Genomic DNA, 72,089 nt, shown 5'->3' with positions numbered 1-72,089 from the left:
AGTGTTTGAAATGTTTACAAGGAGAGGGCTGGCTATTTTATATTGGTGGGTTTTTTGTCTTTATTGTGCAGCCATTCATTATTACATCATCATGTTTGGAGTTGGAGTTTTACGATCATATCCTAGTATATATGTCTACGTAATGGATGACCTGATGATATCTATTCATGCCATGCGCTCTTTTTGGTGGGATTGGGTCAAATTAATCAACTTGGTGGTAATGTTTGATCAAATACTTGTTATGAATTACCCAATCAAACTTAGACTAGATATTATAAAAGGATGATCATGAATTATTCATATTATTATTTTGTTAGATTAATGTGTGTATGAGTTATGAGGTTTATCCTGACGGAAATTTATATTTTTATTCATGTAATTTACAAGTTTTTCATTGTACATTGATTTGAGTTTTTTTCCTTCTCGTTTTATATGTTCTTTTTTAACTAGTACGTTGATACGATATCATATTATACATCAATAATATTCAGCGTCATGTCGTATTTTTCTGATGACATGTCATCATTTATTGTCACGCCCCGGGACGGGGGTTGGTTGACACCGGCGTTGCTCTCAAATTTACATTCGAAAACAACAAGCCTCAGAAGTACAGAATTTCAGAAACCCGTCTTTTATTCATAATAATCATTGTCTGTTACAACTCAATGACAAATGTTTTACAGCGGAAATGTAAAACCATAAAATTTCATTGTCTGAACATATGCAGCGGAAAATAAAACATAAATCAGAACTAAGAACAACGATCTTCATCACCAGCCCCAAAACTAACGTTGCTCCTCTTCTTCTATCAACTCTTCCTCGTTCTTATCTGAGATGGGTTTGGTGGGTGAGTGATATGATTGTCACTCAGTAAGCAGGGGCGGGAATAACTCCCAGTTTTCGAAATCGTTTTCAACAGAAACACAAATACAATAATATACAGAGAACTCTTGTTTTCAGAACAGTAATCAGAATTCAGGAATTACAGAATAGAATTCAGAATTAGTAAGCACTGAGCACGTTAGTGAATTTTATGGCTAAACTGATATCAGTCCCCTATATGTTCTCTCCTCTAAGGGGTGAGGCTAGAATCAGAATCAGAATTCAGAAATGTTCAGAATATATATTCCTACCATTAGTTCACTAGGGAGTTTCAGTGCTTCAAAATCATATATCAGAAATCATACAGAAACTGAACTTTAAAACAGAATTATCAAACGGATTTCAAGATATTTACATATAAGCCCACTTACTGTAATTTGCTTAAAGTTTCGGTTGAAGTCTACTGGAATTTGGCTGTTCTCGCTACTGGATTTTGCTGCTTGACAAAGGCACTCTTTCTTAACTCGAATTTTAAGTGATAATCTCAAAGCTTGTGTAACTCATTTCAGAGACTTGAGGGTGTTATTTATAGGCCACAATCTGACTGTTACGTTTCCAATTAATGGCCATAATCTGACATTAACAGCCTTTATTCCATGTTAATGCTTCAGTTACAAGTCTGAGCTGAATCAGTAACTGACTGCTGCTTCTTTCTCGCTCTTCTGCTGCTGCTGATTTTTCGTTCTTCTTCTACTGCTGCTGCTGGAAAATACATGTCTGCTGGAAAAGTACCAGCTTCTGAATATTATCTTCTGCTGGAAATTTTGCATTGCTTACTGAAATGCTTTTGCTGGAAATTCGGGTTCTCACATCCCTCCCTCCTTATGAAAAGTTTCGTCCTCGAAACTTGGCTATACTTGATCTTCAAAGAGATAGGGATATTGTGTTCGCATCTTTTCTTCCAACTCCCAAGTAGCTTCTCTTTCGGTGTGGTTGGACCATTGTACCTTGACATATGGAATAGTTCGTCGCCTCAGTACTTGGTCTTTGCTATCCACAATTCGAATCGGAATTTCTTCATACTTCAGCTCTTCATTTAGATTGCTCTCAACCAGAAGTGGTCCAGCTTCCAGTATGTGACTTGGATCAGGAATATATCTCCTCAGCTGCGATACATGGAATACATTGTGAATTCTTGACATGTCGGGTGGAAGTGCTAATCTATAAGCAAGTGTTCCTACTTTCTCAAGAATTTCAAATGGTCCGACGTATGTGGGATTTAGTTTCCCAGCCTTGTTGAATCGGATTACACCCTTAATGGGTGACACTTTCACATATGCCTTCTCTCCAGCTTCAAATTCCACGGGCCTTCTTTTCATGTCCGCCCAGCTTTTCTGTCGATCTTGTGCAGATTTTAGTCTCTCCTTGATCACAGCAACTTTATCCACTGTTTCTTGGATTAGTTCGGGTCCGACGATGGATCTTTCCCCTAATTCATCCCAATACAGTGGTGATCGACATTTTCGTCCATACAAAGCTTCGTATGGTGCCATTCCAATGCTGCTGTGGTAACTATTGTTGTATGCGAACTCAATTAAGGGCAGATGTTCGCTCCAATTACCACTGAAGTCCAAGGCACATGCTCTCAGCATATCTTCTAGAGTTTGAATTGTCCGCTCTGTTTGGCCATCGGTCTGAGGATGATAGGCCGTGTTAAGAGTAATTTTGGTCCCCATAGCTTGTTGAAAGCTCTTCCAAAAGCGGGATGTAAACCTCGGATCTCTGTCTGACAGTATGCTAGCTGGAACTCCATGCAATCGTACGATCTCATTCATGTACAATGTGGCTAGCTTGTCCAAACTATAATTCATGCGGACAGGTAAGAAATGTGCAGATTTTGTGAGTCTATCCACGATTACCCATATTCCGTCATGACTTTGTCTCGACTTTGGTAAACCAACTACAAAATCCATGGAAATATGTTCTCATTTCCATTCCGAGATTTCTAATGGTTGAAGAAGTCCACCAGGTCTTTGGTGCTCTGCCTTGACTTGCTGGCACACGTGACACTTGGAAACAAATAGTGCCACATCTTTCTTCATTCCACTCCACCAAAAATTTTTCTTCAAATCTCTGTACATCTTGGTACTGCCCGGATGGACTGAAAATTTCGACTTATGTGTCTCAGACATTACTTCTTGTCGAAGATTATCGATGTCTGGTACGCACAATCGTCCTTTCATCCACAAGGTTCCTTTGTTATCCGTCTCGAAATCTGGTGATTTGCCTTCTTTAACTTGCTCTTTTAGTTTCACCAAAGCGGGATCTCTATCTTGACTCATCTTGATTGTCTCTAGAAGACATGGTTGTGCTGAAAGTGATGTCAGGATCACCTTACTCATATTCTTTCGACTTAAAGCATCTGCTACTTTGTTGGCTTTGCCTGGATGGTAGCTTATTGTCAAGTCGTAATCCTTCATGAGTTCGGTCCATCGTCTTTGTCTCATATTTAGTTCCTTTTGAGTGAACAAATATTTGAGACTTTGATGATCGGTGAAAATCTCACACTTGGCTCCATAAAGATAGTGTCTCCAAATCTTTAGTGCGAACACCACTGCAGCTAATTCAAGGTCATGTGTTGGGTAATTCTGTTCATACGGCTTCAACTGTCTTGACGCGTATGCAATCACCCTTCCCTCTTGCATGAGTACACATCCTAAACCTTCTTTGGATGCATCACTATAGACGGTGTAGTCCTTACCTTACATAGGTAATACTAGCACTGGTGTGGATGTAAGCTTCTTCTTCAAGGTCTCGAAGCTTTGCTCACATTTTTCACTCCATTGAAATTTAGAGTTCTTCTGTGTGAGCTTGGTGAGGGGTATGGCTATTGAGGAAAATCCTTCAACAAATTTTCGGTAATAGCCTGCTAGTCCCAAGAAGCTTCGTACCTCTGTCACATTCTTTGGTCTAGGCCAATCCGAAATTGCCTCCACTTTCTTAGGGTCCACAGATACTCCTGCTGCTGATATTATGTGTCCCAAGAATGCGACACTCTCTAGCCAGAATTCGCATTTATTGAACTTGACGTATAGTTCCTTTTCTCTCAACTTCTGTAGGGTGAGATGAAGATGTTCTTTGTGGTCTTCTTCACTTGACGAATATACTAGAATATCGTCGATGAATACCATAACAAACTTGTCTAGAAATGGTTTAAACACTCTGTTCATGAGATCCATGAATACTGCCGGAGCGTTTGTTAATCCAAACGGCATCACTGTGAACTCATAGTGTCCATACCTTGTTCTGAAGGCTGTCTTCGGAATGTCGTCTGTCTTGACCTTGAGTTGGTGATAGCCTGACCTTAAGTCGAGCTTGGAAAAGACTGAAGCTCCTTTGAGTTGGTCAAACAAGTCATCTATCCTTGGAAGCGGATACTTGTTTTTGATTGTGATCTTGTTCAGCTCTCGGTAGTCGATACACATCCTCATGCTTCCGTCCTTCTTCTTTACAAATAGGACAGGAGCTCCCCACGGAGACGCGCTTGGTCGAATCTGCTTCTTATCCAACAACTCTTGAAGTTGCTCTTTGAGTTCTTTCAACTCTGCTGGGGCCATTCGGTATGGTGCTTTTGAGATTGGTGTAGCATTGGGCATTAAGTTAATCTCAAATTCCACTTCGCGATCGGGAAGTTCGCCCGGGAGTTCTTCAGGAAAGACATCCGGGAATTCTTGTACAACTGGAATCTCTTCTAGCGTAAGTGCGGTTTCTTTCTTTACCTCGCTTAACATAGCTAGGTAAACTTCTTCTCCACTTTTCATGGCTTTCCAAGTTTGAGAAGCAGAAAGAAGAGTCTTTCGTTCTTTGGTCTTGCCATGGAATAAAATTTTCTCTTGGTGTGGAGCTTGGATGGTTACCGTCTTTCCATGACAGTCTACTAAGGCATGATTCTTGGCTAACCAATCCATTCCAAGAATTACGTCGAATTCCACCATGTTTAGTTGAATCAGGTTTGCCTTGAATTTCTGATCTTCTATGAGAACATTAATATCCCGATATAGAGTGCGAGTTTCTAAAATTCGATTTGCAGGAGTGGCTACTCTATATGGTTCTTCTAAGTTATCAGGTGTAGCTCCTAACCTTTTGGCAAATCTTTTAGACATGAATGAATGCGTAGCACCACAATCAAATAACACATAGGCAGGTATATTATTGATCAGAATGGTACCGGCTACGACATCATTTGAGTTGTCCGCCTCTTCTTGAGTGATAGCATAGACTCGAGCATTTGGCTTGTTCTCCCTAGTCTTGTTTGGAGGTGTTCCTCCTGCTGGTCCGTTCCTTGGATCTGGAAGAGGACATTGAGCAATGCGATGGTCCATCTTTCCACAACGGAAACAAGCTCCAGAATTCCTACGACATTCACCAGTGTGTGTGAATCCGCAAGTTTGGCACTTGACTCCTTCTTTGTTTGATTGAGAAGAAGTGGTTCCTTTGGATGGAGTACTGGTAAATTGGTTGCTCGAAAACTTAGGCCTCTTGAATTGCTGGCCCGATTGGTACTGGCTTGGCTGAGGACGTTTGAGTTTGTTCTCGCCTTCACGCCTCTTGATGTCATTCTCCGCCCTGATGGCGGCTCCCATCAATTCATCAAAACTATTGGGCTCGATAACGGCAAGGGCAGATTGAATACGGCTGTTCAATCCCTTCTTGAAGCGATGCATCTTCAAGGCCTCGTCTCCCATTATGGTTGGGGAGTAAGTTCCCAATGAGTGGAACTTGGATGAATACTCCACCACTGTCATGTTTGGTTCTTGAACCAAGCTTTCAAATTCTGACAGCTTTTGCACTCGAACTGCTGTCGGAAAGTACTGCCTCAGGAATGCCTCTCGGAACCTTTGCCAAGTGATAGGTCCCGTCTCTATCATAGCTGGTGAGACTCCTTCCCACCATTTGGCAGCTTTATCCACAAGGAAGGGTGTAATCACCTCTACTCTGACCCTTTGGGGAACCTCAAGTAGTCGAAGATGGTTTTCCACCTCTTTCATCCAATTCTGTCCGACCTCTGGATCGGTGCTTCCATCAAAGTTAGGGACTCTTGCTCTTCGGAGAGCCTCATAATGTTGCTTAGTCCCATTTTGAGCTGGAGGTGGTGGTGGTGGCTGGTTAGCATTGGGGTTCACCAACCCTTGTAACGTGGTTGCCACAATCGTGGCTATCGCCATTAAATCCACTTGGCTGAGGCCAACTGTTGGTGGCTGTTGTTGTTGTTGTTGTTGTTGTTGTTGTTCATTCTCATCGTTGCGGTTGTTGTTACGGTTGTTGTAACGAGGATTGCGGTTGTTTCTAACTGGGCGTCCGTCCATTTCCTACAATTAAGAGAGTTCTAAGGTTGATAACAGAATAGAGACTAAACAAAAGAATCACAAGGATTGAGTAATTGCTCCAAAAATTAAATATGAACCAATGGATAGAAATAATCTTTTATTGATTCCTCAAGAAAGTGCAATTACAAATTGAACTTTGAAAATGAAATAGAAATGTAAAGGGGACAAGTATCACAGGACTACTAATGATGTTCTAATCTATCACTTCTCCCAAATCTAAATCCATATGATCCTCTTCAACTTCCTCTTCTTCTTCTTCTTCGGGATCCTCCTCGGGTTCATCTTCATGGTTGGCTATCACTGCTTCGAGATGTTCAATATGCCCATGCAGAACCGCATTCTGGTCGCTAAGAACTTCAACAGTATCTTGCAACTCTTGAATCTGAGCATTAGTATGTTCTCTATACTGATTATGTTGGTGTACGAGTTGGTGATTCTGATCCTTGAGTATTTGGATCTTGTCAAGTAGTGTGTCACGTAACTCGATGAATTCCACCACAGTCTCTTGGGAGGTCTCGAACTCTTCTTGAGTCTTCCTATGTCTCTCTTCTGCTTCATGCAGATAGTGAGCATAACTTTGAACATCACCCTCTAAGTGTTCTGCTCGACGCTCCAATTCATCTTTGTCCAACTCTAGACAATAGTTATGTTGCTTGAGTTTCTCTAGCTTCCTTTCTAGGCTCTTAACGTAGCTACTTTGGTCAGCCATATCCTACATCCAACACATGAGGGTAAAGGTTCAGAATTGATATCAAGAATATGGATTAAGTTATAGTCAAGTACTGGAATGAATAGAATCAGTAAGCCTATAACATTCAATAGCAGAAAATAGCTCCAAAATTTTCGGTCTCAGAATGGCGTGAAAAATTTACTGAAAATCCTTGACATCAAGAACATGAATGGTACCAAGTTTGGTGTAAAAATACTAAGCCATTTGAAAATGAAAATTTCTCAAAGTTTAAAAATTCTGGAAAATTTTACGGAAATGATTATATCCCTATCTAAACGATGGATTTTAGGCTTCGTCGGTGGTGCTAGAACGATGAATGGTTCTAGGTTAGGTTCTCCTCGTCGAGAGCTTTCCAACGCCTACTTTTAATGGTAAAAATTCCTCCTGGATCAAAAGTTATGGCCGTTTGAAGTTTGCGCGACAAAAACCTCAACTTCTATGCCATTTTGCGAGGTCTACTGCATTTGCTTGCTGGAATACACTGTCTACTGCAATTCTGATGCTTCTGCAATCAGTCTGCTGCTTTTCCAGCATTGTCTGCTACATTCTGAGTCTACTGACTCAGTCTCCTGCATTCAGACCTACTGGTTTCCTTCTACTGGTTCTGGGTTGGCTACTGGTTTCCATCTACTGGTTTTGGTTTCGTCTACTGGTTTTGGCCTACTGAATTTTTTTTTTTATTTTTTTTTTAAACTCGTTTCAGTAGTCTATTACAGTAGCTTATTTTCAGTAGTCTATTTCAGTAACCTTCTGAACTTATTCTCAGAAGTCTATAAGAACTTATTATTTCTAGTTGCTCCTCCCCAGATTATGAAACCCGGTTCTGCTCTGATACCACTTCAATTTCACACGCCGGGACGGGGGTTGGTTGACACCGGCGTTGCTCTCAAATTTACATTCGAAAACAACAAGCCTCAGAAGTACAGAATTTCAGAAACCCGTCTTTTATTCATAATAATCATTGTCTGTTACAACTCAATGACAAATGTTTTACAGCGGAAATGTAAAACCATAAAATTTCATTGTTTGAACATATGCAGCGGAAAATAAAACATAAATCAGAACTAAGAACAACGATCTTCATCACCAGCCCCAAAACTGACGTTGCTCCTCTTCTTCTATCAACTCTTCCTCGTTCTTATCTGAGATGGGTTTGGTGGGTGAGTGATATGATTGTCACTCAGTAAGCAGGGGCGGGAATAACTCCCAGTTTTCGAAATCGTTTTCAACAGAAACACAAATACAATAATATACAGAGAACTCTTGTTTTCAGAACAGTAATCAGAATTCAGGAATTACATAACAGAATTCAGAATTAGTAAGCACTGAGCACGTTAGTGAATTTCATGGCTAAACTGATATCAGTCCCCTATATGTTCTCTCCTCTAAGGGGTGAGGCCAGAATCAGAATCAGAATCAGAATTCAGAAATGTTCAGAATATATATTCCTACCATTAGTTCACTAGGGAGTTTCAGTGCTTCAAAATCATATATCAGAAATCATACAGAAACTGAACTTTAAAACAGAATTATCAAACGGATTTCAAGATATTTACATATAAGCCCACTTACTATAATTTGCTTAAAGTTTCGGTTGAAGTCTACTGGAATTTGGCTGTTCTCGCTACTGGATTTTGCTGCTTGACAAAGGCACTCTTTCTTAACTCGAATTTAAGTGATAATCTCAAAGCTTGTGTAACTCATTTCAGAGACTTGAGGGTGTTATTTATAGGCCACAATCTGACTGTTACGTTTCCAATTAATGGCCATAATCTGACATTAACAGCCTTTATTCCATGTTAATGCTTCAGTTACAAGTCTGAGCTGAATCAGTAACTGACTGCTGCTTCTTTCTCGCTCTTCTGCTGCTGCTGATTTTTCGTTCTTCTTCTACTGCTGCTGCTGGAAAATACATGTCTGCTGGAAAAGTACCAGCTTCTGAATATTATCTTCTGCTGGAAATTTTGCATTGCTTACTGAAATGCTTTTGCTGGAAATTCGGGTTCTCACATTTATGGTGTCAAATCAACACACTCTATTAAAAAAAGATTAGAAATAAAAAAAACCATGCAATTATCGATGTGAGATCGTAACTTAATTGACAACATAAAAAAAACGTACATATTATATAACCAAGATCATAATTTTCTCGATCATATATATATATATATACCTCTACATGTATATTAATGAAGATAGATAGAGATATTTCTTGGATGACTGGGATTGCTTTCAATCTGATTTTTTAAAAATAAAGTATATAATTTATATATATCTATTGCTATTGACAACCTAGTATGTTAACCCCACACCAATTTGTTTGATGCCATAATTCTTTTGTCTTTATTTTTTTTTTTTTGTTGTGGATAATATTAGAGTTAATATATAATTTTCTGGTGGAATATTATTGTATTTCTATGGTTCTTTAACAAACTCGCTTGCTTGCTAGGCTCTTCTATATTCTTCTAGTCAAAATGTGAACGATAACTTCTTATGGAAAGACAATTTTAGCCTTTGAAATCTTTTCATTCGACTTTCATGTATGTCATGCCTGTATTTATTTTAATTAAAGATAAAGAATAGTTATTAATTATAAAAGGACAATTTTAATAAAGATGTTTGGACCTTGATTATTGTGGGATCACACATGTTTATATATATGGAAAATTTCATGTTACCTAAAAGCAATATCCAATACAGTATGTTACACTATACTGTATGTTACGGTGTACATTTGTTGTCATATACGAAATTTCATATCACTCGTAAAAAACAATATCTAATATCATATATGGTGTACATTTGTTGTCATACATGAGATTCACTGATAAACGTACATATCCCTGTATGTATATATATACCGTTAAGTTGTCGTACATGAAATTCGCTGATAAACGTACAGACCCTTGCATGTAACAATAAATGATAATTGTGACACTTTTTTGTAGATACTTTTAATTAAATGTTTTTACAAATACTTATAATGACACTTGTAAAAAATTAATAACGTGTAAAATAAAAAAAAAAACATATTAGATTAGTTATCCTGACATTTTTAATTGATGTCATTTTTATATGGAAGGAAACGATTATTTTTCATACATCGTAAAAAATCATTAAAAAACTAAAAATTGTCACTATAAATAAATGTGGAAATATTTGGGTTGGATAAATATTGGATGAGGGAAAATAATTGTTTCCCTCCATATAAAAAATGACATCAATTAAAAATGTCAGGATAACTAATTTAATATGTTTTTTTATTCCCACATTTATTTTATCTATTTTTCCCTCCTCCAATATTTATCTAACCCAAATATTCTCACATTTGATATTGTCAATATAAATAACATACACGACACTTTTAGTTGTTATTATAAATGATTTTAACTGACATATAAATTTGTCATTATTATTATAATAACAAGGCATGTATAAATGTATTTAAAACATGAGTTTTCCTAATATTTAAAATTGTCATTATATGAAATTAGTGACACGTATGAAGTTGTCATTAACATATTATAATGATATTAAAAAATGTTAGGAAGTTTAAGACGACATTGAAATAGAGGACATTTATTGGAGGTGTTACTAAAAGTTAAATGTCACTAAATATTGAATATGATGACATTTATGAATGTCATCATAAGCATATATTCTTGTAGTGATATATATATACGAGGGTAAATAACCTAAAGATAACATGCCAATAACCTGTATATATGGCATTGTCACACTTTGGATGCATATTTGACGCGACATGCTAAATACTTTGAACCGAAATTTATTCTTGATCGTTCTGGAAAAGTTATAACTTATCAAAGCAAAGCTTTATATGGAATGATGACTCGTGTCCTTAATTTCATGAATGACATTACACATTGGAAAATGATGGATCGATGGGGCTTTAACAGTTGTGGTTCTTATCTTGCCACTTCACCACTTGGATTTCTATTAGTTCTAATATGATAGATTTAACATTTTTTGATATTTGAGCGTTAAAACACGAGGATCTTCGTATTAAAAAGTATTTGAATCATGCATGAGATAAACTTACCCCAAGGGTAGGATCGAATTTTCCATCGGTTAACATAAGGGGATTCGTTGAATCGAATATTTGCCACAATATCAAATATATAGGCAAAAATTTGTGTGAGACGGTCTCACGGGTCGTATTTGTGAGACGGGTCTCTTGTTTTAAGTCATCAATGAAAAATATTACTTTTTATGCTAAGAGTATTACTTTTTATTGTGAATATCGGTAGAATTGATCAATCTCATAGATAAAGATTCTTAAAACTATCTCACAAGAGACATACTTGAAAATAAGAATCAAGATTAATTTAAATCATATATATGGTAGCTTAAATATTAGGTTTTAATTGTTGTACATGTAAGGATGACGATGTTTAAGGTTTAATTAAAGTAATAGTTTTTGGTATGATCTTATCAACACGTGGCGTGGTTTAATTGTGCTCTAAGAAAAAAAATATCGGAGTCAAGATAAACTAAGTCTAGCTTTGTATTATATTATTTTCCACATGTATGTCTTTTAATTACATTGTCTTTATACTTGGCCATGCCTATTAATTAGTTAGTGGGGTTTGTCTTTATTGAGTCATTCATTGGAATTTTTTTTTTCCATCAAGTGAGGGATTTCAATCGTTGGTTTCGTCTCATTGGTTTGTTTTTATACTTCCAAGTTCACACACACATGTGTGTGTGTGTTTTTGATCTTATGGATTCTCATTTATGGAAATATAAGTGAGTATCAATGAAGTGATGACATACAACTATTGTACGTACAATTTCATCATATTCAACTGAAGAACGTCATTTCATCTATAATCATATATGTGTACATAAGATCAAACAGATACATATATATATATATATATATATATATATATATATATATATATATATATATAGAGGTTTGATATGTTGTACACTAATGGTGTGCACTTATACGAGCATAATTGAGTTGACACTCAGTCTTGCATATGTTTCATCATATCCAATAAGTGGAATTATCTCAACAATTTTCATGTATGTGTCCAATGTTAGTATGAAATATATCAAAACTTCACTCCCTTTCGGTTTTCTTGACATTTCATTCGACCATAGGAAATCAAATTAAAGAATAAAAATCGGGAATTTTACTTAAACAAGAGTAAAACCTTGTAGTCAATTTTCATGAGTTCTACATATTTTGGAGTTAAATCACTTTCTTTCTTTTTCTTTTTTCTTTTTTTCTTTTTTCTTTTTGTTTTTGTTTTCTGAGATGGAATCGAATAATTTGAAATCCGTGTCTTATCAAGTTAATAATTACATGTATGAGGACAAATAATGGATACATCTTCTTTTGGGGGTATTGACACGTGATTACGTAGAATTGATATATATATATATATATATATATATATATATATATATATATATATATATATATATATATATATATATATATATATATAAAAGTTTTGATATGTTGTCTATTAAATATATTTATTTTTGTATCAGTTATTGAGATAACACTATCTTATTAGACGTGATGAAACATATCAAATTTATACAACTATTATATGAGTGTCATCTCAAACAACGTATCAAAACTATATTATGTATATATATGAGCAACCCGTGGGTTTGTAGTTAAAAAGTGAATTTGTTGGAGCCTTGGAGGGGTATTAGATTGATAAATTTGATGAAGTGGGATTAAACGCTCACACAAAAGTCAAAACTACGCAGTCGACCAGCTTGAAAGAACAAATATTCACAACCTAATTTTGATACTAAAACTACTTCAAAAAAAAAAAAGTTATTAATATGCAATATTTTTTGTATCTTTGTGATAGTGATTATGTAACGTACCGTACTTTTACTACTTGAAATTTGCGGAAAATAAAAATTTTTATTCAAATAAAACATCCGTACGGTCGTCACCCAACATTCATAAAATATCTTTAAAATAATCCATCATCAAATAAAAGTTTGCTAAAAGAACGCTGTCTCAAAACGTCTCACGTTCAAATCATAACATCAGAGTATTTTAAAAGTTTGCATAAACATAAACTTGCGGTCCTCGGGTTTAGCCTGCCGCTCAGCCCAAGCCTGCCCCTTGGTCGCCACCTCCTGTCTCCTGCTCATCGTACTCACCTGCATCGATCAAGTCTAGTGAGTCTAAAGACTCAACACGTATAAACTGGAAATAACGAGTACTACATAATAAAATCGCATGCTTCTTTAAAATAGGACATACCTAACTTTAAATTGAACTTGCGTAAACTTCAACTTGAAATAAACTTGAACTTGAACATACATACTACGACGTGCCATGATCATAAACTTTTCTTAAACATGCTTTCATACTTCAACATACTTGGCTGCATAATTTTACGTAGAGGATGTTTCAAAGCAAGTGACCCTTAACATGATAAACGCCTGATCAGACACACCACAGTACTGGGCTGACAGGGACGTATCCACTGCCGCATACATAAGATCCATGTTCATAATTTAATAGGCCAGTTGATCCACGTTCATAATTTAACGCTTCACAACCACGATCTAACCCGTTCATAATTTAACGGGCGGATTGGTCCCCGTTCATGATTTAACGCTTTCCAATCCTAACTTTCTTTGGTCACAAGACAATTAGCATACCTCAAAACTTAAAACATTTCCTTTGCACGTCGTACATACTTACTTGGCGTTGAGGGATTCGTTGTACTTCGACTGGGGCCATCGCTGCAACTTACCAACATGGATTTCATACTTAACTTGCATAACTTAGACGTAGAAAATTTATACTTACTCTCAAGCTCGATCATATCTTAGGACCTTCTATAACTTCCCATGACATGTCCTTACTAATCCTTGCTCTAAACCATGGCATCAAACTTCAAAACAAACTATAATATTTTTCCCCAAAATAGAAGGACATGGACCCCGTACCTACAACCGTGTAGGGGTCCGTGTAGGTACTGGAAGTAGACACCGAAAGGAAGCAAAGGCACGGACCCCGTGTCAGGGTCCGGGTGAGGGTCCGTGTAGGTACTGGAAAAAGACACTAAGTGAAACCCAAAGGCACGGACCCCGTGCCCTCATCCGTGTAAGGGTCCGTGCTGTCTCGCAAAATTGACACTGAAGGAATAACAAAGGCACGGACCCCGTGCCCGGGTCCGTGTTAGGGTCCGTGTGCCTACTGTATGTTGATACCTGCGAGAAAACTTATGCACGTGCCTATCCTCCCAATTGAAACTCAATGGCACAAAGTTTAACACCTTATGACCCTTCTTAGGACACCATAATATTGCATCAAAACTTATCCAAACACCTCAAACACAACGTGCACTATACTACACAATGCAACACCAATTATGCAATTAGCATCAATCACTTTCCTACATCTTTAACTAATTCAAACGCCTAACAACGTACGTCAAAACCTTAAAAATACACCAAACCTCAATACTAACATGCTTATACGCAGCAACGATCGCCCGTCGGTTTCCAACGAAGCCTGCAACACTGAAACTTCAAGAATTATCAATATCATAACTTTTCTGAAACGCGGTTTGAGCAGTCCCACGAAAAACGCCATAACTCACTCAATATTTGTCCAAAAATTTCGAACCATATATCAAATCGAAGTATCGAAAAGTTCTACGTTTTTGCCGTTGAAAGTTTTCCCAAAATATGAACAGAAAAATCGCAGTTTTGACATGAACAGTAAAAAACGAGTTTTAGATCTAAAAATTTTCCTTCGAAATTGATCCGATTCATGATCCGCTCAAACTACTAGCATCATACATAACTTTTACGCATAAAAACAACGCAATACAATATATGACTTGATCGACACAGCAAGAACAGATTATACGTGCCTTATGACGTTTAAAAGTACCGTAACGACGACACCGACGCGGGAAAGAAGCGAGGTTGATCCGGGATGACTTGCGGCTCGACTTTCTTGCAATAAAACCCACCGAAAATGACTGGAAAAATCGATGGAAGGGGGCGGCTGCTTCCTAATGGAGAACCCTAGGTTTTGGCTCTCAAAAATGATAAAAATTCTGATTTGTGAAAGTGTGTGTGTGTGTTAATAAAACTAAGAGACTAACTTTTGTTTAATTAAAATAATTGTCTACTAATTAAAACACTAACTCACACTCAAATTTTAAATAAAACTCTTCAATTAAAATATAACACACCATACTAGACTTTAAAAGTTCTAAAATCATAAACTCACAAAATAGTTATTTTAGGATTCAAAATGCTAACATCTCATAAAATACTAAATTTTAAAAGTTTTAAACTCTTAAAATCACTAAATAAAGATCTAGGCTCAAAAATGCTAAAACTCACTAAATTATTTAAAATGCCCCCAAACTCAACTTAAAATAAAATACCATCTTTAAAATTGCCGAAAATCGTCACCGGGTCTTTTCCTCAATCCCGCCTCGAATGATCGTCTGAAACATGAAACTCGAAAGACATTATAACGTGCATTACATAAACGTAATTAAATTAAAAATAATGCATTTAAATAATTATGCATGACTAAACTCTTTTAAAATAAATTAAATGCTTTACTAATTTAAATAAATGCATGGGTTTTTACGTGTACGAAATTGGGCTCTACAGATTAAGTGGGATTTTACGATACTTGCAACAAACACAGAACTTTGTCTCTACTATAAGAAAGGAAAACAATAAAATTTGATGTATTTCTGTGATATCGACAGTGATTATGCGGGAACTCGAGATGATAGAAAAAGAAATCCAAGACATGTTTTTCTCTTAGATTCAGCTGATGTTCCATGGACTCCGAAGAAGCAATAAATTTTAATTTCATCAACCACTGAAACTGAATTTGTTGCAGCAACTTCAAGCTATTGGTTGAAAAAATTATTGAATAGCTTAAATTCAAGAATCACGATCATATTGCAATTTATTGTGATAATAGTTCAACCATAAATCTGTCAAAGAATCACGTCCTATTTGGAAGAAGCACTGCAAGAAAAAAGGCCTACGACAACCGTGTTTCACCGTTTTCGTAGATATTTTAAAACTGTTGTTAAAGCCCCTGTTGTTAAACTGTTGCTAAAATTAGCGACAGTTAGTTCATGATTTCCTTCTCTAATTTTCGCGATGGTTAAATCATGATTTTCGTCGCTAATATTTTCGAGGGAAAAAATTACTTTTAATAATTTAATAAATCTAAAAAAACTTACCATTTGAATAGGCTAACAATATTCATGATATTTACAAACACTTAAAAAGTTACCAAAAATTAAAGGGAAAAGATTTACCCTAAATCGAAATTAAATCGTGTAAGAAGAAAAATTTTAAGTGTTGTAAAGTGTTAAAATTATGTAAGAGATAAAAAATTATTTAAGTGTTGTGAAGTGGGTGGAAAAAATGGATCAGAATGGTGGTATTTAAAGAAAGTTTGCGACGGTTATACATAAAACTGTCGCTAATTATGGTGGTTTTTTTCAATTTTGAAATATTGCGACGGTTTAGATTTAATCGTCGCTATATTTAGCGACAGTTTTAGCTAAAACCGTCGCTAAATTTAGCGACGTTAGAAAAATCGTCGCTATATTTATGAAGGCGACGGTTCTACCTAAAACTGTCGTTAATTTTAACGACAGTTGTAATCAAAAGCGTCGTTATTTTAAAATAGCGACGGTTTTTATATGCTAAAACAGTCGCTAAATATAGCAACAGCCTTTGTTGTTCGTTTGTCCAAAAAACACGCTTATAGACTGTTGTCGTATGTGTGTTGTTGATTAATGAATTTCTTGTAGTGAAGCAAGCACGTTGATGTGAAATATTAATTTTTAAGAGAACTCACAAATAATGAAACAATTGAAATCATCCATTGCAGAAACAAAAACCAAGTAGCTGACATATTTATCAAGTCCCTCAAACTGCCTGTATTTCAGAAACTAAGGGGGCTACTTCGTATTAGCACACTACATAACAAGTTTGAGGGAGGGTACATCCAGATTCGACGACTTTCCTCATTGTACCTAGACGAATCTTTCGAGCAAGCTTATGTTCTCACTCACACGCACCCTAAGAAACTTCCTAAGAGGTCATCCATCCCAAATTGCTCTAAGTTAGCACGCTTAACCTTGGAGTTCTTAAGTGATGAGCTACCGAAAAGAAGATTCACCTTCTTGATATGAGTAGTACATATCAAATCTTTTAAGTCCTTCTCAACTGAACAGTCTCATACCTGAACAGTTTTGAAATATATTTCTTTCCAGTATAAGATTGGTTCATTCATGTTCCCTCCGCCTAAAAGCCTGCCAGGAGCCGCTCATTGTCTGTGCAACCTCATGGCACTGGCGTTCACCCCCCGCCCTCTTCGGCCCCGGGCCTCGTATGCCCACCAACTTCCACTTGGTTCGTCCTCGAATCATGTCGTACTAGGAGAGACTGACTCTCATACAAACTGTAACGAACTGTACTTTCTTATACTACTTAAAATATGCGGAAATAAAAATTTTTCTTACTTAATAAATACTTACTATATAAGTCAACTAAAATTTTCGAAAGTTTAAAAATAATAAAACTACGTCTTAAATATTTAATACATAAAATTAATTAAATTCAATGCAATAAAAATACTAATTTGGAATCATCCGAGAAACATACAAGAACTATAAAAAAAAATTGTTCGCCAACAATCTAAAAATAATCAAAGTATTTTAATAATTTATCATGCATAAAATCATTTCATAAGCTGGACGGCCCTCGGGTTTGCACTGTACACAGTCCGAGCAAAATCATTGGTCAACACCTCCTGCCTACTCAAAAGCATCATCATATGCATCGATCAAGTCTAGTGAACCTACAAACTCAACATACATAAACCACAAATAGCAAATAATACTTAATAAAATTCATGCATTTGAAAGTAGCGCGTATGTAGAAAAAGCTGAGCATACATAAGCATGCGTGTCATAGCTGCATAAACATTTTCATAAAAGTACTTTCATCATATAATACATAATTTTACGTAAAACTATGTTTAAAAGCAAGTTGCCCATAACATAAATGATCACCTAATTACACTAAACCACAGTACTTGACTAGCAGGGATTACCACATCCGTCCGACAGGATGTCCACCCCACATAACCGGGTGGAGAGGTCACCGGTCATGCTTTACTGATTTTCAATCTCATAATCATTAATCCCCATTCATGCTTTACTGGGTGGCCACAAGACAAATCAGATACCTCCAAAATAAAACATTTTTGCACATCAATCATATTTACAAATGTCGTGGGCTTTGTTGGAACACTCTGGATATGCTGCCCCAACTATAGTAACAAAGATCCAGGAGATCCCAACGAAGCCTGTGATCGAGCCAAACTTGCACAGTGAATAGTCCCAAAATTTGTTTTATAAATGAAAGCTCGATTTAAAATATCGCAAGTGCACGATAGTCAAGTTATAATAAACGTACGTGAATACGAGTATCGATCCACAAGGACTGCGTTACACTATTCTTATTTTCACTTAAATTTCTCTAGCAACGATAGATGGAGTTGGTGATTAAACTAAAGTGAATTTAATACTAAAATGATTAAAATGCAAGAACAAATAATCAAGAAATCAATGATTAAATTGGATGAAAATCAAATGAGAAACGAATTTGTTGGGAATTATCAGTTCACCTACCACTCGTGTTCAGATAATTAGACTCGACTTTTACTCGTGCATTCGACGGAATTCCCTAGACTAATCAATATACTCTGTCGAGCTATATTAATACTAATCATAAACATGCAGTAATCAAGTGTCCTCAATTATTTAACAGTTCACGATTGCATTACGTTCTATGGAATCCACTAGCTTTCATCCGGGTGAACTATTACTATCGACACGTACCCAATTCCGTATGTCTACTAAAATTGTAAGTCCGTGGTTTATACTATGCGATCCTATTGTTAATTAGTCTGTCGAAATCGTTAACAACATGCAATAATCAAAGGAAGATAGCTAGGCTTCGCTTGAAACAAGAAATAACAATAGCATAAACAAATCACTTGTAAAAATGTCAAGAAATAATGTTAAACAACGAGTATGGGTATGATCCCCTCAAATCCCAACAAATTTAGAGTTTAGCCAACCAAATTCATACTAAAAATCAACAATCTATGCAAGAGAATAAAATACTGAATAATAAAATACTAAATATGACGATGGAAGATGGCTGCGACGCTTGGAATTCTCGAGTTCTTCGAAAGTCTTCCTTACTCCTAGCCTTCTCTCCCAGAAAAAATGATGAAAATATGATGTGTAAGTCTGAAAAACGGCGCCCAATCTCGTGTATTAGGTTAGTGGTCTTGGATAGAGTCCATGAAAATAGAAACAAGTCTCGCAGAATCTTGCTGGATCGCGTAACTCGCTAGGGCGGTAGGTTTTGACCGCTGGGGCGAGTGACTCTCGAATAAAAACTTTGAGCCTTCTCTCTAGTCTCGCTGGGGCGGCCACTTTTGACCGCCCGAGCGAGAGATCTTCTGTTAAATTCTCTTGTCCAGGCTAGCAGTCTCGCTGGGGCGGTCAGTTTTAACCGCCCTAGCGAGAGGTCTTCTGTTCGATATCCTCGGTAAGACTAGAATGCTCGCTGGGGCGGTCAGTTTTGACCGCCCTAGCGAGGCTTCTTCGTTGTTGTGCCCATTTTCTGCTATATTTGGTTCCATTCCTACAAAATACCACAAAACACACGAAATCAGTCATATGCTAAATAATGCAAACAAAATGCAAGAATAAACTAGAACAAGCTAATATGATGTATGAATGCGACTCGAAACCAACACTAAAAACACGTAAAAACGAGTCCTATCAACCCCCTCATACTAACCTTTTGCTCGCCCTCGAGTAAAATAGGTTAAAGCACGAGATTCTAAACAGACAAAATAAATAAAAAAAACGAAATAACCAACACCAGAAAAAGTTAATGGTGAGTTAACAATTTTATGTTCGTGCCTCAGTAAATTTTTTCACATCATAATCAAGTCATTTCACAAATAAATACTCTTTTTCATCTACAAATAAGTCTTGGCACTAATTCGAACGTGTGTGTGTCATGGTGGGTCTAGTCATTCGTACGTCAAATAGATCAATCGTCAAGTTATGCAAGTCACTCAATTAACACTTCAATACAAATCTCACTAGCATGCATCCCCGTGTCCATTCATCACTAACCATCATTTTGAACTTTAGTCAATTTTTAAGTGCATAGAAGGGTGTCGAAAGGAAAGAAAATAAGCTCAAGTGGCGAAAAGTTGGGAGTACATCGATCATTTTCATTGTGCAATTGTCAAGACTGTGTGTCAGACTTCCTCGACTCCTTACATCTCCAACTTTTAGCCTAGGAATAGAATTTCATTCCTTTTATTTTCGGCTCCCCCTCACCTTACATCTCCTTTTTTCACAAAGTTCTTTTTACAAGAACTTTGTTATTTCAACATTTTGATGCACAATTTTCACACATGTACTCCCTAGGCTAAGAATATATCTTTTTGGATTACAGCTGGTTAGGAGTACTGTATTTGAATTCAGGATATTGACAAGGGGGCATATGTACGGTTCAAGGTCAGTCAAATGCTATCATGCACGATCTCAATTAGTGACTTATTTCCACGGGTTTTCATGCTAAATCAATTCATACGTGATGTCTTTCAAGTTAACCAACAAGAATTTCAAATTTCACCATTATTCCTACAAAATTCTAGGCCCACACATATGTGCTCAAAAAGTTCAAAATTTGAACCAAAACTCATGTTTCAACAATCCAGAGTATCATTCATGCATTGACCCAATCAATATTTCTCAAAGCAACATCATCATCGGCTCATAAATCATGTCAACTCACCATAAACGACTCACAATCTAACAACGAAAATACACCGACTTAAAAACCCAACTAACAAACTAAATAACTGAACAAACAAACAAAACAAACTACCCGACCCCCTCATACTAGAGTTGTGCAATGCCCTCATCGCACAAAACGAAACAGACACGAAAAACAATAACAACTTATGAATTCAAATGCAACAATAGAAAATGCAAAAGAAAAAGAAAGGGGAAACAGTGAACTCCCCTGATCAAAACTCCTCCTCCTCATCATGCTCAGGTGGTGGACTGCCCTCGTCAGCTGCAGGCGGCATAGGATACGTGTACTGGAAGTGGAAAGGTGGCGGGTATGCTGGAACAGGCGGCCGGCCGGAAGTGTCTAAGCCCAAGTGAGTCGAGATGCCCTGCACCAAGTACTCGATGTTCAGAGTGTGGGCTTGGTCGATGGTCTGATAATGAGTCTGGTAGGTGGCCCAAGCGCCCAACTCGTCGACTCGGTCTCGAATGGCACGGCGGCGTGGCTGCGGTGGTGGTGGATGTCCGACGACCGGCGGTGGTGGAGCGGCTTGCACGTGACCGTAAAATACATCAGCGGGCAGCTCATCCCGTCTCTTCGCGTACTTGGAGGTATGCAGAGCCTCATCGATGGATCTCAGTGGCGGTAGCCACTCATCATCGTGCGCGAAAATCACACCCGCGCGGGCACATAGCTCAGTCACGATAGTGGGGAAATAAAAGGCTAAATTGTTGCAATTGATACAGATAGTCAGCTGCCCGAATATGAGTTTGCCCACATCAATAGGCATCCCGGTATAGATCGCATAAAGAACCACCGCCCTATCCCGCTGTACATCACTCGTATGCCCTACCGGCATCAATCTCTTCGATAGAAAGGCATACCAAAGTGCCGCCTCCACCTTCAAAAATTTCTCAAGAAACACCGTATACGTTCCCGGCTGCTTCCACGTAGTGCCCGAATAACACAATGTGTGAATGATCAGATCGTAATCCGGATTCAGCACCCAAGCCTGGAATACCGAATCATCCACTGCCGGTAAACCCAACAAATCATTTATCGTTTTAGGATCATATGGGACTTGACGTCCCCTCACCCTAGCCTTATTTTCAGTCCCTTCCGGGGCGTTAGCGTAAAACTCACGTACAACCGGCACCACAGCCGCATTCGGTTGTGCTAAAAAATTCGTCCACCCTCGTCCTGCAACCTGGAACTCCTCAAAAATATTATCTAAAATCCACGAAGTACATCCCCTCTCAGGGATTGGTTTTCTATGGAGTTTAGCTTGCTCAAATCGCTCCCTAGCCCTATCATTCACAAATATAGAGGGGGTGGATCGAGAACTAGAGGCACCGCGGGTTACCTTCGAGCGTTTGGAAGCCATGGTAAGAGTAGAGTGCACAAGTAATATGAAGTCGCCGGAAAATTTGGAAGCTCGCCGGAACGTGAAGAGGCGGCGGCGTGGGTGGTGGTCGGAGAGTGTAGATTTGGCCGGGAAAATCGCGTCTTGGGCTTTGCAACAATGGAGATTCACAAATATACCTGTAAATTGGCAAGAAACCACGTCAATCGCTTCAGATCTGGAGTGGAGGGGCGAAAATTTGAGAGAAAAGTGTAGGTTTTGCGAGTGGGAGAAGAGAGAAGGGAGGGCGCAGCTTTTAAACATTCGCGACTCGCTAGGGCGGTCAAAAGTGTCCGCCCTAGCGAGAGTCTGTCTGCCCGAAAATTACGAGTGCTCGCTGGGGCGGACAAAAGTGTCCGCCCTAGCGGGAGAACCTCGGTTTTAAAAATTTTAAAAAGACGCGAGTGTTCGTTAGGGCGGTCAGTTTAGACCGCCCGAGCGAGACATCCTCGACTAAAATTATTTTGAAAAGTTGTAACACTCGCGGGGGCGGTCAAGTTTGACCGCCCTAGCGAGGGATTTTCGGGAAAAAATGTTTTTGAAAATTTCGATTCCTCGCTGGGGCGGACAAAAGTGTCCGCCCTAGCGATGCATGCTCGGCCAAAAATCCATTACAAATTACAACCTCTCGCTGGGGCGGTTAAAATGAACCGCCCTAGTGAGGTATTTTCGAAATCATTTTGAAAAAAATTTTAATGCAAATGCCATGCAATTATCTAAATGCAAATGATGCAATTAATTAACTAACGAAAAGAATAAAATAAGGAGTAGAAGTAGTTCTCAATTTATCGTCTAGAGCTCGACTTTTCACCCATGTCCTTAACGACTGTCTTGGAGCCGAGTGACTCCAATTTGTGGCTCAATCGTGCCACCAATATAGTGCTTTAATCTTTGGGCGTTCACAGTAAACGTCCCTTCCTTGCCGTCATGCAACACCACTGCACCTGATGGGAACACCTCGGCTATAACGAATGGTCCTGACCATCTTGACTTCAGCTTGCCCGGAAAGAGTCGTAAGCGAGAGTTGTATAACAACACCGCTTCACCCACTTTGAATTCTCTTCTTACAATGTGTTTATCATGGGCTCTTTTGGTGCGTTCCTTGTAAGATAGGGCAAGATCATACGCTGTACCTCGGAACTCATCCAACTGACTCAACTGCAACAGTCGTTTTTCACCTGCAAGAGCAAAATCAAAGTTCAGTGCCTTGGTCGCCCAATATGCTCTATGCTCTAATTCTACGGGTAGATGACATGCTTTACCAAAAAGTAACCTATATGGTGTAGTGCCTATAGGTGTTTTGAACGCAGTACGATAAGCCCACAAAGCATCATCTAACCGAATGGACCAGTCCTTTCGATTCACATTAACCGTCTTTTCTAAAATCCTCTTAATCTCTCGATTGGACACTTCAACTTGTCCACTAGTCTGAGGGTGGTATGGAGTGGAAACTTTGTGGGTGACACCATATTTGCCCATCAGTTTATCAAAAATTTTGTTGCAAAAATGGGTGCCACCATCACTTATGATTGCACGTGGTGTACCGAATCGATTAAAAATGTGTTTTTTCAAAAATTTTAACACCACTTGTGCATCATTCGTGGCACAAGCCTCCGCCTCCACCCATTTAGATACATACTCTACTGCCACCAAAATAAATTTCTTTGTAAAAGACGCAGGAAAAGGACCCATAAAATCAATCCCCCACACATCAAATATTTCACACTCAATAATGTTATTCAAAGGCATCTCATGACGGTTAGAAATATTACCTGTGCGTTGGCATCTATCACAATTGAGAACATACAAACGAGCATCCTTAAAAAGAGTTGGCCAATAGAAGCCACATTCGAGTACCTTAGATGCCGTCCGTATGGGTCCAAAGTGACCACCTACCTCACGGTCATGGCAGTGGTTCAGAATTTGACTGGTTTCCTCCTCCGCTACACATCTCCTTATCATGGCATCTGCACAGATTTTAAACAAAAACGGTTCCTCCCAAAAATAATATTTCACGTCAGAAAAGAATTTCTTTCTTTGGTGAAACGATAAATTTGGGGGAGGTGTGCCAGTGACAAGAAAATTTGCGAAATTGGCATACCAAGGGCACGCATTTACCTCAAACAATTGCTCATCAGGGAACCAGTCATCTATATCAGTGTTAAAGCCATTAATTCTAACATCCTCAAGCCTAGACAGATGATCAGCAACCACATTTTCTACACCCTTTTTATCTCGAATCTCGAGATCAAATTCTTGCAATAGTAAAATCCACCTAATTAACCTAGGTTTCGCATCTTTCTTAGCAAGCAAGTATTTTAGGGCAGAATGATCTGTATACACAATCACTTTAGACAGAACAAGGTATGAATGAAATTTCTCAAAAGCAAATACTATAGCAAGTAGTTCCTTTTCAGTAGTAGCATAATTCAATTGAGCATCATTTAAGGTCTTACTTGCATAGTAGATGGTATGAAATACCTTGTTCTTCCTTTGACCCAGCACCGCACCAACAGCTGTATCACTAGCATCGCACATTACCTCAAACGGTAACTCCCAATCAGGGGCAGTCAGCACAGGTGCTGTCACCAAGCTCTTCTTGAGTACTTCGAATGCCTGCAGACAAGTAGAATCAAAATTAAACTCAACATCTTTCATCAACAAAGAGGATAAAGGTTTAGCAATTTTAGAAAAATCCTTAATAAAACGCCTATAAAAACCCGCATGGCCTAGGAAACTTCGAACTCCCTTTATCGATGAAGGTGGTGGTAGATTTTTGATCACTTCCACCTTGGCCTTGTCGACCTCGATTCCATTCTCCGATACTTTGTGTCCTAACACAATCCTCTCTTGCACCATGAAGTGACATTTCTCCCAATTTAACACCAAATTGCTCTCTTCACATCTAATGAGCACCAAATTCAAATTTTTTAAACATTCATCAAATGAAGAGCCAAAAATAGAGAAATCATCCATAAAAACTTCAAGAAAATTCTCAATCATGTCATGAAAAATAGCGGTCATGCATCTTTGAAATGTAGCAGGTGCATTGCATAGACCAAAGGGCATACGCCTAAACGCAAAAGTACCATAAGGGCAAGTGAAAGTAGTTTTCTCTTGGTCCTCGGGTGCAATTGTGATTTGGTTGTATCCCGAATATCCATCCAAAAAACAGTAAAATTCATGACCGGCTAATCGTTCAATCATTTGATCAATAAATGGCAAGGGGAAGTGATCTTTACGGGTTGCATCATTTAATTTCCTATAATCCATGCACACACGCCAACCCGTAACGATTCTAGTGGGAATCAACTCATTTTTTTCATTGGTAATAACAGTAATCCCACCTTTTTTAGGCACACATTGTACAGGACTTACCCACGCACTATCAGAGATAGGATAGATAATACCTGCGTCCAGAAGTTTGATCGTTTCAGCTTTTACTACCTCTTGCATCTTTGGATTGAGTCTCCTTTGTGGTTGTGCTAGAGGTGAGTACTTATCTTCCATTAGGATTTTGTGCATGCAGATCGAAGGACTTATCCCCTTGATGTCCGAAACTTTCCAAGCGAATGCTCCTCTATGCTCCTTAAGGACTCCCAAGAGCTTACTCTCCATATCGTCTGTCAAAGAAGAGGAAATAATAACAGGCAGTTTATTATTTTCTCCTAAATATACGTACTTGAGATGTGGAGGTAGTGGTTTGAGCTCCAAAGTGGGTGGCTCCTCTAGGCTTGACTTTTGAGGCACTAAATCTTTTCTATCCCCCAATTCCTCTAGTCGAAGCCTCACTTGCTTTCTCCAAGGTGGAATGGCATTCAAATGAGCTACCATCTCCATCCTTTCCTTGTCCAGCTCGTCCTCCTGTTTTTCAGTAGTGAGAGTAGCCTCCAATGGCTCTTGCAATCCATCCTGCACAAAATCACAAACAAGAGAATCTAAGACATCAACGCGAAAACAACTATCATCGTGCATTGTGTGCTTGAGAGTATTAAAGACATCAAAAATAATTTCTTCTTCTCCAACTCTCAGTCTCAATTTTCCCTCGTCAACATCGATCAGTGCTTTCCCTGTAGCCAGAAATGGTCTCCCTAGGATTAAAGGCATCTCCAAATCTTCCTCCATATCAAGTACTACAAAATCTGCAGGAAAAATAAACTTATCCACTTTCACCAAGACATCTTCGATAATCCCACGTGGATACTTGACAGATCTGTCAGCCAGCTGCAATGACATCCTAGTTGGCTTGGGTTCACCCAATCCCAGTCTCCTAAACACAGAATACGGCATCAAATTAATACTCGCACCAAGATCACATAGAGCTTTATGAAAATTAATATCACCAATAATGCAAGGTATAGAGAAACTCCCTGGATCTTTTTGCTTAGGAGGCATCCTGTTTTGAACTAAAGCGGAGCAATTTTCAGTCAAGTTCACAGTCATATGATCTTCTAGCTTCCGCTTGTTTGCTAAGATATCTTTCAAGAATTTTGCATAACTTGGCATATTCAGTAAAGCATCAGCAAAAGGAATGTTAATATGCAGTTTTTTGAATATCTCAAGAAATTTACCAAATTGTGCATCTAACTTAGCTTTTTTCAGTGCTGCAGGAAAAGGTGGGGGGATAACAATTTTACTCGGTGCAATAGGTGTAAAAGTAGAGTTAGAAGACTTACCTCCTTGCTGTTCCACCTCATCCTCACCTTGCTTGTTCTTTTCCTCCTTAGACTCAAGTGCCTTTCCACTGCGCAATTCCACAGCTTTCACATGCTCTCTCGGGTTAGTCTCCGTGTTGCTTGGCAAAGTTCCTTGCTCCCTATTAGCAATTAACTTAGCCAATTGTCCAATTTGATTCTCTAACCCTTTTATGGATGCATCCTGATTCTGAAATCTCGTCTCGGTTGCAGAAATAAATTTAGTCATCATTTGCTCTAAATTTGACTTCTCCTCCCTAGGCGGTTCTGGCTTGAATCCTTGGTGCATCCCATGTGGTGGCCCTCTTTGTTGGCGGTTTTGGTTGTTTTGACCTCCCCACGAAAAGTTTGGGTGATTCCTCCATCCCGGATTATAGGAGTTTGAATAAGGGTCATTTCTAGGACGGTTCTGGAATCCCACGTGTTTTGCTCCCTCAGGCACATAGAATGGATTGCCATCTTGGCAATCCTGCACGTCATGCTCACCTCCACACTTATCACAGAAAATCTCTTGCAGACGCATAACCGATCCACTCGCACTCATCCCATCAATCTTTCTGTTCAAAGCCTCCAACTGTGCTGACACCGCAGACAAATCAGTAACTTGATTAACCCCCGCACCTCGTTTCTGCCTATCAGAATGAGGATGATAGCTGCTAGCAGCCATCTCCTCCAATAATTCATATCCTTCCTCAGCCGTTTTTCTCAGCAAGTTACCACAGGCAGCAGCATCTATCATGGTACGGTTAGAAGTAAGCAGACCGTAGTAAAAAGTTTGAACAACTAACCCAAGAGGTAGCTCATGGTGTGGACATCTCCTCAATAAATCCTTGTATCGCTCCCACGCCTCGTAAAGTGACTCAAGCTCATATTGAGCAAAAGTAGTAATGTCGGCTCTCAGCTTCATAGTCTTCGACGGAGGAAAGTACTTGGTCAGGAATGCCTTCGCCATATCCTCCCATGTAGTGATAGACCCTACAGGCAAACAGTTTAACCACGCCTTAGCTTTATCTCTTAGTGAAAATGGAAATAAACGCAAACGAACAGCATCATCAGACACAGCATTAAACTTAAAAGTATCGCAAATTTCAAGAAAATCAGCTATATGAGAATTAGGGTCGTCAAGTGCACTTCCCCCAAATTGAACAGTGTTTTGAATCATCTGAATGATAGCTGGCTTGATCTCAAACTGGTTAGCTCGGATTACTGGTCTCACGATGCTTGGACGTGCTCCCTCAAGAGACGGTTGTGCATAATCCATCATCGGAATGCGACGTGGTATCTCAACTTGTCTATTGTCACGCTGTTCCTCTCCACGTTCTTGCTCGTGTCTTTCCATCTATTCTTTGAGTCTTTGTTGCTGTCTTCGTCTGCGGAAAGTTCTTTCGATTTCAGGGTCAAATTCAAGCTCCACGTCGAGTGATCTTCGCATGCACCACAAGAAAAATCTGCAACAGAATAGGAGTATCAACTAACAATAAAATAAATAATACTAAAGAATTTAAATGAAAAATAAAAAATTGTGAATCAACAGTCCCCGGCAACGGCGCCAAAAACTTGATCGAGCCAAACTTGCACAGTGAATAGTCCCAAAATTTGTTTTATAAATGAAAGCTCGATTTAAAATATCGCAAGTGCACGATAGTCAAGTTATAATAAACGTACGTGAATACGAGTATCGATCCACAAGGACTGCGTTACACTATTCTTATTTTCACTTAAATTTCTCTAGCAACGATAGATGGAGTTGGTGATTAAACTAAAGTGAATTTAATACTAAAATGATTAAAATGCAAGAACAAATAATCAAGAAATCAATGATTAAATTGGATGAAAATCAAATGAGAAACGAATTTGTTGGGAATTATCAGTTCACCTACCACTCGTGTTCAGATAATTAGACTCGACTTTTACTCGTGCATTCGACGGAATTCCCTAGACTAATCAATATACTCTGTTGAGCTATATTAATACTAATCATAAACATGCAGTAATCAAGTGTCCTCAATTATTTAACAGTTCACGATTGCATTACGTTCTATGGAATCCACTAGCTTTCATCCGGGTGAACTATTACTATCGACACGTACCCAATTCCGTATGTCTACTAAAATTGTAAGTCCGTGGTTTATACTATGCGATCCTATTGTTAATTAGTCTGTCGAAATCGTTAACAACATGCAATAATCAAAGGAAGATAGCTAGGCTTCGCTTGAAACAAGAAATAACAATAGCATAAACAAATCACTTGTAAAAATGTCAAGAAATAATGTTAAACAACGAGTATGGGTAGGATCCCCTCAAATCCCAACAAATTTAGAGTTTAGCCAACCAAATTCATACTAAAAATCAACAATCTATGCAAGAGAATAAAATACTGAATAATAAAATACTAAATATGACGATGGAAGATGGCTGCGACGCTTGGAATTCTCGAGTTCTTCGAAAGTCTTCCTTACTCCTAGCCTTCTCTCCCAGAAAAAATGATGAAAATATGATGTGTAAGTCTGAAAAACGGCGCCCAATCTCGTGTATTAGGTTAGTGGTCTTGGATAGAGTCCATGAAAATAGAAACAAATCTCGCAGAATCTTGCTGGATCGCGTAACTCGCTAGGGCGGTAGGTTTTGACCGCTGGGGCGAGTGACTCTCGAATAAAAACTTTGAGCCTTCTCTCTAGTCTCGCTGGGGCGGCCACTTTTGACCGCCCGAGCGAGAGATCTTCTGTTAAATTCTCTTGTCTAGGCTAGCAGTCTCGCTGGGGCGGTCAGTTTTAACCGCCCTAGCGAGAGGTCTTCTGTTCGATATCCTCGGTAAGACTAGAATGCTCGCTGGGGCGGTCAGTTTTGACCGCCCTAGAGAGGCTTCTTCGTTGTTGTGCCCATTTTCTGCTATATTTGGTTCCATTCCTACAAAATACCACAAAACACACGAAATCAGTCATATGCTAAATAATGCAAACAAAATGCAAGAATAAACTAGAACAAGCTAATATGATGTATGAATGCGACTCGAAACCAACACTAAAAACACGTAAAAACGAGTCCTATCAGCCTGCAACCAAAAACTTGAGAAAACGTGAAGAACATGCACAAATTTTCATAGCTTGAGCAGTTTTACGATAAAAATCACTTCTCTCTCATTTTTTATCAGAAAATTACGAATTTGCTATCGAATCTAAGGTAACATAGAATGATACCAAACATATGTCGAAAACGTTTCCATAAAACCAACCTATAAGTCGCAGATTTCGAAATAACATAGGGTGACGGGTTTTGTGACACAGAAATTTCACAGCTTGTGCGATTTTATGATAAAAATCATATCTTCCTCGTTTCTTTTCAGAAAATTATGAATTTGATATCGAATCAAAGGAAACACAGAGTGCTACAAATCATATGTTGAAAACATTTCCAGAAAACCAACCTATAAGTCGCAGAATTCGAAATAACAGAAGGTGACGGGTTTTGTGACACAAAATTTTCAGAAATTGTTTAAATCATAACCCATTAAATGTAACACCCTTCTTCTATACTTAACATGATTAATGATACTTATACTCATACTCATAATAGGGTTTGAATGATATACCTATATTATGAAGTAATCCAAACAAGGGGCATCAATTTGATGGTTTATAAATTTGGCATGATGTCCCTACATTTTTTTAAAAGTCAAAAACTCAAGCAACAACATCTATACATACATATAATCATATTTTCATATACAAACAACACCGTATCGTTATACATATAGTCATAAACGTCGTGAAACTTGTTTCAAACCCTGACATAAAATCCATTATAATACATATGCGGAATCTATACAATAAGACGTCCAGGTTCTTGTCGAGGTTAGACACATCACAAGCATCCATTGTCGAACGGAATCATATGCATCTTCATTACCTGATCCTATAATACACGAGCTACGTAAGTTTATAAAACTCAATAAGTTGACACTTATACATATCAATATGCATAGAAGGAACATACATATCAAGTCGTAATCAACAATGAATCTTTAAACCATGTCATACCTTAGCATATATTCATGTTCATTTATGTACTTGAGCCTCATTAGTTGACATGTACTACCGTCCTTGCTTTATTATATGGCTTCTACTATGTTAGACATCATGGTTCCCTGTGACAGCCCACGCCCTATGAACATATATTAGGCAATAGGTTTGGTGGAATTAAAACTATTCATGATATCAACAAGCTCATATATCATATAAAAATAAGTCATTTTCTTTTTCTTTCATGTTCATGTTCATGACATAGCACATATCTTCAATATTAATGAATTTCTTTCATATTTAATACATAACAATAGAATATGGTGCTATGTTTTCATCAATAAACATACTAACAATGTACATATGGCAATAATCAATGGAAATCATTTGAAATTCATAATATTACTCGTGTATTACTTCAAAAACATGCCAACATACATTCCAAGCATATGAATACTGGTTTGAGACGATGTTTCTCGCTCATATACTGTCAAATATATCAATAATCCAGTCACTATGTCTATACTAGGTGAGAGTCATCCTTTTATGATCCTCTACATATATAACAACCATTAAAGATGAACACTTACAACTCTAGGATGATCTTGAGGTTGAGAATTCAATTCTAGCTTCAAAATGAGGAAGAAGAAGAAGAAGAAAAGACCACTTGAAGGAAGATTTCTTGTTTTTCACTTGTGTTTGCTGTGAGGTGAGTTGAGGAAAATGATGTAGATGCCTAGAAAATTCGACTTATTTTTAATATGTCCAGTGGTGCTCAGGCGGTAACATATTACTGCTCGGACACGGAACCTTCTGTCTAAATACTGAAAATGTCGTGCATCGGCGCTCAGGCGGTAATATTCTACTGCTCGGGCATGGAAATTTCTGTAAAAATACTGAATTTGTAGTACAGGGGCGCTCGACGTCAAACATTCTATCCCTGCACACAGCTTCATCAAAGATCACTCCAGAAATGTCTCTTCCCTTCATAATTTGAATAAGTGGTAAACATGAAAGTTGTAGCTTTATGTCTTGCCTTGCATCTCCAATTGGTGTCATGTCATTTTCAGGTCTAAGTAAAACGTTATGCTCATTCTACCAACATGTGTCAGTGCAGGAACGACGATACACACTATACACTTCGGGACAATTTTGGCCTTGTTTCCCAATTGGTTTGGATAAAACTCAAAACATAAAAGTTGTAGCCCTACTCATTGGATTTCAAATGAAATTGGCCTCATATAAATATGATTCATATTCATATACCTATGCTAAAAAACCTAAGAATGTCATAGTTTTCATTCTCGTTTCGTACATTTCAATATCAACGTTCATGACATCATTTCATTCACACATCTTACGGTCACTACAATACAGTCACCATATTCAATCTCATTATCGATACTTCAATCAACACCTGAAATATAATGAGCCAAATAATTACATAATAAATGACATAATTGCATTATTAATCATTTGTACAAGTAACTGGGCGTCCCATTAAACTTTGCATATATAACCAAAGTTTTTCGTGCATGTTTTACATCAAATACACATATATGACACGATCAATGCGTCAAAAAATGTTTTTTTTTCTACTTCACTCGGCCGAAATTCGAAGCATTTAAAATATGAATATTTGTACCATTTAAAAATAAACCAACCAACTATTATTTGAAAATCCAAAAAAAAGTAATTCAAAGCATAAAATCGTAAAACGTCGACCAACTTAAATTAACATTGTTTCAAAAATAAACTTAACTCTAACATCCTCTCAAAACCATTCATAAATCATAAAAATCTTTAAAGTAACATAAATCATAAACTTAATTTAATTGCGAAAAACTAGCGCTAGTTCTCGGGTTGTGTGCACCTTCAGTCAAGCAAGATCAACCATCAAAACCTCCATTAACATCAATCTCATGCTCACCTGGATCGATCACACCTAGTGAGTCTATTGACTCAGCAAACCTTAATCATGATAACAAGTAATACATATACATCTACATGCAACAGTGAAAACACTTTTACTTAAAATAGCTTTTCATGAATATGCATAAACTTAAACATTTTTTCTCTCATCATATCATATCATATTTTCTTTCATCATATACGTATACGTTTTTCTTTTATTGAATTTGGATATTTAATTGTGACTTTCGTATCAGATGATGTAGTCGAGGAGATGGGAGGTGGTAACTAGTGAGTAGGCTCGGGCCAGTGGCAATGCAAACCCGAAGACCTTGTAGTTTAAGTTATATTATTACGCAAATTTTTAAACTATTTACTCTAAATTTTGATTTATTAGGATTGATGATAAGCAAATTAAATTTATAATTTTGTTAGAATATTTTTAAATTAAATTGGTATATATTTTTTGGATTTTAGGATTAGTTGGATGTTGGTGATTTATTTTAAATGATGAAATTTTAATATTTATTTTATTTTCGTATGAGAGGTGACCGTTAATTTATTTTAAGCTATTTATTTAAAATTTTCTGCAAAAGTTAAAGTATTAGTATTTTAAGATATGGTTCGTCACATGGTACCCTTATTAAACCGATGTTGAACTTATTGGTTTAAGAGATGTATTGTTGAATTTTTAAATATTTGTCCAAGTCTTCTTATTTGAATCTTAAGGACAGGACCCTACCCTATTATCGAACCCTCTGCCGAGCTCTACCCTGCCGAAAAAAAAGAGTTCTGCATCTCTCCGAGGCTGGGGAAGAGAGAGCGGGGGGCTACGAGCCCTCTCCCGCCTGAGCCGGGGGGTGCTTGTGGGGAGGGAGGGGGTGACACGACGAAACAAGGGAATGAAAGGCCGCAACAAGTGCTACTTTCAATCAAACAACCGTACTTTCGTGGATGAAATGGAGGTAAATGGGGTTGTATAAGAAGGAAAGGAGGAAGGCGATAACAAGTGAAGACCCATGTCATGTAGTAAGCAACGAAGCCAAATAAACCCGTCGGGACCTGGAGCTTTAGTAGGGTTCATCTTAGTTATCTGTTTTGTCAAATGAAGTCGGTTAATAATGGTTTATTAGTAACAAAATATTACAAGAAATAATTATCTTTGCATATTTTTTATTTAATGGTCTTAGTAGTCAAATATTGTTGTTATTTTTATGATTTTTTCTATTTGTGTATTTGCTTATAAAAGGCTCATTGTTCAATAAATAAGATATGTAGTAGAAAACAAAATTCTTCTATTTGTTAGATTTATATTTTATTCTCTTATTTTTTTTTATCAATGCAAAGCATGAATCACTAACCACAAATTTATATATTCATTTAACTTGAAGTTTAAAAATAAAGTTCGAACCATTTTTTGTTATTAAACGTATATGTTTATTTAATTTGAAGTTTAAAAAATTAAGTTCGAACCATTTTTTGTTATAAAACGTAGAAAAGATATTATAAATTTAAAAATATTAATAATAATTTACTTTTCATGTGAACGAATGCATAGTAAAAAAATATGTAAAAAATATTAATAGTATTCGATTTTTTTATTTTAAATAATGCATAGTTAAGTATTATTTAAATTAATTAATTATTTAAATTAAATTAAATTAAAAAAATCTATGAATTATTAACTAATAAGGGAAAACAATGCATAGTCATGTATCAATATATCAATTAAATAAATTAATTTTATTTAACTTAAAGTTTAAAAAAATAAGTCTGAATCTCTATCCACAAATTTATTTGTTTATGTAACTTGAATTTAAAAAAATTAAAAATATACATTAATCATATATAAATCAATCAAATTAAAAACAACAACATTATATGATTATGTCCATCTTAATAAGTTGATGGAATCACAATACGTTATTATTATTATTATTAAAAAATTAAAGAATTAAAATTATTCACATCGTCATGAACTCACAATTATTTTAAAAACAATAAAGTACAAACATCCACAAATATTTATTTAAGCTAAATTTATAGATTTAAACCATATGCAAATAATATTAGATGATTAACCATGTATGGATGATTATTATAGATAAATATGAATGTGATAACTAAGTATTTATATATTCATTTATCTTTAAGTTAGTTAAAAAATATTATGTACGAACCAGTTTTAGTTATAAAAATAGAAAGTATATTGTATTTTATAAAAAGTATTAATCACTATGTGTTCATTTAACTTGAACTTTAAAAATTAAGTTCGAACCACTAACATCAAATTTATATGTTAAAAAAATAAAGTTTGAACCAATTTTTTGTTATAAAATGTTTATGTTTATTTAATTTGAAGTTTTAAAAATTAAGTCTGAATCGCTAACCACAAATTTATAAATTGATTTAACTTGAAGTATAAAAATTAAGTCTAAACCATTTTTAGATACAAAACATAGAAAAACATTGTAGGTTTAAGAAATATTAGCAGTAGTTCATTTTAAAAAATTACATAGTAAAAAAAAATATGCAAAAAAAATTAATAATGTTCGACTTTTTTATTTAAAGAATGTATAGTTATGTCAATTAAATTAAATAATTAAATTAAAAAAATACCAATTATTAAGTAATAGTGGGAAAAAGAAATCATAATAATATATCAATTAAATAAATTATCTAATAGTTAAATCTAAAAATCAAAAATCACATAAATAAAAAAAAACATTAATTAAGTAATAGTGAGAAAAAGAGTAACTAAGTAAATTAACACGTCAAACCCAAAAATTCAAAAATCACATAAATAAATAAAAAATAATTAAGTAGTAGTGAGAAAAAGAGTAACTAAGTAAATTGACACATCGGATCCAAAATCTGCCCACATTAGACCGCCCCACCTCATCCCATGAACTTGACGGATCCGAGAGGGGCTGGACTCGTGAACTCGCCAATTTTTAATACAAAATAAAAATATTTAAAAATTAATTAATCATTAAAATTAATTTTCAACTTTATGTTAATAATATTAAAAAACATTATCACAAATTAAAATATATCAATTTTTATTCAATCAATATATCTTTATAGTCTTATGTTACGACAATATTGTACACATTATTTATGCCATATTGTAAATATATCACTAAATTTTTTTTGTACGATAAATTTTATTTTGTATGATACTAAGAGTTTCAATTTGGTACTGTTAAGTTCAAAACTGAAAGAGGTCTGTACAATTCTTGTATTGATCAAAGTCTTTTAATAATATCATATCTTATAGATAGAAAATGAGTGATTGAAATATCTGAACATCCATATATCTTATGTCTTTTAATTTCAGTTATATTCTATATGTCAGTCAGTTTATATCGCACTTCCATTAGTTAACTGATTGACATTGACATAACAAGATTTTCGAGTTCAGTTTATCACTAAACTGACTCATTATTCCAAAAAGGTGATATAATTACCTAGCATTTATTCAACCTCCCCTTCTAAACACATTTTCACCTACCAACCGATCCTATCAAAAAGGTTATGTTAGAACCAAAAACTTATGAGAATCATGAAATCTCTATCAATTATATTAATAATGGAAAAATATGGAACCGAAAAGATATAAAAGAAATTGATGACATATTTTCCTACAATGTGACATTTGACATCATAAATGACAATGAAGTTCATGAACCAAAATTTTTTGGTGAATGTAAAAATCGACATTACTGGATAAAATGGAAAAATGTCATCCAGGTTGAATTGGATTCGCTAAATAAACGTAACGTTTTTGGACCTATAGTCTTTACACCTGAAGCTGTAAAACCTGTTGGGTACAAATGGGTTTTTATTCGAAAGCGAAATGAGAAAAATGAAATATTAAGATATAAAACTAGACTTGTTGCACAAGGTTTTTCTCAAAGGCCTGGAATTGATTATCAAGAAACGTATTATCATGTTATGGATGCAATTCGTTTCGGTCTTTGATTAGTTTGGTGATATCTGAAAATTTAGAAATTATTCTTACGGATGTTGTCACAACTTACCTATACGGATCACTGTATAGTAATTTATATATGAAAATCTCTGAAGGATTTAAGATGTCTGAAGCATAAAGTTCAAAACCTAGAGAATGTTATTATGTGAAATTGCAAAGATCATTATATTAATTAAAGCAATCGGGTCGAATGTGGTATAATCGACTAAATGAACACTTAATGAAAAAATGATATGTAAACAATTCAATATGCTCTTGCGTTTTCATTAAGAAAACAACATCCGGATGTGTAATTATTGCTGTATATGTTGATGATTTAAACATCATTGGAACGAATAAGGAAATTCAAGAAGTTGTGTCATACTTGAAGGAAGAATTTGAAATGAAGGACCTTGGAAAAACAAAATATTGTCTCGGTTTGCAAATTGAACACAAAGAATGTGAAATATTTGTTCACCAGTTAAATTATACAGAAAAAGCCCTTAACGTTTTAATATGGATAAATCAAATCCTTTAAGTATGCCAATAGTTATTAGATCATTAAACATAGAAAAAGATCTATTTCGTTCATGTGAAGATGATGAAGTTATTCTTAGTTCAGAAGTATTATATATAAGTTCTATCGTTGCCCTTATGTATCTTTCAAATTGTACAAGACATGATATATCTTTTGTTGTAAATTTATTGGCAAGATTTATCTCATATCCAACAAAGAGACGCTGGAACGGAATTAAAAATATATTCCGTTATCTACGAGGAACGACAGACTTGGAACTTTTGTATTCAAAAGATACCAATCAAAGTATAATTGGTTATGCTATACGACACGACCCAACACGAAAAAAATCATGTTCGGGTTTTTCGGGTTCAGGTTGGGTGGATTCGGGTTAGTGCAATATTTGGCGGGTTTCGGGTTGGGTCAGGTTAGGTCGCGAGTTGACTTGCGAACTTTTTTTAAAAAAATAATACCTATATTTTTATATATTGTATGTTTGAACAAAATTTATTGTATATTTATATGATAAATTTTCATCATTTAATATTTATTTTGCATATTTTTATTTTTTTAACAATATTTTATTTGATTTAGTAAATATACTTTTAATTTTCTAATATTAAACTTTCAAATTTAAATCAAAAATTTTGTTATTATGTATTTAAATTAAAATATTATTATTATTTATTTTTTTCTATTTTTTTCATTAATTTTTTTAAAAAAATTCAAAAAAAATTAATAAAATTCGGGTTAGGCGGGTTAGACGGGTTGAGTCGAGTTATATGGGTTCGTGTTCGGGTTGGGAGTTTTCGGGTTTGAGTTGGGTTCTGGTTGAAAAATAAATAAAAAAAATTCGCTGGTTGACCCGAAGCCCGACCCAACCCACCCGATTGATACCCCTAGGTTATGCTGATACTGGGTATTTATCTGATCCATACAAAGCACGTTCCCAAACTGGATATGTATTTACTCATGAAAGCACTGGAATTTCTTGGTGTTCACAGAAACAAACACTCGTAACAACTTCATCAAATCATTTCGAGATTATTGCACTACATGAAAGCAAGTCGAGAATGTGTGTGGCTAAAATAAATGACCTAAAATATCCAAATCTCATGCGGATTATCATTTGACAAGAAGCTTGTGATACTGGGGGTGAGCAACGGTCGGTTTGGTCCGATTTTACTCTACAACGGTTCGATTTTTTGGTTTTCGATTTTTAATATCTCTAGTCCAAAACCAAACCATTTTATTACGGTTCGGTTCGGTTTTTTGTAATACGGTTCAGTTTATACGACCGGTTATATACGGTTAGCTAAAATTTGTTAAGAAATAAATTTATACATCACTTTATGCCATTAAAATCTAAATCATAGTATTTTTCAAACATTTAATTTGTGGAACTTAATCTTATATATATATATATATATATATATATATATATATATATATATATATAAAACTGTGTTGTATACAAACATGTCATACAAATATAATAACAATACATAACTAATTAATCATGTAAACACAGAAAATGCTTGAATCCAACGGAATATTCGGTAATACGAATGATAACAAGGCGTCAACCAGCTCGAATAGAACACCAATCATCTTACGAAAAAATTAAAGAAATATATACAGTAAAGAAAATAAAACGTCGAAATATGAGTGGTGAGAAAGAAGAGAAAACGATCGGATTGAAAATTGAGGATTAATAATACTAAGTTCCTAAATCTCAATAGGCTCATTATACATAAAAAGTCTTATAATTAATATTAATATGACCCATTATACATAAAAACTCTATACTTAACATTAATATGGCCAGTTCGGTTATTCGATTTTTTGGGGGATTAAAACCGAAAAACCGAACCATTTAAACCGAATTATTCGGTTCGGTCGGTTTTCTCGGTTTTTCGGGTTTTATGCCCACCCCTATGTGATACTATATGAAGATAATGCTTAATGTGTTGCTCAAATGAAATATGGATACATAAAAGGTGACGGAATCAAACATATCCTCCCTAAGTTCTTCGCATTCACCTAAGAGTTTGAGAAGAATAAAGATATTGATATTCGTTACATTCAATCAATTGAAAACTGTGGCGTCCCAAACCTCGCCACGTAATCATACAACATGTGACGTCATATGCATAAAAAATTTCTTTTCGACGACGTAATAATATAATGCATATACGACAAAATAGTGCAATCACCACACTATCTACGTCAGTGTAGCAGAAATAGTATAATAAATACACACATACAACTCAAATAAGACAATGAACCATACTGTCTCTATTTACTATTAACTACAGGACTGTTTGACTAGACACACCTAGTCCTTCACCACTATCCCGTCTCACGAATAGTCCTGTAACCTGTCCAACAGAAACAACCCCCAAAGGATGAGCACACACAACAATCATCATCGAAATACACAACAGTTATATTATCAACAATATAAAATATAACTTGAATGATAACAGAAATACCCCCTTTGCTGTCTCTGGACAATCAAGCCAACAACAACCTCAACAACATCACAATGCAGCAACAAAATCGACGATACGTCGCACCCAAACTCCGGCGACAGCAATATCATCGAACGAACAACAACATCGACGATAAGTCGCACCCCAACACCGGCGACAACAATATCGTCGAAGGAACAACAACATCGACGATACGTCGCACCCCAACACCGGCGACAGCAATATCGTCGAACGAACAACAACATCGACGATACGTCGCGCCCCAACACCGGTGACAGCAATATCGTCGAACGAATAACAACATCCACGATACGTTGCACCCCAACACCGGCGACTGCAATATCGTTGAACGAACAACATCAACGTGACAACATCAACGAGACGTCTCCCAACAACGATAGTCAACAATATCAACAATAATAAACAACAACAAATATAATATCAAATCACCCAATTCCGGTGATTTATCATCGTTCAACGCAATAGTATTCATCAATACTAAATAATAACAACATATGCTCGTACGTCAACACGTACCTGATAATCGAGTTTATATAAAATCTGGCTATTTCTTTGATCCCGAGGCTTGTGATGTATCTAAATAATTTAACAACAATATCAGATCATTGTCACTGTATTAACATAATCATAACAACCTCAATATATCACATCAAATAGCCCAACAACAATTAATTCAACAAAATATAAAACTCGATTATAAATTATTATCGCTCAACAATTTAATATTCTGATGTATTTAATTCACAATACTACCATCAAAAACACCCTAATTAATTTAACATAAAATAATAGGCTATGTTACAACATCCGTCAAATTGTGAAAACCTTATATCAACGTGTAGCCTATACTTCGTAGACTCCGAAATATATAATCAGAATTAATAACAACTGACAAACAACTCTCCAATCTCAATCTAACGATTAAAAATCCCTAATTATAATAAATTAGGAATTATTCAAAACAACATCACTATAATCATCTCTACTTCGTTAAAATCATACACTATTCAACAATCTTCAATTTCAGTATGATTTTACAATTTATCAGATTTATTCCAAAAATCGACGAATTTCAAACATCACCAGAAATATAAAATTTATACCTCAAATCGAAGACCTCGTGTCAACGATCCCAGAACTGAAGTCGGTTCGTCGATTGGATAAACTGATAAGTCACAAAATCGAAAAGAAATATTTGAAACTGTATTTTCTACTCTCTCGTTAATTCTCGATCAATTTGGTGGAATTCACGACTCAAAACATTTATTTATATTTTTTTTTATTTTTTTTAAAATATTATATTATATTATATTAATATTTAACATTTTAACACCGGTATATCCCTTTGGACCAGCCAAACGATCAAATTTTCTAAAACTCAAAACATGAAACTTCTATATCTTTGAGTTTTCCACGTTATATCCAAATCTCAAATCATTTGGACTTCATATGAGCAAAATATGTCATATTTCATTCTTTAAAAATCATTAATTATTTAGCAATCTCATATTATAAATCAACTTGTAATATTTACTTCAGGCATTACATTTCTACCCCCCTTAAATGAATTTCGACCCCGTAATTAATCAACAACAGTAATAATATGCATAAATAAAGATACGTCATACCATCATAATAAGTAGGGGTAGAGCTCCCTCATATGCCGCTCTGTCTCCCAAGTGGCCTCTTCGACACCTCTATGTTCCCACTGAACCTTCACCATCGGTATAAGCTTACTACGAAGCTTCTGTTCAGATCGATCCAAAATACAAACTGGTCTTTCAACATAAGACACATCAGGATGTAACTGAACACCAGAAATATCCAATACATGTGAAGGATCCGGCTCATACTTCCACAACATCGACACATGAAACACATCATGAATACCAGATAAAGATGGAGGTAGATCCAATCGATAAGCCAAAGTGCCTATCTGCTGCAATATCTCATACGGACCAACATATCTCGGTACTAATTTTCCTTTCACACCAAATCGTACTGTGCCACGAAAAGGAAAAACTTTCAAAAATACTCGATCGCCCTGCTGAAACTCTAAGGGTCTTCGTCTTTTATTGGCATAAGCGGCCTGTCTATCTTGAGCTGCTTTCAATCGCTGTTGTATTAACTTTACTTTCTGTTCCATCTCATGAATCATATCAGGACCGGTAACTGCAGCTCGATCAACATCATCCCAGTATAACGGAGTTCTACAATGTCTCCCATACAATGCCTCAAATGGAGCCATCTGAATACTACTCTGATAACTATTGTTATACGCAAACTCTACCAATGGAATAGATGACTGCCAAGCAGATTTAAAATCCATAATCTAAGCACGCAACATATCCTCAAGCGTCTGAATAGTACGCTCAGTCTGACCATCTTTCTGAGGATGATAAGCTGTACTCAATCTCAACTCTGTCCCCATCGCAGTCTTCAATCCTTCCCAAAAATGAGAAGTAAATCGAGGATCTCTATCAGAAATAATAGACACTGGAATCCCATGTAATCGTACAATCTCTCGTATATACAACAGTGTCATCGTCAAGTACGTACTACTCATGCTATAGGGTATAAAATGTGCAACTTTCGTCAATCGATAAACAATCACCCAAATAGCATCAATAGTTCCAGTGCTTCTTGGCAAATGAGTCACAAAATCCATCGATATGTGTTTCCATTTCCAAGTCGGTACTTCTAAACTCCTCAATTCACCTCCCGGCCTTCTCCTCTCAGCTTTGATTTGTTGACAATTGAGACATCGACGTACAAAATCAATCACATCACGTTTCATTCCCTTCCACCAAAACTGAGAGCGTAGATCCTTATACATCTTCTTGCCACCAGGGTGGATAGAATATCGACTACAATGTGCACGCCGCAACAGGCCCTGGAGCAATTCAGATATATCAGGAACTATCCATCTATCATTCATCCTCAAACTGCCATCATCAGCCACTCTAAAACTAGTATCTGGTTTCTGAGAAACTAACTCCTTTAATCGCTGAACTCTCTCTTCTGTCATATGTGCATCACGAATACAACCATATATATCAGGTTCGGCTAATAAGGTAGATACCTGGATAGGAGTCGCCGAGATATCAAAATCATATCCCAAGGAACAACAAGACATCATCATAGCTGATAAGCGACTCACATCCTCTGCAGTACAACTCACTTTTCGGCTCAATGCATCAGCTGTAAGATTGGCTCGACCAGGATGATATTCAATCTCACAATCATAATCTTTCAGCAAATCTAGCCATCGTCTTTGTCTCATATTCAACTCTGTCTGTGTAAACAAAAATCTCAAGCTCTTATGATCAGTATAAATCATAAACGATGTACCATATAAATAGTGTCGCCATATCTTCAAGGCAAAGATAATGGCTGCCAACTCCAAATCATGCACGGGGTACCTTGTTTCGTGTGGTTTCAGCTGTCTCGAGGCATATGCCACAACATGCCGATCCTGCATCAAAACATATCCTAAACCATGTAATGATGCATAAGTATAAACAACAAACCTCTCATTTTCGGTAGGAATTGATAACACCGGTGCAGTCGTCAGTCGATGCTTCAACTCCTGAAAACTCCTCTCACATGCTTCAGACCACTGCTAAACCCAAGAAACTACGGATCTCTGGTACAGATGTAGGTGTGGACCACTGTAACACGGCTTCGACCTTCGTTGGTTCAACAGAAATCCCATCTCTCGATATAACATGACCCAAGAAGACCACTCGATCCAACCAAAACTCACATTTACTGAGTTTGGCATACAACTGTTTATCTCGCAGTACCTGTAACACTGAACTCAAATGTCCAACATGCTCAGCCTCACTCATGAAATATATCAATATATCATCAATAAACACAATAACAAATCGATCAAGATAAGGTTGGAATACCCTGTTCATCAAACTCATGAACACAGCTGGAGCATTCGTCAACCCAAATGGCATAACCAAAAACTCGTAATGCACATATCTGGTCCTGAATGCTGTCTTCTGAATATCCTCCTCTCTAACTCGTATCTGATGATATCCTGACCTAAAATCAATCTTCGAATATACTGATGTTCCCTGTAACTGATCAAACAAATCATCAATACGAGAGAGGGGATATTTATTCTTAATCGTTACCTTATTCAGCTATTGATAGTTAATACAAAGCCGCATCGTTCTATCTTTCTTCCTTACAAATAGGACTGGTGCACCCCAAGGCGAGATACACTAGGGCGAATGTATCCCTTGTCCAGCAAGTCCTGCAACTGGGCTTTCAACTCTCTCAACTCTGCTGGTGCCATTCTGTAAGGAGCACGAGAAATAGGAGAAGTACCTGGCATCAACTCGATTCCAAACTCCACCTCACGGGCTGGTGGGAAGCCTGGAATCTCATCAGGAAATACATCAGCAAACTCAGCAACTATAGGAATATCCTCTATTCCCACCTCCTTCTTCTTCTCTGTCACATCTACAGCATAAATAAGATAACCCTCATGTCCATGCTCCAATAACCGAGACATCCGGATGGCAGATACCAATGGAACACGAGGACGAGAACCTTTACCATAAAAGGTCCAACGCTCTTTCTCATCTGTATAAAAATATACTACCCGCTGATAACAATCAACAGTCGCACAATATCTCCTCAGCACATTAATTCCCACAATACAATCAAAATCAGTCATATCTAGAATAATCATATCAGATCTCAGCTCATAGCCCTCATAAGAAATAATACCATCTGATATCATCGATACAACTGATATATCAACTCCAGAAGGTGTCGAAACAGAAAGAGGCATAGACAATGGAGACGAGCGCATATGATGCTCAACCACAAACCTCTTCGATATAAATGTATGCGAGACACCAGTATCAATAAGAATATAAGAAGGATAAGAACATAAATAACACTTACCTGCTATCATCTCCTCTCGTGCCTCCTCTGCCTGCTCTCGTGTCAAAGCATACACCTGTGCCTGAGGCGGACCAGCTCCCTGCATACGTGGCTGTCCTCCAGAAGGTCGTGGTGTAAACTGCTGAGGTTGTCGTCCTCCTCTCTCTGAGGATCTACCTCTAGCACTCCTAGGCTCTCGCTGTCCCTCATGACTAGGACACTGTCTCGCCAGATGACCAACACCGCCACACTCAAAACAGATGATCTCGGTCTATGTACACTCTCTGATCAGATGAGGTCCTCCACAACGAAAACATCTCACAGCTCTGGACTCTCCTCTCTGCCCCTGAACAGACTGAGAACTGCCCCCACGACTCTCAACACGTCGTGAATCAAATCGACGCTTTCCAGATGATGCTGAAGAAGAAGATGAACCCTTCTGATATTTAAAAGACTGTCCCTGAGGTCGCAATGACTCCCTAGTCGGCTCTGATAATCGTCCCTGAGCCCCATACTCCTGCATAACTAACTCAGCCATCTCAGCCCTCGTCACTGCATCCTCAAATGATACCGGGTTGTTTGATTGCACACGATCAAATAACTCTAACTTCAACCCTTTCAAGAAATGCCTCATCTTAGCATGAACATTTGTAGCAATATGTGGCACATATTTCAACAATGCAGAATATCGAGTCTTATACTCAGCAACAGACATACTACCTTGTCTCAAATACTCGAATTCTTTCTCTTTCTTCTGTCTGGCTGCTATAGAAAAATATTTATCAAGAAAACGAGATCGAAACACATCCCAATCACCAGTACGGCCCTGAGCTCTCAATCCGGTCTCAGTCGTCTGCCACCACAACAGTACATTCCTCGAAAGCTGAAATGTAGCCAATCGTAACCAAGCAGACCTAGCACACGGAGCGGTCACAAATATCTGCTCTATCCTCTCAATCCACTCGTCTGCTCGCTCACCAGTCTCAGAACTATCAAATATCGGCGGAAAATAACTGCTGAACTGTGCCAAAGTCAACTCACCAGGTAATAAAGGTTGATCTGCAGGTGCATGTCCCATAGGAGGAGGTGGCAATGGATTCATCTGACCAAATCCACTGTCAACCTCATCTGTTTCCTCGTGTGGATGTACCTGTTCTCTAGCTGCCATCACTGGAAATCAAATTGTTAATAATAACATTTAACAATTACAATCCAGTAATCATCATCACACCTTTCGCACGAAAGCACACGCAACTATAGAACAATCAATCATATCAAAACCAACTCAAATTCACAGACACACGCAAATAATATCGTCATCCAACTCCCTCATCACAAACCCAACTCCTAACCATCCCAGACATCTAACATATGCTCTGATACTACCAAATGTGGCGTCCCAAACCTCGCCACGTAATCATACAACATGTGACGTCATATGCATAAAAAATTTCTTTTCGACGACGTAATAATATAATGCATATACGACAAAATAGTGCAATCACCACACTATCTACGTCAGTGTAGCAGAAACAGTATAATAAATACACACATACAACTCAAATAAGACAATGAACCATACTGTCTCTATTTACTATTAACTACAGGACTGTTTGACTAGACACACCTAGTCCTTCACCACTATCCCGTCTCACGAATAGTCCTGTAACCTGTCCAACAGAAACAGCCCCCAAAGGATGAGCACACACAACAATCATCATCGAAATACATAATAGTTATATTATCAACAATATAAAATATAACTGGAATGATAACAGAAATACCCCCTTTGCTGTCTCTGGACAATCAACCCAACGACAACCTCAACAACATCACAATGCAGCAACAACATCGACGATACGTCGCACCCAAACTCCGGCGACAGCAATATCGTCGAACGAACAACAACATCGACGATACGTCGCACCCCAACACCGGCGACAGCAATATCGTCGAACGAACAACAACATCGACGATATGTCGCACCCCAACACCGACGACAGCAATATCGTCGAACGAATAACAACATCAACGATACATCGCACTCCAATACCGGCGACAATAATATCGTCGAACGAATAACAACATCGTAAATTTGTACTTTTAGCATGGATGATTATTATAGATAGATATAAATGCGATAACTAAGTATTTATATATTCAATTATCTTTAAGTTAAAAAATATTATGTATGATACGCGGAGAGGGAAAGAAAAAAGGAAAAAAAAAACAAAATTTACTAAAATGGAGAAGTTGATTGACTTAGAGTTCAGAGTCGGACATACGCATCTACAATTGGTTGGACGCGGTTTTTTGAGCTTATCTTAAAGCATATGCTTTCTTAAGTTTGATAATAATAATAATAATAATAATAATAATAATAATAATGAATTCCTTGACATGTGTGTCCATATCATTTGAAGAATATTTTAAATTTTTTTTTATATAATTTTGGATTATTGTCTTGATGTACATGTAGCTGTGATAAATTATTATGCAAACTTTACTGTCATAAATTCCTTAAGGAAAATTTAAACATATTAATCAAATTTTAAAAATTATAATTATAAATATACTAAATGTTTAAAAATAAAAAAATTAGTAAAAGGTTAAAAATAAAATTTGAATTTAAAAATTTCAGTTGTCTCTTAATTAAAAAAAAAAAAGATCATCGAGATGATTTCACCTTTCAATATAAAAAAGAAAAATTTTCGGTATAATGCTCCGATTTCAGTCATTTATAATTCTGAGAGTAAAGAGAAAACTTTCCTTTCGAATTCAATACCAAAGCGTTAATGCAAACAACCTAAAAATCAATAATAATAGAAGCTTCAATTTATGCTTTATGTGAAAATGAAATTTGGCCATTTTATTCGATATTTGTTTTGTGCCACTTGCCCCAAACTTTAGTTTAAGTTTGCCACTCGAAAAAGTGTTTTAAAAGGGGAAAAAAACAATCAAACGAAGCCTAATCTTTGGTTTCTTTCGAACACTTGTTTCTTGCTTAGATAGAAGTAAAAAAGCTTTCACAATTTTGTTGTTAGCAGAAATATGTAGTTGAGTTGAACCATTTTATCCATTAGGAAATCTCCACATTTAAATTTTTGAAAATGTTTTTAGTTTCAAAAATAAAAATGTTAACAAAAAATTGAAAATCCCATTAGTTATATATTTTAATTTTGTACAATTAAATAATTCAAATACTAACTCTGCAAAATTTAAGACAACGTCATGTTCGTGTGATTAAATACATAAAAGTTCTCTAACGAAGAACAATTATATCAAAGATGGATTCAATGATGGGACTCAAAAGAAAAACAATCAAATTCGTCGGAGTATCCTTTGCCATCCGAATCGCACCGATCTACCCTCAATCGTTACATGATGGATATTGTAAGAACAATTATAACAAGAATCGTTTATTCGTCTAAATAAAAAAAAGTAGTAGACGTTTCACGTACAATGACTAAAACTCGTGGAGATAGATACCAAGAACAAAACCCAGTCACAAAAGTGTGATGTTAGACTTTAGCCTCCACGAGAATTATTGCATATACTTACTAGTGGCCTTAAACCTCATTCTTGGGCACTACCAAATTGGAGCAAACTCCTCAGTGCTTGTTTCTTCATAATTTTTCCATAAACCCCTCTTCCTAACTTCAATGTCTTCTCCATTTCCACAACTCCATTGATCCCACCTCTCTTTAGTCCCTCCATAAACACTTTCACAATCCTTTCATCACTTCCTACTCCTTCCACTACACTATCCACTACAATATCCATCAATGGGATCTTTCTCCCCCATTTTTTCATCGATTTTTCGCATTCAAAAACTTGGGAATAAGCTTGCCAAAATGATGCCCTCAAGTACCCTTTTCGCTTTCCCCTAATCATACATCTCCTCATGGCTTCCTCTAATCTATACACTACATTTCCCATATCCACTACCCCTTTTTCAAAAGCCATTTCAATATCCCTCATGTCTTGCTTCAAGAATACGTTCTCTTCAAATTTACACCTCTTGCATCTACAATTGAACCCCCAATTCATAGCTATTTCTCTTCGGTTGTTCATAGGCAAGAGGACATCAAAATAAGCAAATGTGAGCTCTTCGCCTGCCTTGATGTCCCTAGAAGCATGGACCACGACATGATCACCAATGTGCAAACGCCTAACGTTGGGATCACAAGAATGGTTGATGAAAGAAGCTAAAACCCACAATCCAAGACCTTGATAATCGACATTTTTACCTAGAACTTTAGCTGAAATCGCATTCTCAAGAATCGAATTCACATCCAAAATGCTTAACATTCTTCCCATATCCAACTTCTCACAAGAAATATCACAGTCCCTAAAATTCCTAATATCAGGAATTTCAATACTCTCCTCGTCTTCTCCTGTTGATAACATCGATATCAAGCCATTGATTCTACTGCATTTTGAGGTCGAGTCCACAACTTTATCAATGAAATTCTTCCACATAACCAGTTGGGAATTTTCACAAGAACCTGGAGGCATAATAGCCCTATCAACAGCAATAGCTTTAGTAACCAAAAGCAAAGTCCCAGTTTCGACATTCTTGGTTGCAAATAAGCCACGCCCACTAATCTCAGACCTCTTGATCTCTACTGCACCAACATACTCTGCAAATTCAGGAGTTTTACCCCTATAACCACTCAACACCCAATCCGAAACATCAAATCCCCCATTCCTTGAAAGAAAATCAAGCCTTTTGCATTTCTCCAGCAGCCCATTAACCAAATCTACATTCTCATTACCCTGGGTTTCAAGATTTGCTGCCTCGAAGCATTCCAAGGCCATGCCGTACCTATTCAAACTCAACAAAATCTTACCTTTACAAAGCAAAGTCTTGACATGGGATCTCTCTATTCTCAGTGCTAAATCACAATCTTTCAATGCTTCAGTAACCTCCATCAAGCGAGATCGAGCTTCCGCCCGATTAGAAAAGGCCAGGCAGAGTGATTTTCGGAGTCTTGCTAAGACGGCTGCATCTGGGTTTTTCTCAGAAATGAAATGTTGGCACAGAGAGATGAATTGAGAATAGGTGCTAATGGAGTCTTTATATTCTTCTCTCAGCAGTAGCTCAGCGGCCTTGGATCTTAGCTCTTGCATCGTTTCTTCGTCCATTTCTGCTCCCTGCATCGATTCCATTTCACTCATTTTCTTCTTTAATACTACCGTCTGTTTGAATTCACCTTGCGGCTCGTCTTCTAAAATTTTGAAATGGAGAAATGCATTTGATCCTTTTTAGATTGCCACAATTCACATGCCGTAACGGCTATAATCTTACTAATTTGATCCATGTTTTTTGCTATCTTCTTTGTTTTTGTCAAATTTTTAAAAATAGAAATCTTAAAATATTTGGAGAGAGAGTTTAAAATATAATGTCAATAATTTTAATGTAAAAACTAGTATGAAACGGTCTCACGGGTCGTATTTTACGAGACAAATATCTTATTTGTGTCATCCATAAAAAATATTAGTTTTTATGCTAATAGTATTACTTTTTATCGTGAATATCAGTAGGATTGATCCGTCTCACAAATAAATACTCGTGTGACCGTGTCACAAGAGACCTAATGTAATTTTAAATATTGACCAAAAGCAACGAGTGAAATTCATTTACTACCTCTCTTGAAAATTTCAAGGATAATGTCTTTATACAAGATCCAACGGCCACAATTCATTTGAGGCCAAATTAAGTTTGGACTCTTTGGTTCTGTGTTGGTCCAACAAGGAAATCTGAGATTAGATAAACGTGCGATCTCAAATCTTGAGAATTTTTTTAGGGCTAAATTCAGGACGTTATTTGTATATTTTAATAAATTTATGCAACAATATTTTTTGTTCAGTTACTGAGTTTGAAAGAAAAATACTTGGAGAATTATGACAAGACTAACAATAAATATGATTTTAGAAGCGAGATGATTTTACACAGCCCATCAGTAAATAAGTGAAAAGTGAGGACTTCTCAAGGTATCAGTACTCATGTCTTAGAATGAAACTACATCGAAATGGTTGCAGTGGATCGTATAGTTATTGTTAGCTCTCAAGAAAAGATTATTCATTTTACTTTTTTATGTTTACTCTAGCTATATAAACATAATTCCTGTATTCTTTATTCAGTTTACATACTGCGACCTGAGTTTCGCTCACTCTTTGTTTTTTCACGTATAAATTGTCTCATTTGTGCCTGAGAAAATCTATGATTATAATGACCATTATACTATTGCTATCAAACTACTGGAACTGTCGCATCGCATTATTAGAAGTTAAATGTGTGTCCTAAACCATTTTGCAACCATATACCTTACAAACCGTCATATATCATCATCGTGGGGACAAGGGTAGACCAAGTTTTCCACATTCTTTGAAAAAAATTTAAGCTGTCGATTTCTCATCATTTCCCACTATAGCAAGTGAAATGGCTTGGAAATAGCATACGAATAGATTTTTAGGCATCTCAGGTTTTACATAGCCAACAAATACTACCTGAAAGCATAGTTGTCATGGGCGCAAAGTGCACCGAGGCACACAAGGGTACTTGAGCCTGAGGCACAAGGCGCACATTTTTTTATTTATTAAAAAAATATATTCATCTTAAAATAAATATATTAAAATATGAAATAATTATGTTACAATGTCACACAAAACAAAAATAATTAATAACTTCATAGTAATTAGTAACATGATTAAAAAAATTCAATCATTCAAATCAAGTTCATCTTCTTTCATCGAAACGCTAAAGACTCTAGAACTTTCGGACTTGTATTCATCTTGGTTTTCTGCACTTTCTAGATCAATACCAATTTCTTCTCCCTCTTCATCCAAAAGATGTAAAATCCGTGATAATTTATTTCTTTGTCTATGGCCATAGAACCGCCCAAAAGCCCATCAGTGTTTTTATATTTTGAGAGTTGATATGTGGCTTTATCTTGAAGGTCAATATCTTCACGCATATTTTCAAACACACTCGTACAACCTCTTCATAACTTCAGCATCCTTTTCTATCTCAGGATTCGTAGAAAAGAACTCCGGGTGAAGAATGAGCCGATGACTCATAGGCAGTGGTTTGGTTAAGGGAACCAATCGGAGCCGTAGCGAAAGTGAGTCTTCATAGGGCAATTGTAAGGACCGTGTATCGCATTATCGTAAATCCTATGTTGATTCTCGATAATGTATGAAATTGTCAGGTGATTATGTATTTCATGTATATTATGACAACTAAATTGAGTAATGAGTATTGATTATGAATGGACGTTGTAAGAGCTCGAGTGGAGAACCCGGACGCCAATAAGTACAAAAATAAATATTTGTACAGAATGTGTGGCGCCCGGGCGGTAGAAGTGACCGCCCGAGCGCCAGGATGCCAGGATATGTAAAATGAGTATGCGGGCAGAACACTTCGGGCCCGAGCGATAGGTTGTGACCGCCCGAGCGCGATGTAAATAATGTTCTCGGACAGAACATGTCGCGCCCGAGCGGTAGTTTGTGACTGTCCGAGCGCGGTACTAGTGAAAGTCGGGGGCAGAATGTCTCACGCTCGGGCGCGAGAATTCTACCGCCCGAGTGCGTGAGGCGGTGGGATAAGGATAAGTTCTTTTCTTTCTTTCCTCCGTCATTTATTTTCAGTAACTTCGAGGGAATTCGAGAGATTTCGAAATTCTTTCTTCCAAATCGAATCCGAAACGCTGTCTAAACGCGAAAAAAATTATACATTTGTGATCGTCGCGTCGAAGGCTTCTGACCGATGTAATTTTCTTCTAGTTCCAGCAGCTTGAAATATCAAAGTGTTGGAATAGCATGTATTTGAAGTTGAATTTCCTATATGTAGTAGAATAACCGACAAGAAACTTATATTCGAAGTCGGAATTGAATTATGATATGATTTTGATTTGATATATTTGAAACTGATATCAATGATTTTGGATTATGTTATTAATTGGAATGAGTATGTTATTGATGTAGATAAAGTATTATACCGATATCTTCAGGCTACATCAATTGGAACGAAGAATTGAGGTATGTTGCGACCGGGTAACATACGACATGTATCTGTATTATATGATATATGTCGGATTGATTTGATTGATTGGAATGAGAATACGTGTCTATATGCCTTATTTGCTGATTTACGTGGCATACATGACATTATGATTGGAATATCGATGTATAAAATAAGTGTTTTGTTAACAAACATCATTTGATGCATACATCGATATATGACATGCACGTTGAGCTATGATCCTTGGATACCCTCATATGATTTGATTGGATTTTGGGGTTTGTGAACACAATTGCTATGCTGGTATTATATGACCCGTAAAGCATAGACATTTGTGGCCCCGATGATTGGATATGAGATTTGGGATTTGATGGCGCTTTGTCGACGCTATCATACGAGTATCCCTTATTGAGGTCGGTGTGCCAGCTCGAGCATTGATTTGATAGCGATTCGTTTGATTCTGACATGTGCTCAGTGGATGGGCATTTGACCTGATACCTCCACGACATACATGCATTGCATACCATATATCATTGTTTAGATATCTGTGGTATATATGATTGGTTGTTCCATACGGAGCTTTGCTCACCCCCAAGGGGGGCTGTTGTTGTCTTTGTGTGTGGACAATGGCAGGTACTCCACTACTCCAGGATATCAGGAGATCGGAGAGGGTACTTCTGGAAGAAGCCACAGCTTGGGCTGAGGTTTATGTTTATGTCTTGTTCCCAGTATATATGTATATGTATCTATATACCGGGGCATGTCCCGAGGATATGAGTTGTTTGTATGTAATTGGTTTTGATTACGTGTGGGCATGTTTATGACGTGAGATGAGATACTATTTTCAGTATTCAAATAAAAAGATTTGGGCTCATTGTAAAGAAATTTTAAACTCGTTTTCTGCTGTAATTAGTTAACTCTAATCAAATTGCATTATAATAACGATTAGGAGCTAAGGGCCCCACACAGAGTGGTATCAGAGCATAGCTGAGAATGCTCGATTGAGTCTTGTGTACACTTGAATAGGCACAAATGAATTGTGTGTATGTGTGTGACTTATTTGTATTACTTGCTCTTATGTGAGTTGATTTGAGTAAGTATCTGATGAGATTGATGCTATGAGATGATGATATTATGAATTGATATGAAATTGTGATATTCATCTTTTGATTTGTAGATGGATCACACAAATGAAACTGCGAGTAGCAGTACTGAGAGAATAGTTGGACAATTTGAAGGGTTATCCATGGATGTTGTGATGGCTCGATTTCAGGATCTGAAACCACCGAGGTTCTTTGGCACTGAGAGTGTTGAAAGAGCTGAGGTCTGGTTGAAGGATATCGAGCATTTGTTTAATATTGTTGAGTATTCCAAGGCTCGGAGACTGAAACTTGCACTTTACCAGCTGAAAGACCGAGCTAAATCTTGGTGGGAAGCCGCTGAGATTGGATTGAAAGAGGCCGGGATTGAAGTCACTTGGGATGTCTTCAAGGCCCAACTTTTGGAGCAGTATTCCCCTTCTTCCTATTATACTGCACAGGAGAATGAGCTTAATAATCTGCAACAGGGAACGATGTCTGTTGCAAAGTATGCTTCGAAGTTTTCCACTTTGTTGAAGTATGCACCTCACGTAGCTGGGAATGCGAGGGCAAAATATAACAGGTTTGTAAATGGATTACATCATGCTTTATATACTTATGTTGTTTGTGGATTGCCTACCAGCTACGTAGAGACAGTTGAATGAGCCAAGACAGCCGAGGCTGGACTCAGGCGGGGAGGTCCACAGTATACTCCTCCACCTCCAATGTCAGCTCAGCAGCCTACTTTGCGACCGAGAGGTAAGAAGTTTAAGAAGACTGGTTCTGGTTCCTCGTCTTCTTCGAGCTCTAGTGGATCACAGAGAGGGAGTCCTGTGATTGCTCCCTATTGTAGTCATTGTGGAGGCAAACATACTATCGAGCAGTGTCGAGGTATGTTTGGTACTTGTTATCAATGTGGGCAGGAAGGTCATTTCTCTCGAGTATGTCCTAATAGGGGTATGACTTCTGCTCAACCCCAGCCAGGATTTAGAGGTGGCCTTGTTATGACGAGACCTGTTTTTCTTATTCCATCGTTTCAGCAGTCGAATGTCCCACGATATCTAGGACCGGGTGGTCAGAGTGCCCAAGTTCCTCCTCAAGTAAGAGTGTACGCCATGACTGAGGATCAGGCGAAAGAAGCTCCTGGTAGCGTGATTGCAGGTATTTGCACGCTTTGAGATTATCCTGCAAGTGTTTTATTTGATACAAGAGCATCTCATTCATTCATATCTCATGCATTTGTTGCATCTCACGATATCGAGTGTACCCCATTGTATGATACTTTGTCGATAGCCACGCCAGCAGGGAAGATTATTTTGTCTGAGAAAGTAGTGCATAATTGTTTATTGATATATGAGGATAATGTGGTATTTCTGAATTTGATTGTCCTCCCAATGCACGACTTTGATTGTATTGTCGGCATGGATATCTTGATGACAAATCGAGCTACTATTGATTGTTGTCATGGAGTGGTTCGATTTCGATCGATTGATTGACCCAAGTGGAATTTTTATGGCAAGGGTTCTCAAGCCAAAATTCCATTGGTATCTTCCTTGGAAATGTCCCGATTGTTGACTAGTGGAGATGAAGGTTATCTTATCTACGCTATTGATATTTCGAAGAAGGAGTCTTCTTTATCTGAGATTCCAGTTGCGAAAGAATTCCCGGATGTATTTCCCGATGAGATTCCTGATTTTCCTCCTCATCGAGAAGTTGAGTTTAGTATTGATCTTGTGCCGGGGACTGCTCCCATATCTAAAGCTCCCTATCGCATGGCACCATTGGAATTGAAAGAATTGAAAGAACAATTACAGGATCTTCTCGATAAAGGATATATTCGACCGAGTGTATCACCTTGGAGAGCTCCAGTTTTATTTGTTCGAAAGAAAGATGGTACTATGCGAATGTGTATCTATTATAGGCAACTGAATCGGGCTATTGTGAAAAACAAGTACCCACTTCCTCGTATTGATGATTTGTTTGATCAGCTTCAAGGTACTTCTATATACTCGAAGATTGATCTTCGTTCTGGGTATCATCAAGTATGTGTTCGAGACGAAGATGTGCCCAAAACTGGTTTTCGTACGAGGTATGGCCACTATGAATTCTTGGTTATGCCTTTTGGTCTTACGAATGCTCCTGCTATTTTTATGAATTTAATGAATCGTGTCTTTCGAGATTATCTTGACCGATTCGTTATTTTATTTATCGATGATATTCTTGTTTATTCGAAATCCAAGAAGGAGCATGCTGAACATCTGAGACTGGTACTTCAAACTCTTCGTGCTAGTCATTTATATGCCAAATTGTCCAAATTTGAATTCTGGATGGACAAAGTGGTAATTCTGGTTCACGTCATTTCGAGACATGGCATATCTCTTGATCCTGCAAAGGTCGAAGCTGTATTAAATTGGCTGCAACCTACGAATGTTCCTGAGATCCGTAGCTTCAAGGGTTTAGTTGGTTATTATCGTCGTTTTATTGAAGGGTTTTCGAAGATAGCTAAACCTATTACTCAACTGACACAGAAGAATCAGCGATTCATTTGGTCAGATGAATGTGAAGCTAGTTTTCTTGAATTGAAGACGAGATTAACCACAGCACCTGTGCTTACTATTCCCTCAGGTACCGGAGGATTTGTGGTATGCACAGATGCGTCGGGTAAAGGTTTGGGCTGTGTTCTGATGCAACATGGCAAAGTGGCTGCTTATGCGTCTCGTCAATTGAAATCTCATGAAACACGTTATCCTGTTCATGATCTCGAATTGGCCGCCACTGTGTTTGCTTTGAAGATCTGGCGCCATTACTTGTATGGAGAAAAGTTGGTTATCTATTCAGACCATAAAAGTCTAAAATATCTCTTTTCTCAATCTGATTTGAATATGAGGCAACGCAGGTGGATGGATCTCTTGAAGGATTTTGATTGTGAGATTCAATATCACTCTGGATCGGTGAATGTTACTGCGGATGCCCTAAGCCGTAAAGTTCATGATTCTGTTTTAGTTTCTGTCAATGTCGCCAAAATACACGAGGATATATGTACTTCTGGCTGGAATTTTCACTCGAATTGGAATTCTGTCACTGTCTCAGCATTGCAATTTGAGTCGAACTTGGTATCGAAAATAAGAAAGGCCCAACGAAGCGATGCACAGATCCAAAAGTCGAAAGAACTTGTATCTGCAGGACATCAGTCTGGATTCCAAATTTCTTCTGATGGTTCTTTACGACTTAATGGTCGGCTGGTAGTTACTGATGATTCTGAATTGAAATCTGCCCTTCTTCGTGAAGCACATTGTAGCAAATACAGTATTCACCCTGGAGGTCGAAAAATGTATTTGACATTGAGACCACAATTCTGGTGGAAACGTATGAAGAAGGACATTGCTGAGTTTATTTCGAAATGTCTTGTCTGCCAACAAGTGAAAGCCGAGAGAATGAAACCTGGAGGATTGCTCCATAATCTCGAAATCCCGAAATGGAATTGGGAACATATTGCTATAGATTTTGTGACTCATTTACCTCGTTCGCCCAAGGGCTGTGATGCTATTTGGGCCATTATTTATCGGCTTTCGAAATCTGCGCATTTTATTCCGTATGAACGGACTTATCCTTATAAGAAAATGGCCCGTTTATACATTGAGAATGTTGTGAGAATGCATGGTGTGTCAGTCTCGATTGTATCTGATCGTGATCCCAGGTTTGCTTCTAAATTCTGGGGTAGTTTTCAAGAAGCGATGGGTACGCGTTTGGCTATGAGTACGACTTATTATCCTCAAACTGATGGCCAGACCGAGCGTACGATTCAAACGTTGGAAGATATGTTGCGTGCTGTTGTGATGGACTTCAGAATGAGATGGCAAGATGCCTTACCATTGGTTGAATTTTCTTATAATAATAGCTTTCAGACGAGTATCGGTATGACACCGTTTGAAGCTCTATATGGGAGACGATGTAGATCACCGTTATTCTGGAATGAGATTGGTGATAGACAATTGACTAGACCTGAAATGATATAGGAAATGAATGATAAGGTTCAGTTGATTCGACAGCGGATGAAAGCTGCTCAGGATCGTCAAACGATTTATGCGAACAAACGAAGACGACCCTTGGAATTCCAGAAAGGTGACAGAGTGTTTTTGAAAATATCTCCCTTTAGAGGCACTGTTCGATTCGACATGCGAGGGAAGTTATCACCTCGATATGTTCGGCCATACGAAATTCTTGATCGAGTTGGTGATATTGCGTATCGATTGGCATTGCCACCAGCTCTATCTGCCATTCACGATGTGTTTCATGTTTCTATGCTGAGGAAATATGAACCCGATCCATCACATGTACTTGCACCTGACGAGGTTGAACTGGATCCTTCTCTTTCCTATGTTGAACAACCTGTTCGTATTATGGATCTAAAGGAAAAGATATTGCGTAATAAATCGATTCCTCTAGTACGAGTACAATGGACACGACATGGTGTGGAAGAGTCGACGTGGGAATTGGAGAGTAAAATGTGAGAATCATATCCACATTTATTTGATTCTATGACATCTGTTCCATTGTATTCAATGTATTCTGATCATTTTACTGATTTTAGTTTTGATATGTACTATAACTGGTGACATAAATATATTTGCCAATGTTATGTATATAGAGATGTTTGAAATTCGAGGACGAAATCTTTTAAGAGGGGGAGAAATGTAAGGACCGTGTATCATATTATCGTAAATCCTATGTTGATTATCGATAATGTATGAAATTGTCAGGTGATTATGTATTTCATGTATATTATGACAACTAAATTGAGTAATGAGTATTGATTATGAATGGACGTTGTAAGAGCTCGAGTGGAGAAGTCGGACGCCAATAAGTACAAAAATAAATATTTGTACAGAATGTGTGGCGCCCGGGCGGTAGAAAGTGACCGCCCGAGCGCCAGGATATGTAAAATGAGTATGCGGACAGAACACTTTGCGCCCGAGCGGTAGGTTGTGAACGCCCGAGCGCGATGTAAATAATGTTCTCGGACAGAACATCCTGCGCTCGGGCGCGAGAATTCTACCGCCCGAGCGCGAGAGGCGGTGGGATAAGGATAAGTTCTTTTCTTTCTTTCCTCCGTCATTTATTTTCAGTAACTTCGAGGGAATTCGAGAGATTTAGAAATTCTTTCTTCCAAATCGACTCCGAAATGCTGTCTAAACGCGAAAAAAATTATATATTTGTGATCGTCGTGTCGAAGGCTTCTGACTGAGGTAATTTTCTTCTAGTTCCAGCAGCTTGAAATATCAAAGTGCTGGAATATCATGTATTTGAAGTTGAATTTCTTATATGTAGTAGAATAACCGACAAGAAACTTATATTCGAAGTCGGAATTGAATTATGATATGATTTTGATTTGATATGAATTTTTGAAGTTTCAAATGATATTTGAAACTCATATTAATGATTTTGGATTATGTTGTTGATTGGAATGAGTATGTTATTGATGTAGATAAAGTATTATAACGATATCTTCAGGCTACATCAATTGGAACGAAGAATTGAGGTACGTTGCGACCGGGTAACATACGACAGGTATCTGTATTATATGATATATGTCGGATTGATTTGATTGATTGGAATGAGAATACGTGTCTATATGCCTTATTTGCTGATTGACGTGGCATACATGACATTATGATTGGAATATCGATGTATAAAATAAGTGTTTTGTTAACACACATCATTTGATGCATACATCGATACATGACATGCACGTTGAGCTATGATCCTTGGATACCCTCATATGATTTGATTGGATTCTGGGTTTGTGAACACAATTGCTATGTAATGCCCGAGAATTTAATTACCGTAATCTGAAATGATTTGGATACGATTACCGTAATCTGAGATTAATCTGAAATGACTTATTGAATTAATCGCGATAATTATCGACGGAACGGATCGGACTAGAACACATGAGAAAGGTGTAAATGTGTGTGCCAAGAAAGAGCCCCGAGCACATACGCTGTATGGATTGGCGCACCTGCGCGGAGCTGGCCGAGGCTTACGCGCACATGCGCGCACATGCGTGGCAAGGCCAGTACCATCGGCGCATATGCGCGACGGAGATGGCGCATATGCGCGGGAGGGCCAGTAGGGGTGGCGCATATGCGCGGAAATAATGGCGCATATGCGCGAGTAGTACTTTCGCCGAGACAGTAGGTCTCGCGCATATGCGCGAGAAGTGACCGCGCACATGCGCGAGACGTGTTGCACAAAGGTTGTGCCATTTGCTTTGCATGCACGGAAGGTATGTATATATATATATATTGGCATGCAATTCTTCAGAATTGGAAGGAGAAAGTCGAGGGTTTAGGGAAAAGATTTGTTCTTTTTCTTCGAAATCGATTTGCGAGTAAACCGTCTATCTGAATTGAAATCCGACTTCGGTACTGTGTTACTATCAACGCAGGCTACGCACGGACGTAAGTTTTATTACGTTTAGATAAGATTTGATGTTATGATGTTGTCAGAATTGAATAGAATTCAGATATGGTGTTTATACTACCGTAGATATTATAGAATTGAAGTCAGATTTAGAAACAGACTGTTTATGGAATTTGTATGCTTTTCAGAAATGATTTGATTTAGATTTGATATCAGAATTGTGTTATTATTGATTCAGAGTGTACATATATTGAGTTATAGATTGTACTGAGATATAGTATGAATTCTGTATGATATTGTGATGTTGAGAATGACGGGATTACAAGATTGTGTTATTATGCCGTTGAAACATCAGTTAAATTAGATTGATCAGATTCAGATATGATTTAGATTATATCGAGAGATTGTTGATATGAATCAGATGGTATTTTGTTCAGATATTGATCAGATTATGTACTGAGTCGAGTATTGACCAGAACAGATTGTGAATTGAATTATACATTGATACAGTATATTTGTTATTGTCATTTCAGATCGGATATGGACAGACTGGACTTCGAGACTTCGTCTTCCTCAGACGGGGAAGATAAAGGTATAATTCATGTGATATTCGGGAAGAACAACTCAATTGAGATCGCGTTGAGTTGCCCACTAAATCACATACTATACTCTTGTTATGTTTTATATGAATATGGTTGTTTATAGATTTGTTTATAAAACTGGTATACAGATCTTGCTATGCTTTGTTTACAGATCATGTGGCATTGCATCAGAATGATTATGCTCGTTTACAGATCTTGTATTCATGCATTAAGATAGGACAGTCTGGAGATCAGGCAGACTTCTAGATGTTCGGCGATATCTCAGCTTAGGGGAAGATCACCGCCCCTTTGTAGATGTGGATACAGATCAGGCCGAAGTCTAGGAATAAGACGTACAGCACCTCGATTGGTAGGGTAGGTGACAGCCAGTGACGTCTTATTCACAACGGGATCCCTAGAGTTATAGATCGAGTCAAGTCTAGACATGATTTGATTAGGACTTCATGCTTATATGGATGTGGCTCCTAGATCATGGGACCCATCGTTATTGCTTTCAGTTGTGCTAGCATGTTTCATAATTCAGATTGTTTATCTGCATGTTTATCTGATTTGAGTTGCATGCTTATTTGATTTATTTCATAGAGTATGAAATATATTGATTTATACATGATCGCATGTTTTATGAATTAGTTGTTTATATACATGCTTACCATGTTTTATACTGGGATTTATTCTCACCGGAGTTATCCGGCTGTTGTCTTGTTTTGTATGTGTGCATGAAAACAGGTGGGGCTGGATCGGGGTCAAGAAGACGATGAGAGAAGACGAGTTTAGCGTGGTGATTCCGGACTTGCAGTAGACTTGAGTTTACTACTTGAACTTTAGTAGTTGAACCTGAGATTAGATTATTGTACTTTTAATACTGAAATGTAATTTTATTCAGACATGTATAGTATTTAGATTCCATTACCTTCCGCAGTTACATTATTAAAAGAAAATTTTTTTAGACCCTGTTTATCAGAATTGATAATTAAATCCCAAAGATGGTTAAGAAGATGATTAGCGTCCGGGTCCCCACATGCTATGCTGATATTATATGACCCGTAAAGCATAGACATTTGTGACCCCGATGATTGGATATGAGATTTGGGATTTGATGGCGCTTTGTCGACACTATCATACGAGTATCCCTTATTGAGGCCGGTGTGCCAGCCCAAGCATTGATTTGATAGCGATTCGTTTGATTCTGACATGTGCTCAGTGGATGGGCATTTGACCTGATACCTCAACGACATACATGCATTGCATACCATATATCAGTGTTTAGATATCTGTGGTATATATGATTGGGTGTTCTATACGGAGCTTTGCTCACCCCCAATGAGGGTTGTTGTTGTCTTTGTGTGTGGACAATGGCAGGTACTCCAGGATATCAGGAGACCGGAGAGGGTACTTCTGGAGGAAGCCACATCTTGGGCTGATGTTTATGTTTATGTCTTGTTCCCAGTATATATGTATATGTATCTATATACCGGGGCATGTCTCGAGGATAAGAGTTGTTTGTATGTAATTGGTTTTGATTACGTGTGGGCATGTTTATGACGTGAGATGAGATACTATTTTTAGTATTCAAATAAAAAGATATGGGCTCATTGTATAGAAATTTTAAATTTGTTTTCCGCTGTAATTAGTTAACCCTAATCAAATTGCATTGTAATAACGATTAGGAGCTAAGGGCCCCACAACAATTGTCACTGCTTATGGACCCGAACCTGGGTTCAAAAAGTAACAAGCTGCATGCAAAAGCTTATGAAGCTGATTTGTCTACTTTTTATCAATGATTTTAAAAAACCATTTGTACTTCTCTCCATTGTTGTTGAAAGCTAAAGCAATAGCTACCTTAGCTCGAGATCCACATCTTCGTATATATACACCATTGCATGTATTTTTTCGCTCTCAACTAATTGTAGCACTTTCACAATTGGGCCACCAACTTTAATGGCATAAACAACATGATTCCAAAATGAAGATATCGATATAATCTTTGTTGCACGTTTACCTTCTACCTCCATTGCCAATTAACTTGTGTTCCACTTTTCTGAAGTGAACTGATTTCTTAAATTCACCTTCTGTTTTAAAACCTCTTCAATTTAAAAAAAAATAGTGGCACAACGAGTTTTCTCAGCACTGACCATTTCCGTATAAATTCTCTCATCATGTTCAAGTCTTGTGGCCTATTATATATATATTCATTCACCATCATGCCCTTCTCATAAACCTTCTTCAGTACTGAATTTTGAACAAATCTTCAAGAATTAAATCCAAATAATGGGTATCACATGGAGTCCAGAATATGTATGGAAATCTAATGATTATTCATATTTTTTATAGTCTGCCTCGTACTCTTTCAAAAGAATTTTCGTACTTTTTATTTTTTTATTTAAATAAGTTACCGTAACTTCATTGTAATTTGGGAGCTTCCAATCATGAGTACATTAAGATGCAGCTCTACAAAATTCCTGATAGCTATCATACTTTACAGCGTTGAACAGAATACCTACATCGTACGTCCATTTGACAAAATATTGCAACACATAGTCGCTCACATTTTTCTCAATTTCATCATATTCTTTGAATCTTTTGCTTTTTTTTACTTTTCTTGATTCACAAATTATTCCGTATTGACAAAGAATTAATCAAGAGAACCAGCGGTCTTTGTCTTTTGACTTGAGAAAACAGAGGGGATGATGACGAAACTCGCTGTTAAATTTAACATTGGTTTTTATCCCTTTTCGAAGGATAGAAAACATATCATAATCTTCCAAAATTTCCAATTGCTCAACAAATTATCAAAATTAGGATTTATGTTCATTTACTGCTTGATTTATTTTTATTTTTTTTACATATAAACTTGAATTTCAGTTCTAACATACTAAGGGCATTTGGGACATTCTTTGATATTTCGATGACATCCAGCAAGTATTTTCTTGAGACGAAAATTCCTCCCTTGAGAATTAGCATGGTATTAGTGTCTTTTGGATTGATTAATTTCTCATAGTTCTAGCCAGGATCTTTTCGATTATCCAAATTTTCAGAAGTCAACATTAATCTGGAGAAAAAATTGCAACATATTATATCAGTAATTCAGTATATTCAATAACATAAATTAATAAACCATCAAAAACCAAACAAAAACATTACATAATTAAAATTTAAAACTGAAGTAAAATTTGCAACCATGAAATATAAGTATCCATGATTCCATATGTGTGAAATAAATTAATATGCAGAAAATAAACATGATTAAGATACATATTAGGACAAAATGATGTGGGCAGTGGGCCAAATCGGTCCGTTAAGCTCGGAACCGGATCTGGTAAGGGTGAGTATATTTTCGACTTTGATGAAAATTTTGGCTATATCTCCGACTTTGATGAAGATGAGCCAGGCTACGAAGAGGAAGAAGCCATGGAACTTCCCAAAAAAGATGTAGGGACGACATCGTTCATCCGAGCAAGCAACACGATGTCAACGAGCACGACGATAGCCCAAGAAAAGCGAAACAAAGTTTGAGATAACTTCGATATTAAAAAACAAGGTATGAACAACTCTTTTGATGTATGTAAATTTGCAAAACGAGATATTATTACAAAACGGGTGGTGGTACATGCACTTTGAAAAAATATTTAGTTAAAGTACATAAACTTGGCCCTGATACGCTACAAATATTTGTAGGGAACCAACACAACAGCAAATTGATCCTTCAAATGGTAAAGCTTTAACAATTACAAAAGAAATTTCTCGAAAAACCATCGTAAAATTTGTTACCAAATGTTGTCAACATTTTATCATAGCTGAACAAGAAGGTTTTGTTGAATTTACTAAAACGATTCAACCTGGTTTTCACAATATTTCTATGCACACACTTAAGAAATATTTCTTTGATATTTATAAATAATATAAAGAAACACCAAAATCGCATCTTTCAAATATTTCTTGTAGAATTAGTTTGACAACTGATATTTGGACTAACTTGAAATATGAATCTTATCTTGTTGTCACATTTCATTGGATTGATGAAACTTGGACTATGCAAAAACGACTTTTAGTGCTAGATCATTTAGAATCGTCAGACAACGTATGCACTATATCTAGATATGTTTTAAATGTTGTTAAGATTTATCACATAAAAAATAAAATAATTTCAATCACATTATATAATGCGAGTGTCAATACTTTTGAGACTAAATATCTTAAAAATTCACTAAAACCGGTTTTAGATGTCAATTTTCTTCATGTTAGATGTGCATGTCATATTATCAACTCATGTATTAAATGTGTCTGTGATGAGCATATGTCCACTATAATAGAAAATTTTAAATTATGTGAGAAATTATTACATGAAAAAAGACATGGACGTGATTGGAAAACAGTAATCGAATCAAACGAAATTAAACTTAAAAAATTTCATCTTCATGTTGAAACTAGATGAAATTCTTTATATCACTTGTTTCATACTTTATTACGTTTTCAAGATTTAGTTACTCCATATTAGAATAATATTGTGGTAACGCTGACTGACAGACAATGATTGAAACATTTTGAGTAAATGTGTTTTTTGTTAGAAATTTTTAAAGAAGTAACCGAAATATTTTCTGGCATTAATTACCCTACTTCAACCATGTTTTTACATTTGTTTTTCAATATGTTTTATAAATTTATTGAATATCTTTATGATTCTATCATGCGTGATTTTGTTTCAAATATGGAAAACAAATTTTTAAAATATTGGGAGAATATCTTAATTGTGCATGATTTAACAACATTACTTGATCTTAGTCAAAATCAAGGAAGATTAGACGTGTTTTTCGAATATTATGCTAAATTTCTTCGGAAGAATGTTGACGATCAAAAGAAGTCAATCGTGCATTCTCTTCAAGAATTGTTTGATTTGTATGCTAGTGAACAACGTGATGAACCGAGTGCACAGCCGGAGGAGAGGCCGACATATAAAAGAAAACGTGGAGCACTCAACTTCTTTCAAAGTTTGAAACGACAAAAGTTCAAAGCAAAATCGGTGATAACAACAAATTACAATGAGACCAAAATTTATCTGTGCCAATATAATGCAGAGAATTTCGTTGTTCTTGATTGTTGGAAAGTAAATTCTCAAATTTATCTAGTGTTAGCGACAACTGCAAGAAATTTATTACTCATTCAAAGTTCAAGTGTTGCTTCTAAATTAACATTTTCAGTACGTGGAAGAATCATTGGTGAACAAAGAACTAATTTAAAGTCAGAAACACTTGCTATGCTAACATACCTACATGATTAGTTTGCAACCGAAAAAAGAGTAGGATCACTGGAGCAATCGATGAATTTCAAAGCTCAAGTTCTGACGAAGATCCGAAATATTCAAAATATATTTTAATAAATCGTGATGATTTTTAGATGTTCAATTGTAATATCAATGTTTCAATTATTTTATTTTTATGATTAGTCAGTATTATTTCAACACAAAAATACTAAATAAAAAATGTTCATTAATAAAATTAATTTTATATTAAAAATAATAATAATAGTCGGACATGAAACTCGAAACAGGTTCAATCCAGATTGGAACCGATCTAAAAATTACCGAACCGATTCAAGATTGGATTGATTCCGGAACTGGTTCCAACCGATTCCGACACCACCCAATCGGAACTGGTCCGAAACCGTGGAACCGATAAGATTGCCTGACAGAATCATACGAGATATATTTTATTAGTCATTTCATTAATTTTAAAATTAAAATTTATATCTAAACAAGACCTCAGAAATTATTATTGGTTAATAACTTTAAAGTTTCAGTATATCAAATAGTATTCATGTGTATTTTTTTTATGTATATAAATATCTTACTCGATCATATGTATAAAGGGATACAAATTAAATCTACCTTTGTAAATTTTTTCTCGTCAAAGTTGAGTAGGCTACCTTTGTGCATTTATCCATGCTTGCTTGTCATCAATGTTGAAATCATCGTCGACACTAGGATTCGCTTGTTTTTCTTCATCTGTATTCAATTCTTCAAGAAAGTTGTCCCCAGTACTTCCTGTTCCACTTGGATTTCCACCAGACACACAAGTTAACAGTGTCAAAATGCACTTAATGATATCCTTCCTTCCCCTTAATTATTCTCTAATTGGTTCACCAACAGCTTGAAGGAATACACCAGCTGGATCAATTGTTCAAAGGGCTTTGATAGTTGAGACATATTGGTACAGTATATCATTGGTAGAGGCACCAGCAGTAAGTAATCGATATTTTAGAGAAACGATGAAAGAATCAGCAAGCTTTGAATGTATTCAAGGCATTGTTTTGTAGTGTTTCATATGCAAAATACTCTAAGTGCAGCTGTCATCGGTTGGATAAAATACCTGAGAGTTGCATATATGGGTTTGGACAATCCTTCCCCTTGAGCTGTAGCTTTTGGGGTTGGGTTCTTAACTACCTGTATCCATCCTTTAATGGAATCTATCACTGAAAACCTAAATTCATCACCAGCCAGATCATGTACTTTGGTTTGTCCAGAAAACAGCGACAAAACAATGAGAACAAGAATATTAATTGAAGATAGAACCACAAACAAAGGAGATCATGAGAGATTTTATTAAGATGCTGCGATTTATACATTCAAATATGTTGTCACAGTCTACAATTGGAAATAGGAATTTAGATCTTAAAAAGCATAAGATACTAGCATCACTTCTTGGAGATCAGCCAAAACAATTGCATCATTAGAACATTTCTTTTGCTAATTAATATTGTGATTACACACATAAAACCTTCAATAGAAGAAATATAGCTGATCGTAAGCATCTTCAGCCATTGAGGTAAAGCCAAGACTCCTAAGATCACGAACAACCACACCAACATTCCTCACAAAATCACCAAAATATTTTCACTCGGATGAGTTCCATCACTATCAATTTCCCATGATTTGAAGTCTAGGTCCATTCTATCCTCTACCTTAAATTCACCATCGCATATAGCTGCCCATTGCACATAAATCTTCTAATCTTCCTTTAAAGTACCACTGAAGTACATCTATGAATACAATTAACAGAAATAACACAGATTAATAATACGGATGATGCTTCATTGTTAAAGATACATGGACTAGAAATAACAACCAATGGCGGAGCCAGGATTTTAAGTCTACTCGGATAAGAATTTTTAACGAAAATAAAATAATATGCGACAATTAAAATAATTAGATACATGATCATTGTAATCTAAAAATGTTTCTCATTGACAAGATTTTCAATATTTTTGTTATAAAACTCGTAAGATTTGAAAACTTCGGTCAAAACTTTGACAATGTAATATTTTATATCTCCATTACCTTGCAAAGAAATTTATGAAGCTTAAATAAAATGGTTATATCTAAATATTTCTTAACTAAAAGATAAAAAGATTACCTGAACAGACATACCATATCAGTGAAGATGTGATTTATGATTATTTAAAGTATAATATTTATTAGTTACAGAATCTTAGTCAATACTTAAATAAACTCTATCTCTCTCAATACCGATCAGATTATAAGGTTACAACTTTTTTGTTTCAAAACACTCTCGGCACAAATCATAATTATGAGATAGTGGATATTTTCTAAAAAATCTCATGACAAACTACATCGAGCTCATAATTTTATAGCTGACACTTCAAATGATGCATTTCATATTCCATGAGGTGCTCTTTCTTAAGCGATAGTATAAATCTTGTCAATGTCGAACCATTTAAAATATTCTTTTGGTTCCAAACCACAGCTAAGTATAAGTAGGAAATGATGCAAGTGAAGCAAGCTTCTGGCAAAACTATGAGTTCAAATAGAATAAGACGAGGTCAGCTCAAAAATGAATACTGATGCATTTATAAATTGGGATTGATTGAAATGATACCTTGAATTGATTTCAAAACTCGAAAAAAACATAAGATTTGAGGTGAGGATTTGACCCAACTTTGTATAAATATATAATGAGTCACTACAACAAATATGGGTTTTCCCGGCGCCCATATATGCTATTCGCTGCGTACAATGCACCCTGCACAACTATAAGCTGTTGAAAGTTCGAAGATAACAACGGCGTGTATCGCGCGCGGCACATAATAATTTTGGCGGCGTGCAATGCGCGCTGCGATTCGTATTATTTGTGGCGTTCTATGCATGCTGTCATTAGTAGTTTACCACGGCGCGCAATACACGACGCATTTAGTATTATTCACGGCGGGCAACGTGCACTGTTATTGATGTTTATATTCAGATCATTCACAACATGCAATTTGCACGCTGCAGTTAAAGTTATTCACAACAAAAAGTATATGCTGCTCATGAGGGGTTTGTATTAAGATTTTTTATGACATGCGAGATGCGTTCTATTGAGGTGTTTGTATTAAGTTATTCACGATGAGTGCTACACGTTTCATTAAGGTTTATTCACGACTTGCAAATCGTTTTGTTAATAATTCATTAATATCATGAAATAAAAGTGAAACGTAAAAATTTAAACACAAATAATTATCATAACATGATCATCCAAGAGGAATAATGTCTATTATTCATTTTCTAATAAGAGAAGAAAAATTTAAAAACATAACAATAGTTCACTTAGTAACATGATTGTTATCCAAAAAAAATGTAAATATTTCCAATCAGTAGAATCTATATCAGTCAGACAAAACTATAAGTTCAGACATCCATGCGACTGTGCTACCTATTGCATCGTCGAGATAAAGCATTTCATCATTTGGTCGTATCAAGTCTACCTTCTCCACCAAAACTTTATCAACCCAAACTTTCCAGCAAGACCCTCCAAGAGGAATGTGATGCACTTTTGCTTTTGGATCTGTTGATGCAACTCGACCTTCTGCAACAACTTCATCACCACACCAATGAAGTAACTTACATTTAGTATTATCATGGATACTTTCGGTATTCACATTCTTAAATTTTGTCTGCATATAATTAAACAATAAAAGATTATTAATTATTTCATTTTACTTAAGCAACAAATTTGGTTTAGAAGTAATACAATTTAAAGATATTTACCTGAACAATTGCTACATTTTGTATAATATTATTAACATTACCAATTTTTTTTGCACCATTGATATCACTACTACTGCCAATATCATTCTCAATGCGACTACTAATGCCACCACTAGCAACCTAATTTTGACACAAAAATTATGTCAATTAATGTCACAATGTAAATCCAAGAATTTAATTGTACATACTTAACTTATTTCATCTAATATTGGTTAAATACTAACCTGTTCTTGATCATTTTGTTGCCTCATACTTCTGAGAAATATGGACCTCATTTCTTGCATTTCTTGTTGAAAGTTATCCATCATACTTTGAAGTTGTTTAATAGTTCCTTTTTGTTGAATACAAGCACCAACTTTCGATGGTGTAACTCCAAAGCCCATCCCACGCACTCTACCTCGAGCTTCCTTGTCAAATACAAGGCTAATTGCATCATCGGCAATGTTAGTTGTATTTAGAGATTCGGGTGTACGTTCTTCTATTTCTCTCTTAAAAATATAACAAAGATATATTTTTTGAGTAAATAACAAATTTTTCTAACTTTCTGCAAATAACAAAGATATCATAGATTTATTACCATTTTCTCTTCAACAACTTGTGGAGTATAAGTTTCACCATGGAAGACCCAGATCGTTTAAGAAGGATCGAACCCATTAATAATTACGTGATCATACACTTCGTCAAATTTCATATACTTCTTATTTTTGCAACGTTTGCAAGGACATAGGATTACTTCTCGTGTTTTGGCATAGTTCCTAGTTTGTGCGATAAATTTTTGAACCCCTTCTTCATATTCGGGTACAAGCCTTGAAGGCAGATGAATCCATGCTTTATCCATTTCGTAAATAACCAGAACTCTAACATACAAATATATGACTTCAAATTAAAAGAATATTTTAATATTGGCAAAGTAATTCAAGGCAAAGGGAAAAAACAGGAGCCAACTTCTTATCTCCAGTCAAATAGGATGCCTTGTTTTGTAGCAAAAAGAATTGTTTAATAATGGTAAAGTAATTCAAATTTCATCATTTTTTTTCAAAAAAAAAAAAAATAGTCCCAGATTAAACAATTAGCCATTGGGATGTTGATATATGAATTTTGTATCAATCTCCTTTGAACGTACTGCAATTGCATCACAATACAAATACCCTTCAAGAAAAATACAGGAAAAGATTAACAATCGAAAATTCAAATGCGAGGAACAAATGAGAGGCTATTACTGCATATTCCCGTCTAGTTAAATAGTGATGAGGCGATAGTAAAATTAGAACATTTTACTCAAGAAACAAAGAACATCAGCAGAAATAATCCAAAGTTTGGTCTAAGATGCTCTCCGCTCCTTCTCTTTTTTAAAGTTTGGAAACAATAACTTGATTGCATTTTAAGGTAAATTAACGTTTGATTGGAAACAATAAACAATCAAGCACTCATAGGTCTATGCTATACGAAACCTACAAACTCAGGCAAACCCCTAATTAATATACCAAAGCATGATAGCAAGAAATTCTAAATGACAGTTATCATCAATTGTTTTAAATGCCCGTACTAGATTGGAACATTTACAGTGACTTAGCACAAAATACCCACAACAAAAAAACTGGGAAAAAATAATAATTTCGGTGACCTGCCCGAAGGAGTTGTCACCACTAAAATTGTGATCCAAATCGAACAATCCAATCAAGAATGGAAAAAAGAAACCGAGACCCAATTCACCACAAACCGTGACCCAATTCAATTGTGACTCAGCTATGACCATGTGTTCCACAGTTCAATCGATAATTGACTTGAATTCACAACAAATGTGACCCAATTCACAACAAACCGTGACTCCTACAAATCAATGAAATCAAGTACCACGGATTTGGAACTTACCGGAGATGGAAGCGTCGTGTAAATCTGAACCGTGGCACAAATCTTTCACAATTCTGACTGTAAAAAAAAATTAAGGAAGGATTGTAGATGAAAAGAAAGTTATCACGCGGCTGAAGGAGAGAAAAGGGAGGATTGAGCGCGAGATTTGGGATTTGGCGCTTATAATATTCATCTGCATCTTTGATAGGAATAAATATAATAATTCTTTTTGAAAACAATTAAAAATAAAATATAAGCTTTATTTCTTTAAAAAAAATCTGCAT

General features: G+C 36.5%; 5 protein-coding genes and 1 non-coding gene across 9 annotated transcripts in view; 1 reads left to right on the top strand and 5 right to left on the bottom strand.

Moving 5' to 3' along the window:
- LOC140833315 (NAC domain-containing protein 1-like) overlaps window positions 1-23 on the bottom strand; it is a 1,627-nt gene extending 1,604 nt beyond the window's left edge. Inside the window, exon 1 of the mRNA XM_073197692.1 lies at window positions 1-23. This exon is cut by the window's left edge and continues 305 nt beyond it. The gene's annotated coding sequence lies outside the window, so the exon portion shown is untranslated.
- A 1,488-nt stretch (window positions 24-1,511) lies between these two features.
- LOC140835269 (uncharacterized) lies at window positions 1,512-2,201 on the bottom strand. Its single transcript, XM_073200757.1, has 2 exons — window positions 1,830-2,201; window positions 1,512-1,637 (listed from the first exon to the last, which is right to left on the bottom strand). Exons 1-2 carry the CDS (start codon window positions 2,199-2,201, stop codon window positions 1,512-1,514), a joined length of 498 nt encoding a protein of 165 aa, XP_073056858.1.
- A 25,539-nt stretch (window positions 2,202-27,740) lies between these two features.
- Window positions 27,741-27,847, top strand: LOC140835586 (small nucleolar RNA R71). The gene has a single exon (XR_012118909.1). It is a non-coding gene; the product is annotated as a small nucleolar RNA R71 (small nucleolar RNA).
- A 16,233-nt stretch (window positions 27,848-44,080) lies between these two features.
- Window positions 44,081-45,955, bottom strand: LOC140835267 (uncharacterized). The gene is made up of 3 exons (XM_073200756.1): window positions 45,110-45,955; window positions 44,809-45,007; window positions 44,081-44,481 (listed from the first exon to the last, which is right to left on the bottom strand). The coding sequence occupies exons 1-3, from the start codon at window positions 45,953-45,955 to the stop codon at window positions 44,081-44,083; spliced, it is 1,446 nt and encodes a 481-aa protein (XP_073056857.1).
- Window positions 45,956-48,099: 2,144 nt separating this feature from the next.
- LOC140833313 (methyltransferase FGSG_00040) lies at window positions 48,100-50,083 on the bottom strand. The gene has a single exon (XM_073197691.1). It carries the CDS (start codon window positions 49,966-49,968, stop codon window positions 48,364-48,366), a length of 1,605 nt encoding a protein of 534 aa, XP_073053792.1. The 5' UTR covers window positions 49,969-50,083; the 3' UTR covers window positions 48,100-48,363.
- A 19,360-nt stretch (window positions 50,084-69,443) lies between these two features.
- Window positions 69,444-72,002, bottom strand: LOC140833312 (uncharacterized). Of its 4 annotated transcripts, none has more exons than XM_073197688.1 (5): window positions 71,827-72,002; window positions 70,532-70,811; window positions 70,179-70,442; window positions 69,955-70,074; window positions 69,444-69,860 (listed from the first exon to the last, which is right to left on the bottom strand). In XM_073197688.1, exons 2-5 carry the CDS (start codon window positions 70,532-70,534, stop codon window positions 69,573-69,575), a joined length of 675 nt encoding a protein of 224 aa, XP_073053789.1. In that variant the 5' UTR covers window positions 70,535-70,811; window positions 71,827-72,002; the 3' UTR covers window positions 69,444-69,572. The 4 variants fall into 4 exon arrangements, with proteins under 4 accessions (XP_073053789.1, XP_073053788.1, XP_073053790.1 ...); XM_073197687.1 differs by having other exon boundaries at window positions 70,179-70,377; XM_073197689.1 differs by having other exon boundaries at window positions 70,179-70,361.
- Window positions 72,003-72,089: the final 87 nt, after the last annotated feature.

The sequence above is a fragment of the Primulina eburnea genome, chromosome 6 (genome assembly GCF_022965805.1).
Source record: "Primulina eburnea isolate SZY01 chromosome 6, ASM2296580v1, whole genome shotgun sequence".
Taxonomy (NCBI): Eukaryota; Viridiplantae; Streptophyta; class Magnoliopsida; order Lamiales; family Gesneriaceae; genus Primulina; species Primulina eburnea.
The sequence above is the reverse complement of the archived record's forward strand: the minus strand, read 5'-3'. Positions and strand labels throughout refer to the sequence as shown.

What these genes read in the sequence shown, in the direction of transcription:
- LOC140835269 (XM_073200757.1), bottom strand. Translation starts at nt 2,201, where the DNA reads ATGAAAAGAAGGCCCGTGGAATTTGAAGCTGGAGAGAAGGCATATGTG. An exon ending in GAACTATTCCATATGTCAAG is followed by an intron (nt 1,638 to 1,829) that starts GTACAATGGTCC and finishes CAAAATTTCCAG; the next exon opens with CAGAAGATAATATTCAGAAG.
- LOC140835267 (XM_073200756.1), bottom strand. Translation starts at nt 45,955, where the DNA reads ATGGCAGCTAGAGAACAGGTACATCCACACGAGGAAACAGATGAGGTT. An exon ending in AGAGAGGAGAGTCCAGAGCT is followed by an intron (nt 45,008 to 45,109) that starts GTGAGATGTTTT and finishes CTGGCGAGACAG; the next exon opens with TGTCCTAGTCATGAGGGACA. An exon ending in ACGAGAGGAGATGATAGCAG is followed by an intron (nt 44,482 to 44,808) that starts GTAAGTGTTATT and finishes ATTTTTATACAG; the next exon opens with ATGAGAAAGAGCGTTGGACC.
- LOC140833312 (XM_073197687.1), bottom strand. Translation starts at nt 70,608, where the DNA reads ATGGGTTCGATCCTTCTTAAACGATCTGGGTCTTCCATGGTGAAACTT. An exon ending in AAGTTGTTGAAGAGAAAATG is followed by an intron (nt 70,378 to 70,531) that starts GTAATAAATCTA and finishes TGATGCAATTAG; the next exon opens with CCTTGTATTTGACAAGGAAG. An exon ending in AAAATGTAGCAATTGTTCAG is followed by an intron (nt 69,861 to 69,954) that starts GTAAATATCTTT and finishes AATTATATGCAG; the next exon opens with ACAAAATTTAAGAATGTGAA.
- LOC140833313 (XM_073197691.1), bottom strand. Translation starts at nt 49,968, where the DNA reads ATGAGTGAAATGGAATCGATGCAGGGAGCAGAAATGGACGAAGAAACG.